Source organism: Cornus florida, unplaced genomic scaffold (genome assembly GCF_030987335.1).
Source record: "Cornus florida cultivar Cherokee Brave unplaced genomic scaffold, ASM3098733v1 CherokeeBrave_3.0.0_Hap2_Chr02, whole genome shotgun sequence".
Taxonomy (NCBI): Eukaryota; Viridiplantae; Streptophyta; class Magnoliopsida; order Cornales; family Cornaceae; genus Cornus; species Cornus florida.
In genome coordinates, this window is record NW_026775572.1 from 38,039,902 (window position 1) to 38,111,990 (window position 72,089).

The 72,089-nt window shown below is 33.5% G+C and overlaps 3 protein-coding genes across 4 annotated transcripts; 1 reads left to right on the forward strand and 2 right to left on the reverse strand.

Annotated features, from left to right (window-relative positions):
* Positions 1–29,246: 29,246 nt before the first annotated feature.
* On the reverse strand, positions 29,247–32,187 carry LOC132296078 (F-box/FBD/LRR-repeat protein At1g13570-like). The gene is made up of 4 exons (XM_059794320.1): positions 32,123–32,187; positions 29,907–30,870; positions 29,647–29,802; positions 29,247–29,555 (listed from the first exon to the last, which is right to left on the reverse strand). Exons 1-4 carry the CDS (start codon positions 32,185–32,187, stop codon positions 29,247–29,249), a joined length of 1,494 nt encoding a protein of 497 aa, XP_059650303.1.
* Positions 32,188–35,640: 3,453 nt separating this feature from the next.
* Positions 35,641–36,946, reverse strand: LOC132296079 (uncharacterized). The gene is made up of 3 exons (XM_059794321.1): positions 36,801–36,946; positions 36,083–36,566; positions 35,641–35,736 (listed from the first exon to the last, which is right to left on the reverse strand). Exons 1-3 carry the CDS (start codon positions 36,944–36,946, stop codon positions 35,641–35,643), a joined length of 726 nt encoding a protein of 241 aa, XP_059650304.1.
* Positions 36,947–37,547: 601 nt separating this feature from the next.
* On the forward strand, positions 37,548–38,649 carry LOC132286601 (uncharacterized). 2 transcript variants are annotated; one of them, XR_009472820.1, is made up of 2 exons: positions 37,548–37,650; positions 37,746–38,649. XR_009472820.1 is itself a non-coding variant. In XM_059788964.1 (2 exons), exons 1-2 carry the CDS (start codon positions 37,605–37,607, stop codon positions 38,159–38,161), a joined length of 372 nt encoding a protein of 123 aa, XP_059644947.1. In that variant the 5' UTR covers positions 37,548–37,604; the 3' UTR covers positions 38,162–38,324. The 2 variants fall into 2 exon arrangements, 1 of the variants encoding a protein (XP_059644947.1); XM_059788964.1 differs by having other exon boundaries at positions 37,836–38,324.
* The last annotated feature ends 33,440 nt before the right edge of the window (positions 38,650–72,089 follow it).

Below are 72,089 nucleotides of genomic sequence, written 5' to 3' on the forward strand. Positions count from 1 at the left end.
CTTGTAAAAACATAGTAAATCTTTTGCTAGATCTTGACACGTAGGCTTTACACCCAAACATTTCTTCTTGGTTTGGGGTGTTTGTCTTAACAAGTACCATTAAGCCAAGGCCCTTTACACCCACTTTGCTCCTGGTGAAATGTATTATAACAATAATAATATGTCAATAACAATTTAGAGTTCGACTGAAATACGAAACAATTCAAATGGAATTTGAGAGAAACAATAGCGCCTTGACACAGTTACATTGCGACAAATGGTTCAATTCTGTATAAGAGGAAATACAAGATGGCAGTTGATATGGGCAAGACAAATGGAATACAAGAAGTGAAAATCTCACTTTCTTATATTTTGTATATATGACTAATTAAAAATGTTCCATCATTAAATTTTGTTCAACATTTCGGCTTTTGAAACATATTTTTTTAGAATGAATACTGTACCAGAGTATTCATTCTCGAAGAATGATAATAAGAATCTACATGTTAGTAATTAACTAAACAGATTAATACAAATTGATTTATTCAATTACTATAAATCAACAAGAACGATCTTTACCTTCCATGAAAGAAACAAAAAAATGAGCCATCTTATAAAATCGACAAACTGATGAAAGAGTGAAAGTAAAACATACTCGATCAGATGAACAGATGCCTTGAGCATCGGAGAGAGAGATGCTTAAAATTTACAGGCTCTTCGAGAAAGCGCGGAAAAGTTTATTTGAAAGAGAAAGATCGGAAAACTCAGTGTAGATCTGCCCTGAAATTTAACCAGATATAGTGATTGAACATCTATATATTGCTCCAACTTTCACTCTCGATTCATCACAAACAGATCCTATGTCTCTCTAAAACATAGGCACTTTCTCGCCTTTCTTCTCTCTGTATTGAAAGGAGAATTTCGCCTCTCTGATACGCTCCATTTGAGAAACTCTCTTGGAATGGGTTTTTCGGAAAACCATCATTGGAAGACGCGGAAAAGAAATTTCAGAAAAAATTGGAAGCGTGAAAAGAATGACTAGAAGGGATTCAGGCTAAATAAGAACTGAACTGATTTCAACCATTTTTTAATAATTGGAACCATAATTGGAGTAGTTGGACTTCAGAACCAAATAATAATAGACTGATTTTGTTCTCAACCATGACTCTCTCGATGTAATACCCAGAATTATATATATATATATATATAGGAGGTGATATTCACATTCTACTTCTCAATTGCAATTCATTTACCTTTTCTTTTAAAAGAAATGACAAGAATGTCTTTGAATTCATTAATGTACTATTACTTAATTTATAATGTCATAACTACCTTTTATATAATTTTAATTTTTTTTTTTTTTTTTTTTTTTTAACGTTCTTTACTTTCTTACCCCAGAATTTTTTATGGGAGGTGATATTCACATTCCACTTTTCAATTGCAATTCATTTACCTTTTCTTTTAAAAGAAATGATACATTTTCTTTTAACAGAAATGATAAGAAGGTTCTTGAATTCATTAATATACCATCACTTAATTTATAATATCATAACGACCTTTTATATAATTTTATTTTATTTTATTTTATTTTATTTTATTTATTTATTTTTTTTTAACGTTCCTTACTTTCTTTACTATTTTTTTTTTTTTCTTTCTATTAGTTTTTTCCGGAGGTTTTCTCAAATAAAATAATTTATTTCATACTAATAATTTTATTTTTGACAGTCAAAAGAGATAATTTATTCCATAATGACAATTTTTTTTTTTTTTTTTGTAAAGGGATATTTATTCAGCAAAGTTAAATTTTGTTCAGTTCTATCAAAAGTGGAAATAATTTTTTTTTGCGTAATTTTTTATGGGTTCTGTCAAAAGAAATAATTTATTCGATAAAAATAACTTTTTTTTTTTTTTGTCTCATTTATTCAATAGAGATAATTTTTTTTTTAATCCTCTTCTTTTCGTACTTTTTTTCTGGGATTTTGACAAAAAAAAATAATAATAATTTCTTCAATAAATATATTTTTTGGGTTTTTTTTTTCATGTTAAAAAAGAAAAAAGAAAAACAGATAATTTTTTAAATGGTTACTTTTTTAATTTATTCAAATTTTTTTTTTTTTTTTCAAAAGATTAATAGAGATAAGGAGAGTAAATCTAAAATACAGTTGTGTCATTTAAAAAGTAATAATTATTTACTTATAAAGTTAAAGTTAGAATTGTCATTTCATTTAAGATTGTAGTGCAAATGTTGAAAAGTGGAGTGCGAAAATATCGCTTCCCTGTATGAAAGATAAATTATAGAAATGGTCTAGATAAGCATGGTAGTCATCAAGGTGATTACGTTCATTTAAATAATAGATAAAAGGTTACCATATCTGTAAGTGATTTAATCCACCTTTATCTATTTATTTTAAATTTTGAAAAAATTCTTTTAGAACTCAGTTACTGGATATATATATATCTACATTAAGGTAGATTTATTTGTATTGGCATTACCTACTCTAAAGTGCAATAATTGGGATTCTACAGTCACTGTGAAGAAGCAAAGAAGCTTATAGCAAATCCCATATGCAGGCAAGTTAATTCTTGCTTGTACCTCTATATATATTTATGTATTAATAGTTAAATTTATTATTTATGATTTAATTGTGAACTCATTATAATTGATTTTAATTAGAGATGTGGAGATTACATATGAAGTTATTGATTTATTGGGTGATAATTAATCTATTATATGATGTGGTGAGCTCTGTTTGTATTTAGTTGATATATATATATGAATTAGAATGATCTATTTTTATATGAGATTTGGTATTTTCCTGGTTTGGATTTATGGAGTAGGGAAAAGGGTTGAATATTGAATCTCTCCATCTTCATTTTCATCTTCATATATATTATATGATTTTGATGGAATTGATTAGACGATCTCATATAGTTATATAATATTAATAGTGATATTTAAATTAGAATTTGAGTTTTGAAGGGAGTATATGATATTATCACGTAACAAATTATGTAAGTTAGTTTCTATAAAATCGGTTGTTTACATTTTCGGATTATCTTGTTTAAGGAGAATATTTCCTAGTTGTTCTTGTTTGAGCTAAGTATTTGACCATCGTTCTTGTTTGAGCAGAGTGCACAATTGCGAGTGAAATTAACCCAATTATTAATTACATAGTATTGATGGAAGTGAGTACAGTTAATGCCGAAAATAGGTTGGATGATATTGATTGAGATTATTAGTGTATAGCTGGTAAGAAACAAGGATTTGGATTATAAGTGTGAACTGGTATGTTAGTATTAATTAATTATGATGCTTCATGAACTCGTGAATTTATGAGTTAGGATTATTTAAATGTTATAGGACATTTGTTAAAGCAATGCTTTTGGTATTTAGATGAGGTATGTGAACTAGACGGAGCCGTAGTTTGAGACTAACCTCTTAATGAGTGGTCGAGATTATCGGATTAGTTAGGCATGGTCCGGGATCTGTCTTATGTGAGTGCACTACTTTGTGTTATGGCCATTAGGCTAAATGTGCCCTTATTATGTGGACGTGGTTAGGGGCCATTTGGGTGAGTAGACGTACCATCCGATCACATGTGTGTTTTCAGTAATCCAAGACTATGCGATTCAAACCACTTGTTAGAGAGGAGTCTGGGGGTCATGTGAGGTAAGTGAAATTGAGTAAATTAATTATGGGAGACGATATGCATTCCACTTTTCAACGTTTGCATTACAATCTAAAATGAAAAGGCAATTTTAACCCTAATTTTACAAGTAAATAATTATTACTTTTTAAATGACAAAACTATCTTTTTAGATTTATTTTCCTTATCTCTAATATTTATTATTTTATGTCTCTTTTGACAAGACAAAAAATAAATTGAATAAATTGAATAATTTTTTTTTTTTTTAATTTTTTTTTTTTACGGGACCAAGAAATAAAAAATTATGTTGAATAAATTGACTATTTTGACCGTATCAAAAAAATTAAAAATAACCATTAAAAAAATTATCTCTTTTGATATAAAAAAAAACATTGAAAAAAAATATTTATTGAAGAAATTATATTTTTGGTCAACATCCCCAAAAGAAAAGAAGAAAAAGTATTAAAATAAGAGGATTATATATATTTAATCTAAATTGAATAAATTATTTCTTTTGATAAGACAAAAAAAGAAGTTATTTTTATCTAATAAATGATTCCATTTGACAGGAAAAATTATCAAAAAAAAAAAGAGTTATTTCTTTTGACTGAAGGAAAAAAAAAAAAAAAAAAAAAAAAAAAGTCATTATGGAATAAATTATTTCTTTTGACCGTCAAAAATTAAATTATCAGGATGGAATAAATTATTTTGTTTGAGAGGAACTCTAGAAAAAACAAATAGAAAGGAAAAACAAATAGTAAATAAAGTAAAGAAAGTAAAAAAATGTTAAAGTTGTATAAATGGTAGTTATGACACTATAAATTAAGGGATAGTGCATTAATGAATTGAATGACGTTTTTGTCATTTCCTTTAAAAGAAAAAGGTAAATGTAGTGCAATCGGAGAAAAGTGGAGTACGAATATCTTTTCCCTTAATTATTGAGATGATTAATAAATTTAAAGTGTGAATTCGGAATTCTGATTATCTGGTGACATAATAGTATTGAGATATAATAATTATGAGGAAATAATTATTGGATGGGAATGAGATTATAATAATAAATTACAGTTGTCCCAAAAGTGAAAGTAGCTATAGTGACTATTAGATATTAATATTTATGTGCTTCGACAATGTTAGTACCTAGTAAGTGATTAGATGAACGTGATTAATGTATCTTTTATGGGTTGAATTTATTTATGGGAATACAAGGTATGGGTTAGCTTGCTGAACAATTATTGTATTTAACATTTCTTGTTGAGCTTGTGAGCTCACCTCTTTATCACTTTCAGGTGCTCGTTGATTAATTATCATGCAAAGGAGGCTCGGTGGAGAGTTGAAGACTTCTTTGCCAGAGACTTTCCTACTTAACCTGAAGTGGTACCAAGAAAGATGGGTGACCCTTGGAAGTCTCTTATCCGAATGAACCAAAAGCGGATAATATTGTATCTGGTTAAGTTGAGGGTCATTACCTCGTGCATAATACACTCCAAAAGTGTTGATTATCATGCTTGGTTTAAAGATGGCAGAAAATTGGCTCGTCATCCGGAGAGTGGTTCCTTAAAACATATATCTGTGCTCATTCTACCTAAAATATGATTATTACAATTTAACAATCTCAGGACTTTATTATCAAGCCTCATTTCCATTTCATTCACTTTCTATCCCTCTTTACCAAATGAACCATTAGACTCCAAAAGGTTTTGATAATATTATCATGGCTCATTCAAACAAATAAAAACAAATCTTCATAGATTCAACAGATACAATAGTTAGGATAAAACGTCATTTGGTCTTGAATTACATAGTTGGCGGCAAAAGAAACAAAAGTACATATAGCTTAATTGGCGACAAAAGAAACAAATTTCTTTCCCTTGCTTGGATCCAAGTATATCAATTCTTCTTTTGTCGATGCTCAAGGAAAGGACATCAATTGTTCTGAAATCCTAACTCCGTCATTGGCATCAAATTTGTTCCGCTCCATGATCAACCGTTCAAGCGAAGGCGAACAGGCAAGTAGATGCTTTAAGAAAAGCAGTCCAGACGTCAAACCCTTACCATACCATATCCTTACATACTGCAGTTTATTCAGGGTCTGCTCCATGGAGTCTGCTGCTTCCAGATAGCGCACAGCTGGTCCATCGTAAGTTGTTGCAGCTTTCTATAAAAGACCAGGAAATCAAAGACCAGTTTACATTTAAAATTTAAAGTTTAAAACCATATATGTCAGCCTATAAAAACCATGCAATCAAACACTCACATTGAAAATTTAAATATTTAAAACAATATATGTCTTGATTTACCCGTCTTACACATATAATTAGTCTTATCAAATCAGGATAGCTCCTAAGCAATCAAAGAGTGCATGATATCTGTTCCACATCATTAAATTCTAAACTATGCAAATGAAGACGCATCAAATGTCTAGCTGTGGTTGGAAGCGTCTTTGGAACCTTACCTGCAGCCAACAACTAGGAAGAAAATAAGGCATTGTCTTTTTGAATAAGAATGAAAAATATATATTCATGTTAATTTTCAAATGACTCAACCAAATAACACCAGAAAATATCTCACCTTAAGGGCAAAGCCGTCAAATTTAATATTCAGAACTCTAGACAGATCAACCAAAAAGTTAATCAAACTGACCTGCCCCGTACTTTTTGTTAGGAAACGTGCTAGTTTTAAAAACTTTTCGAGAGATTTAAATTCATAGATCTTGATTCATCACATAGAGACAAGTTTTTATGCAAAAATAAAACATGATGTATCATTCAATTAAAAGATTAAATACTTACATCAAGATTTGAGTAAACCTTAGATCTCTCCTCTAAAGTGAATGTTGTCACTTATTGTAGATTCCTTTTGCTAGACACCTTTTCCATGGATCTCCTTCTTCTTGGTAATTGTTTTGCCTTTAGGAATCACTCATAAGCCTCCATGAATGACCTTGGAAAACTAGACTTGTGGGAGCCTCCATTAGATGAGAACAAAAACCCTAATTTTCTAGAGAGAGAAAATATATATTCCTTTTTCCTTCTACCAAAAATCACCCCTCAAATATACATAGACCATGTATATTTATAGGCAACATAAAGGTAAAGAAAAGGAAACAACTAATCCTTCTCAATCTCTAATTCACATGTCTCAAATCTAATATGATTCCAATATCAAGTTGGGCTACGAGTGAGAATCCATTGGGCCTATTATTTTATTGGCTACAATGAATTAATAATTGGCCCGGTCCATGGACCCAATTCAATTAATTCATAAATTAATTTCTACTCCACTAAAAGAAATTAATTGAACTCAAATTAAATAATAAATAACCTCTAAGTCAATATTGCACTTTGACCCCTCTATGCATAATTAATTATCGGATAAATAAAGCCATCAATCTGACTACTTAATTAATATATTTATTTTGGTACCTTTGATTATTTTCGGCTCGATCACAATAAAACATTTGTTTGACAAAAATAATAATTTAATAAATAAATATATAATAAATCATTTTGTCTAAAAACATACGAAGGCCTTCGAATTTACTTTGTGATCAACCATAATCAATACAAAATAAATACAAGTAGTAATGATGCAAATATTGAAAATATAACCCTCTAACTATTAATTACATAACTACCAAAAGTGTCGGTCTAAGGATTCCGAAGAATCCGCCGAACAAATCAAAGTAATTATTAATTAATAAAAGAGTCTATAATTTTCTCATGCTTAAGAGTCAAATGCTATGACGGTGCTAGGGAGCAACTGCATACGACGGCTCTCGCAATATATCTCAACCAAACGCGGATTCAGTTTAAGTCTTAATTAATTATGAGTCCATCCATAATTACCGACTATGAACAATTTATAATTACTATGTATATATCATGCATTGATTGCCATCACATACATATATATAAATATTTCTTGTAATCACAGGGACACTATCAATTTCATAGTGAATCGAAACATAATATATTGAATTCACCAATTATATAAATCATAAATATTTCAGATATGTCAGGAACATATGTCACTATAATCCAGATAGGAATTTGCTATATCAGGGCATATAAATCCCAACAGCTCCCACTTGCCCTCATAGTCAATTCAAATTGCATCTAACTCCAATGTTATCCAGGTGTTGATCAAAACTATTGATCGATGACACCTTTGTTAATGGATCAACAAAGTTGTGTTCCAATGTAATGTTCTAGCCACAAGTACATTTTCCTGCCGGACAATATCATGTAGAACATGATACTTCCTATCAGTGTATTTTGTTCATTTATGGAACCTTGGGTTTTTGGTTTGGACTACTTCTGCACTATTGTCACAATATAGCTCAATAGGCAGGCTAGTATACTCCACAACCTCTAAATCAGTGAGATCAAACTAATAGGCTTCCTTTGCCGCCTTTAAGACTGTAATATATTCCACCTACAGGTTTGAGTCAGCAGTTGAAATCTGCTTAACAATCTACCAACTGATCTCCCTGCCATTAAGTGAACATACACTAAGTCATGAACCTCATAGTATCTACTTCTGATTGAAAATCAGAACTAGCATACCTGACTAGGACCATATCATCACATCCATAAATGAATATTATATCATTGGTTCTCCTTAGGTACTTAATGATATTTTTCACAATAGACCAGTTGTCAAGTCCAGTATTGGATTGATCTCTACTGACTATCCCTACTATGTAGCGGATGTCCTGTTTGGTATAGACCATGGCATATATGAGACTCTCATATGCCGAAACATATTGTTCCAGTCTCATTTGCTCAATCTCCTTTGATAGTCTTGAAAAACTACTTACTAGAGAGAGCCATCCATATCAATAAAGCAAGAACTCATTTTTTGAGTTATGCATACCAAACCTGGTCAAAACTTTATCAATGTAGGATTATTAAGATAAGCCTATTTTCCTTTTAACCTGATCTTGCAAAAGCTTGATCCTAGGAATCTAGCTTACATCCTGAAAATCCTTCATTTAAAAGTAATTGAACAACTACCTCTTTATTGATGACAAAACTTCCACGTCATTATAAATGAGTAGGATGTCATCAATATATAGAATTAAGAAAAATAATGACATTCCCTTGTACACTCATGATTTATTCACTAAGAAATCTTCTGGTATCTTTTTATAGATTAACTTGCCTTCCATAGGTATCACCCTACTAGAAAGTTCTACAAGATCCCAGAATTTATTAGAATACATAGATTCCAACTCTGATTTCATAGTAACTCGCCAAAACGATCTGTATCCATATCGGTTCACGCTTCCGTGTAGCTTACTGGGTCCAACTCATGTTTAACAGGGATGTCCATAATGGTCTCACCTAAAAATATGATTCTATCGGTTGGATGATAATCCTCCCACTACATTAATGTACTGATGCAGGAATCTGTGTACTAGATGATACTGACCCATCAATAGGGAATTCATCTATAATTCTAAATCTCTATAATAAGTGTGTTCACATGTGGTACATCTGGTACTCATACCAAATTCTCCAACATTATGCTACTAGGTATGTGATTCATAATATGATTCTCCTATAGATAAACAGTGAGTGAAAACAATCAACTTTTATCTTTGAGATCATAAAATAATCCATCCTAGTGACATTTAGAGTAGCTATCAAATCTAGCATGCCTATGATCTGCTTCCAACTTACTTGTCCATATCAAGCGCACATGTGCAAGACTACCCCATATGTGCATATGATTCAAACTAATATTTAGTAAAAAACACAGCTCAACGGTATCCTTGAGACAGACTAAGATGGAATGCAGTTCATAATGCGCATCGATGTCATTAACGCTAAACTCTTAAATGAAAGAGATAATGTAGCATAGCTGATCATAGATCTAACCATGTTAAGTGGAATTCTGTTATTCCTATTTGACACCTAAATACATTTAGCATCAATTGCGAAAAACTGGTACATAATACCCTCATTGACTATATAGTCTTTGCACTATCCCAAGAAATACTCATATCCTCGATCAGATCGAAGTGTCTTGATAAGTTTACCTAATATGTGTTCCATATCAGTCTTAACCTTCTCAGAAAATACCAAGAGTTTAAGACTTGTGTTGCATCAGATAAACTTATCCAAAACGTGAGTAATCTTGCTTGGATGTTCATAAGACCACACGTGTCAGTGTGTACCGACTCCAATTGTCCTTTATGTCTATTTCATCTGGCTGATTAAGCCCTAAGAGTTATCTATCCTTCAAAACAGGGTTCACAAGTTTGGTTTAGGCTCCCCTGCCTCACTAGGTAATTAACCTTCTTTGACCAATCTTTGAATCTTATTTTGATTGATAACAACCCAAAAATAGACATTAAAAATACAATGAGTCAGGAATAACAATTTTTCTCTTAACATTCAATCTAGAAGATGCAACATTAGTTTTTACATCCTGCAAATCTTAAGAGTTTGTGATTATAGTATATTAACCATCTTTCAATGCACCAGAAGCAATCGCATATCTATTCAATTTTATAAAACTAGTTTTACAAAATAACAACACAGTTTTTATAAACCAAAAGTGAAATAAGAATGAGATTGCGTTTCACTTCTGTGCATAAAGATAGTTCTCTAATACTAATATCCTCATACTCTCTAATTTCAGATGTAATACTCCCACTGACTTAACTACAACCTTAGCATCAGGTCAAAAGATAAATATATATCCATATCATCAAGGCTTCTGGATTCCTGAAATCCTTACAATAAATTGCAAACATGTTTAGTGGCTCCAGAATCTATCCATCAGGAATTAATAGACGCAACCACATAACATGGCTCAATGATTAAATATATATTTTCCTATGCCACGTCATTGCTTAAACAGTTCGTCCTTTAGTGTTTTAGTTAGCGACAAAAGAAACAGTTTTCTTCGCCCTCAACATACACTGCCTTATTCCCTTTAACCTTTTTGAATACCCATGTTTTGTGCTAGCCTAGTCCTATTATCATCCTTCTTCTTTGCTTTGCCCGTCCACTTGGGCCTAGAAGAAGATGGTATAGACTAGGTTAGATTGATAGGAACACCCATACTCTTGATTATCCCTTCATCTGTTACTAATTCTATAAGAATATCAGCGAGTGTAAACTCAAACTGATTCCTTATTTAGTTCACTCTAACAGAGTCGAACGAGTTTGGTAACAAGGCAATAATCATGTCAACTTGAAACTTACCACCCAAGTCAACCTTATTGATCTCCAGCTAATTTTTAAATAATAAACAATCATTTTTCAAAATTCGATTTCATACTGGAGTTCCTTAGGCTATCTTGATCCTATTCAAGTCTGATATAGTACTTTGGCATACTCTCTATCGAATCTCACCAAAATATCTTATTGACATCTAACATGATGCTTGAAGAAAATAAAATAATGTAAATGTTAGCTTTGGAGCGTATTCGAGGTAAACTCTAGAATATTGCACCAATTCATCTCATTTGCCTTATTTCACTTATTCAAAACATTAATGTTCTCTTGGGTATCTTAAAGTAAAAGGATTAGGTTTTAGGAGTAGTAAATACATTTGTACCACCACGTTGTGAATAAAATATCTAAATTCCTTTTCTAGTCATTATAAATGACTTCCAATATCATAGAACATGTAAGCAAGCAGATAAATTGATTAGACATAATTCATCTGAATATAAATGCATTCATACGATATGCAAGGTGAATTATTAATACTATCATGCATATTTAAAATTAAAATGAGTTTGTTAACCACATTATATAATAAATCTCAATCGAACAAGAGATCATTATCATTATTGGTGAACAATCCCTTTTAATTAATGCGGGTCCCTCAACTCTGTAGCATAATAAATCAACCAATCAATATGTCAATAACTTATCCTGTTGGAGGAGTTCATTATTACTATTGTTGAGATTCATTTACTATTAGGCAAGCACTTCCATTAAAATAGTATGTGGGTCCCTTAACCACTGCATGAAAAATCGGATAACCAATACACCAATAACTTATTCGGTTGGTGAAGTTCATTATTGCTATTAGCGGGCAAATCCCATCATTTCCATATCTCTTAAGACAATGCCTTGTCTATCTATATGAAATGATTCCCGATTATGTTTAGCCTTTCTAAAATCACCTAGTGTAGACCACTCCGTTGGGGAGCTAACACTATTGATTTTAGATTGAGTGTATAACGTTATTAATACTCTAATGAAAAATAAAATATTAGATATCTTGTCATTATAATCTAGACTCTTTAAATCATGCGTAGGGCCTTATTTTTAAAGATCTAATTACAATGAACATTTAATATTATTATTTTCATGAGACAACTATTCTTGTAATATTAAGACTCTTCAAATCATGCGTGGGGCCTTATTTTTGAAGATCTAATTATAATGGTTTTAATAACGAAGGCCATGGGGTAATGTATAAAAATCCCCGCTCCCACTCAATTTTTAATCATTCATAATTAGGGTTTTGAATTTATTTATTTACATGATATAATGTATGCAAAACGTCTTGATTTTAATCCAATTAAATTTAGAAAATATTTGGACTTAAATGATTCACTAATATTTAATTTGAGGCACACTTCAAAAATAATTTACAAAAATAATTTTTCGTTTCCCAATAAGTGGCCTCTAATTAATTAGTAATCAAATCCAATTAATTTTCATAATTTAATTAATATAAATCAAGTCATTTAATTAAATATCATGGATCCAATGCATGAATACAATAAACAATTAATTATTCCAAGCATCAGTTAAATAAATAAATAACAGACAGAAGCAATTTAAATGGCCAATGGATTCAGCTTTTAACATTTAGTTACTCTAAGTATTGTACGGGCGTCCTTCAACAGTCCGTCAACACCTATAGGAAGCTGGTACGCGTTAGGATAAGCAAAACGCCGCTTGGAACGCGCCCGGAGGACCCTACACGCACTGGCATGCGCTTAGGGAAGCTGGTATGCATCCCCACGCGCTTGGAATAGCCATAGGCGCGTGGCACGCGCCTTCACGCGCTGCCACGCGCCGGTGACATCATTGGGCGCGTGGCACGCGCCATCACGCGCTGCCACGCGCGTTGAGCTTCTGAATGTACTGGCGCGTGTTCCTCACGCGCCAGCTTTGTTCCTAAGGTGCTGATTGCACCATCCCACGCGCCGCATGTGATAAAAGCTCCTATGTTGATTTAATCCAGCGGTAACTCATCAGGTTGCATAGTATGATTGTGTACCGCGTCACACCTGATTGATCAAGACTTCCAGCAGTACCTCTCGCCGCCGGCTAGCCTCCGGTCACCGGAAAATCGCCGAAAAATACCAGAAATTAAATAATAAAAAATTCCAGAAATTAAATTAGGTCTTAAAAAATTCCAGAAAAATTCTGAAAAATTTCTAAAAAATCCTAGAAAATTCCTGAAGCCTAATTTAACCCTCTCGGACCTTCTTGAAGCTTCATAACATCCTTTGATGAAGATTACATGGCTTTAAATAAATTTACAATTTGAAATATAATGGAAAAAATTAAATTACATCATTGAACTTTCAAACGGCTAAATCAAAGCCTTAATTACATTCATCCAAAGATAAAATTACATTCCAATAACCTATAAGCTTCATCCATGGCCCAAACATTCATCAACATTCATCCAATCACAAATATACATACATCATGATCATATAAAAATATATACATATGCTTATATAAATTTGGATCCATGAATGATGATTTTCATAAAATCATGATCTCTAGTAATGAATCAAACCATGCTCTGATACCACTGTTGGGAAACGTGCTAGTTTTAAAAACTTTTCGAGAGATTTAAATTCATAGATCTTGATTCATCACATAGAGACAAGTTTTATGCAAAAATAAAACATGATGTATCATTCAATTAAAAGATTGAATACTTACATCAAGGTTTGAGTAAACCTTAGATCTCTCATCTAAAGTGAATGTTCTCACTTATTGTAGATCCCTTTTGCTAGACACCTTTTCCATGGATCTCCTTCTTCTTGGTAATTGTTTTGCCTTTAGGAATCACTCATAAGCCTCCATGAATGACCTTGGAAAACTAGGCTTGTGGGAGCCTCCATTAGATGAGAACATAAACCCTAATTTTCTAGAGAGAGAAAATATATATTCCTTTTTCCTTCTACCAAAAATCACCCCTCAAATATACATAGACCATGTATATTTATAGGCAACATAAAGATAAAGAAAAGGAAATAACTAATCCTTCTCAATCTCTAATTCACATGTCTCAAATCTAATATGATTCCAATATCAAGTTGGGCTATGAGTGAGAATCCTTTGGGCCTATTATTTTATTGGCTACAATGAATTAATAATTGGCCCGGTCCATGGACCCAATTCAATTAATTCATAAAATAATTTCTACTCCACTAAAAGAAATTAATTGAACTCCAATTAAATAATAAATAACCTCTAAGTCAATATTGCACTTTGACCCCTCTATGCATAATTAATTATCGGATAAATAAAGCCATCAATCCGACTACTTAATTAATATATTTATTTTGGTACCTTTGATTATTTTTGGCTCGATCACAATAAAATATTTGTTTGACAAAAATAATAATTTAATAAATAAATATATAATAAATCATTTTGTCTAAAAACATACGAAGGCCTTCGAATTTACTTTGTGATCAACCATAATCAATACAAAATAAATACAAGTAGCAATGATGCAAATATTGAAAATATAACCCTCTAACTATTAATTACATAACTACCCAAAGTGTCGGTCTAAGGATTCCGAAGAATGCGCCGAACAAATCAAAGTAATTATTAATTAATAAAAGAGTCTATAATTTTCTCATGCTTAAGAGTCAAATGCTATGACGGTGCTAGGAAGCAACTGCATACGACGGCTCTCGCAATATATCTCAACCTAACGCGGATTCAGTTCAAGTCTTAATTAATTATGAGTCCATCCATAATTACTGACTATGAACAATTTATAATTACTATGTATATATCATGCATTGATTGCCATCACATACATATATATAAATATTTCTTGTAATCACAGGGACACTATCAATTTCATAGTGAATCGAAACATAATACATTGAATTCACCAATTATATAAATCATAAATATTTCAGATATGCCAGGAACATATGTCACTATAATCCAGATAGGAATTTGCTATGCCAGGGCATATAAATCCCAACACTTTTAACTTCTTTGCCCATTATAATTCTCACATCTTCAATATTTGATATGTTTCTAACGCATATAAATTCAACTCCATGGCTACCTGAGACATGCAAAGCTTTGAGATTTGGAACATCGACTTTAAAATGGTGAATACCATTGCAATTCGAAAACATCAAATGCTCAAGCAACGGGGCACTAAAAACTAGAGTTCCAAACAAATTCTCTGTAAATGAGATATTCTTCAAATAGAGACTAATGAGATTAGGAAAGCCTCCAGAAAGATGCAGCGGCTTGAAGATACAGTTACGGAATGTCAAATGTCTCAGTTCTGGACAAGAGGAAATATAAGAAGGAAGTTGATATGTAATAGGATCTTCATTATCAATTGTGAGTTTCTTTATACCATTCTTTGACAAGAATAGCATCCATTGATCAATTAATCCAGCACGAACAAAATGTGACTTTGGAACATAAAGACTGAATATCAGAATGGGGCCGATGTGATTACTGAGTAGTTTATTGATTACTTTCTCAAAGAAGATTAAACTGCTCGTCTTTCCTTCACAAGTCTTTGTAAAGAACTCCTTATCAAGCTCAAGTTTTGGATGGGAAGCCCAAATGTACCTCCACTTTCTTGACAAGATACTAGTTCTTGCTGCATCTTGCATTGGCATGAACTCTAGGATAGAGTCTATTACGTTTATTGGCAGGCCACTGATTATATAATCTGTCCCATTATATACTTTCTTCCTTCTATTACTACAAGGCATTGCTGTTCTGATAATTCAAAGAACAAAGAACAAATGCTTGATTAACGCAATGACATTGACAAATCAATAATCAATAAGAGAAATAAACAATCAAAATAGTGTAACTGACCTTAGTCTATTTAGTTCCCCTATGTATTACTCTTTAGTGTCCCAAACTTAAGGCCGATACCAACTTTATATAGTAACTATCTCCTTGATTGTTACCAATTTACATAGACATGAAATTCCATGAACAAATACATACATGCTATTTTTTTTTTGGGTAAGTTTATGTACATGCATTAAAATTAAATAAGGAATAAATTATGCAACTCATAAACATTAAATGGAGCCAAACATGCAATTCATTACTATATACATACTTTCAACTTGTTTTGCACCCGTGCAACTCATAAGTAATTTTTTTATCTTCCTTTTTTCCCCCTCAAAATGGGACTGTTCATATTTGGTGTTGGAACAAATTAAGTAGTATATCAAAAACAACATGTGCAGCAATTAATTTACCTAAGAAAAAAGCACATACAGTAGTACATATGGGTGAATCTAATTATATAACAGAATATGTAAATACAACATAAAAATATATATATATTTGAGGCATCAGTGTTCTCCTCAATCCTTCTTCTTCCATACGAGAAACAACCTATCGGAAAAGAAAAAGTCATTCAAGTCTTAAATTTTTGTCTTTTTGAAGATGAAGAGTTTGCCGAAGAGATTGAATAGCAATAAGTACAACATCAAAAGAGTCATCTTTTTTCCGTGAGGCATTAGTATTCTTTGGGCAATGCTATTTGAACCGAATTCAATAGCCGGATCCCTTAGCCAAACAGACGTGGCATTGATGGCAAGTAAAGAAGATATCTTTGCTGACATCATTCACAAGCAATTAAAATAGCTCTCCAATTACCTTGTATGTTCATCTCCTTTCATTTACCAAGAACATAAACAGATACAAGATTAAAGACTTATAATTTTCATAGGAGGAATTCATTATAATTCTTTCCAATTACCTTGTCGTTTCCAAAATTGTAAAACTTTAATTTCTTTCTCCGCCTCCTCTTCCTAACCCACATCAAAACCCTAATTTCTCAACCCAAGAAGGTCAAGAATGATTCTCAACTTCCTTTCTCACCGAGATCAGAGTACTCAGCCCAAAAACCCTTGTCCCCTCTCACGATTTCGTTAATCTGTGGCATTATGGCGTGTTTGGTGGTGACATCGACATCAAAAATCACCCTAGTCAGAATGTACTCCATTAGTGCTTGTGTTCATCTAAGTATTGGAAGGGTTCTTGGAATTGAACCAAGAGTCGGTAACAAGGAGCACCATAGAGGAAGTGGTGGCATGATGGCATTGTTGGAGTTGATGGTAGAGAGAGTGAGTGTGTGGTGGTGGTATGGAGAAAAGAGAGGTGAGGGGGGTGGTAGAAACCTGACCGTGAGAGGGAGTAGAGGGCATCAATGCGGTGCTCTAGGTGGCAGATGATGGTAGGGTGATTGGAACACCCATTTGTTGCTATATATATTACTGAAATTTTAACTTGAAAGTTGCAAATTCTAAATTTTTAAAAATTAAATGTATATTATATATATATATATATAATGAGTAAGTGTAGAGGTGTGTCTTCAAGTACCATCTTGTGAAATGGGAGAAAGTCTGCACCCTTATTAAAAGAGGAGGTTTAGGAATTCGCAAGTTCGAAATGTTTAATAAAGCTTTGTTAGGGAAATGGTTGTGGAGATTTGGGTGTGAAAGGTCCATGCTTTGGAGGCGTGTTATTGCTTGTCGGTTTGGGGAAGAGGAGGAAGATTGGATGTCTATAGGTGTGTCTTCATCAACAGGCATGGGCTCATGGAAAGGTATTAGGAGGGGTTGGGATGAGTTCTCTAAGCGGATACGGTTTAGGGTTAGGAATGGTTGTCATGTGAGGTTTTGGAAGGATTTATGGTGTGGGGATGCGGTGTTGGCTTGTAGGTTCCCTAGTCTCTTCAGGATGGTTGAGGATAAGTATGTTGTGATTGCAGATTATTTTCGGCTTGAAAATGGGAGAGCTAGATGGGATGTGAGATTCCGTAGAAATTTCAATGATTGGGAGCTGCTGGAATTTACAGATTTAATGGGATTGATTTATAGTCTAGCGGTAGAGGGGAAAGGAAGGGATGAGATGGCATGGATGGGGGGGGGGGGGGGGGTTCTAGAGGGGTGTTTGAGGTGAGGTTGTTTTACCAGAGCCTTATTCGATAAGCAATGTTTTCCATTGGAAGGCTGTGTGGAGGACTTCAGCTCCACTGAAGGTGGCTTTTTTCACGTGCACAGCGGTGCTTAGCAGCATTCTTACTCTCGATAATCTTAGAAGAAGACGCCAAATAACAGTTAATTGGTGTTGCATGTGTAAGAAGACGGGCGAATCGGTTAACCATCTCTTGCTGCACTGCAAAGTGGCGGTAGATGTTTGGAGTATGGTCTTTAATGTTTTTGGGGTAGATTGGGTTGTGTCAAGGACCACGATGGATATGTTAGAAGCTAGGAGAGTGGACAGTCGGGTTAGAAAAGCTTGAAGGGTAGCCCTTCTTTGTGTATAGTGGGGGTTGTGGCGCTAGCGGGGGAATAAGAGATTGAATATTCATTCTCTTTATTTTTGGGTTATTGGGAAAAATTGTTCATCTTTGGACAGTTTTTTGGATTTTGTTGATAACTTATCATTGCAATGGCGCCTTTTGCGTGTTTTGTTTGCTTTGTTAAGGATTCGCTCCCCTTTGAGCTCCTTTGTTAATATATATTTACATATCAAATATATATATATATATATATATATATATATATATATATAATGAGTAATTAACTTTAATTTTTTAAGGGTAAGTGCATTAAACTCCCATGGACTTTCTTCTCTCTCTCAAAAAACCCCCCTGAACTATAAAAAAGACATTTAACCCCCTAAACTATTCTATTAGTTACAAACCATTAGTTGACCATCCGAAATTTAACATCCAGGAAGCACGTGACACACACGTGATTAAGCAAAAATTTAGAAAATCTTATGACTATTAAATAAATATTATATAGAAATAATGTATATATTCGTTACTCTCTTCCATTTATACATATATATATATATATATACACGCACACACGTCTGCCTTCCTGTCTCTCTCCAATTACCTTTACCATTTTTGGATTTTGTTGATAACTTATCATTGCAATGGCGCCTTTTGCGTGTTTTGTTTGCTTTGTTAAGGATTCGCTCCCCTTTGAGCTCCTTTGTTAATATATATTTACATATCAAATATATATATATATATATATATATATATAATGAGTAATTAACTTTAATTTTTTAAGGGTAAGTGCATTAAACTCCCATGGACTTTCTTCTCTCTCTCAAAAAACCCCCCTGAACTATAAAAAAGACATTTAACCCCCTTAAACTATTCTATTAGTTACAAACCATTAGTTGACCATCCAAAATTTAACATCCAGGAAGCACGTGACACACACGTGATTAAGCAAAAATTTAGAAAATCTTATGACTATTAAATAAATATTATATAGAAATAATGTATATATTCATTACTCTCTTCCATTTATACATATATATATATATATATATATATATATATATATATATATATATATATACACGCACACACGTCTGCCTTCCTGTCTCTCTCCAATTACCTTTACCATTTGTCCATGGTCAACACCACCATCGCTCTCCCTTTCCCCACAAAGATGCTTCTTCCCTCAGAACCACCTCCAGCTCCACCATCCATGGCTGCCGCCACTCCCTCCCTCCCTCTCCAAGCTACCTCCCTCTCTTTTTTATTTCACTCTTTGACCTCCAACTCCGACGATGACAAGAACAATGAAGAGGTGAAAAATCAATCAACGATCTGAAAGTCATCCTCAAGCCGAAACATCGCTAGGCGATGACAAGAATGATGAAGAGGTGAAAAATCAATCTACGATCTGAAAGTCATCCTCAAGCCGAAACATCGCTAGTTGGAGCAGATCATCGGCGCGGACGAAACAGCTGGCGACAGGCTTCTCAACGGCCATGGGAGTCGTGTCACGAATGACGACGACCAATTTGTCAACGGTGTCAAGGAAGGTGGAGGCGTCGGTGAATTTGCAATATCGTCTCTAATTTGAATTTGCATGATTGTACACAAAGAGAGCTACTACAATATACATATATAGTCCTATCTTAAACCTCCACTCTTCTTGTAAATCTCCGTTCTTTGTTCCTCGTCATTGCTTGTTTGAATCGCTTTCCCCCTCTACTCTCTCTCTCTGGGATCTCTCTCCATTTTGGTTGATCTTGGCTGGTATTCAATACGCTCTTCCCTTAATTGATTTTCTAATCATATTATAATAATCCAAAGCTTGAATTTTTGAGTTGATTGAAGTTGTTAATGATCTGGGCCGGGTATTCTTCAATTGGGTTGAATCTGTTGATAAATGTGTTTAATTTTCATCTGCGGTGATGGCGTCCATGGATGGGAAGAAGAAAATTTCTTATATGTATATATATATACACTCATATTAGCTGAAATATAAACAATTTCATTTTTAATATTTTTAAATTAGTAATTGAGTTGTTAAAATTATTGATTAAGATTGGATGAGTTGTCAAATTTTGATTTGATATAGAGATTACAAGTTCCACGTCAATATCTAAAGTAGGATATCACATGAAATGACATAGTTTAATTAATGGAGAATGGTAATTTTATTTCTTAGTTAACGATTGTTTGACGGTGTCGGGTAAATTGCAACACTCTTATAGTTTAGGGGGTATTTTTTAGTTGAGGGTGGTTTTCTTCAATCTAGGCATAGTTGAGGGGGGTTTAATGCACTTAACCCATTTTTTAATTATATATTTAATGAAAAATTATAACTATATTAAATTTTAATTGGGAATAATTTTGTCCTTTTTAATTATATAAGGAACTGAGGTTTTCGTCCCATATGATATAGTGTACATTAATTTGACAACCACGCCAAAAAAAGTAAATAATAAAAGCTATAAATATTTTATCTCTATACACATATACTAGAACTTTCTTACTTGACATTAAGTCCTAGGAAATGTAACACATAAAATCAGCTTTTATTATAACCCGTTGGCATGTTCTTTATGCATATGTTTTTATATACATTCAGCTAAAAGAGAGAGATAATACACCAGTGGAGTAAATATTGAGAGAGAAAAAGAACACTAAAGCTGTAGAGAAAATATATATATAGAGAGAGAAAATATCTAAAAGTGGGTTAAATATAACTTATGTGCACATAACATCCCTCAACTATGATAATATAAATAATACACTCCCCTTGGGCTTTTTTGATAGGCTAAAAGGGCTAAATAGGGCATTAAATTAATTTATGTCAAAGACTTTCAAAATTAATCTGAGGGGTGTTCCCGCACATTTTTAAAATATTAAGGGAGATGAAAGAACACCTTTTAAAATAGGAGTGAAAGTGCTATACGGAGTATACTTGATAAGTATTTTCCACGCGTAACTGAAGAAAAATTGCTCAGATCCATAATAACCCCTCTCGTTCATTTCAATCTCCAACAAATTTTCTTCTTCTTTCTTGCTAGCGACTACAATTGGGTTTGACAGTTAGAGCAGTATTTCAAATGAAATCTAATACTATATGTCTAAAAATGGAACACCAAACTCTTGTTTTTTATCTTGAGAAAGTTTGAGTAGGATTTTTTTTGTATCTATATATAAAGGCTGAGTTTGAGTAGGATGTTGTCATCATTTAGGGTTAATGCTCAGCCATCTCAGCCACATCAGATTACAAATCATTAAAGTTAAAGTTAATGTTGAGTTTGCCAGCGACTATATATTTGGCTTCATCTGAATTAAAATGTTAAAAGAGTATGTAAATAGTGCGTTGAACTTGAAGGCTTGGCAACTAAGGCATCAATCACAAAAAGGATGTTTGGCTGAGTTAGTTCTACCTTGCACAACCGCCAAGTAGTTAGGCAGTATATTTGGATGGCAAAAATCTCCAGTGATTTCAAGGGTGCTTCTAAGAAATCCATTTTTTGTGCGTTGGGCAAGTAATTTAGTCCTATACTCCTATTCCTTGTTATCGTATGATTTGTTGGTGCCACCATAATTACCATTGTAATATGTTTTATTACAGTTAATTTGAGGTGCTTTTGGAAACATAATGATTTTTTTTTTTCTTTTTCTTTTCTTCATATTGCTTGTATAGATTTAAGGAGATTTTAAATGTTGAGAGAGAAGGAAATCATCTTTGTGACTCTTTTCTTTTCAAGCAGATTATCATCTTTGACATGAAATTGGAAGAAAATCTGTTTTTTTAGAAACAATAAATTAATCTAAACTACATATTCAGAAATAGTTAAAGATGTAGTTGACGTAAAAACAATAGACAATAATATATTAAGCCAACACCATTCCAAACACACCCTAAATGTTTTCGGGCATTGAAAAATATGTATTGGCCTACTATAACCATCTTTCCAACTTGTATGCCACCCAAGCAGTAGCTCAATGGGACAACTTCAGTTCAGTTTAAATCAGTATGATCAATAAGAGCCCTATTCATTAGTCAAGAGACATCAAAATGCCAAGCCTAATGCTATGTTCGGTAGGAAGGAAATAAGAGGGGTGGAAGGAAAATAGGAATGAAGGAACAAATTTCCTTAGTTCGATAGAGATGATATAAGGAAAGAAATGATAATAGAAAAATGAGTCATCCTTTCTCCTTTACAAATTTTCATCCACCTAAAAATGGGTGGAAGATAGGAGAGAAGACAAGTGAACCTATTATAAGAGTTTTAAATTACTACATCACCCTTCATAAATATTTAATAAATCCCATAAATAAAGTAGTGATAGGTTTAATGGTAAAAACAACTTAAAAATTTATCTTTCCTTTTATCCTACAGATCAAATTAAATTGTCAAATTTTTTCATTTTCTTCCATCCAACAGAACAAAAATAGGGAAACACTTAATCTCTTCCCTAGGATGCCTCAATCATCCCTTCTTCTCTCCCTTCCATTTAAATTTTTTCCTTCCTAGTTCCCACCGAAGGAGCATAAGTGTTATCTAACACTAAAGAAAAATTAGTGGACAATAAGAACTCAAAAAAGCATACTGTTCAACCATTGGGCAAAAATTGCTTGCTGCAATCTCATAAACAAAATGCATAAATGACCAAGTCATCAACAGAATAATCACATGCCACTAAACAAATTTATCATTATACATACACATTACATTAATTAAAAAGCCCTAAATTAATTTATTAAAGATCAAACCATATGATTAGGGAAAAATGGAGGAAATCATGAAGTCTAGTTTCAGATATCACATGGAAATTCAACAAATTTAAGGCTATTCAACCAAACAAATTTCACAATGCCATAAAAAAAACTAAAGAAAAAAATCACAAAGTGCCAAAAAAAAAAAAAAAAATCAATTTTAAACAGGGAAATCTGAAACAACTCCCCTAAATTGAAACTGTTACTTTTAAAAATCATATGTAACTATTGAAAAAGAGAGCAGAAGGAAGATGCCATCTTGAACAAACAAAGAAACCTTCAGCGAAACAACTAAGAAAAAAAAAAAAAATGAGAACTAAACTTACCAGATCAAACACTGTTGCCGCCTTCTGAACACCACCGGCAGATGGCTCCCCTCCCTCTGAAATATACGCTAGGGCTAGGTTGGTGGTGGTGGTGGAAGAGAGGGAGAGAGTTAGAGAGAGAGAGAGAGAGAGAGATTAGACAGTAAGGTAGAAGGTTTAGTAGTCATTAAATTGTGACCAGGGGAATAACGAGGTAACAATTGTTTGTTTTTTACTGTTTACTTTTCTTTTTTCCTTCGTCTTTTTTTTTGTTTTTTTTTTTTTTTTTCAAACCTTCTCACTCTTCTTCAAACTCTCTTGTGCAGTTTGGATCATTCACAATTCGACAAATAAATTATATGGCTGATATATTAATGTAAACGTACGAGACAAATATTTTCGGAATGCATATTTGCCTTAGAATCTTCACAGCCATGGTGTTTCTTGTCTAGATATTACAAAGAAAAAAAATTAGTCCTACATTTTAACTCTAAAGATAATTAAATCATATGAAATCTTTACAATAACAAAGAAGTCTTACTTTTAAAAAATATTTCTAAATAAGTACAAATTCTGTCAATAATGAATATTTTTTCAATAGTACCCTTTATTACTAAGTTACCATTATTGTTCTCTTTTTATACTCAAATACAAATTTTCTCACTACTTTTAATATTTTGTAACTAATTACTTTTATAAAAAAAATTGTTCCTTACCAAAATAAATAATTCTATAAAATTTAATAAAGTATTTCAAATACAGTTTTTGTAAATATTCACAAGTTAAACTATTCATTTGTTATTCATAAATGTATTTAATGAAAAGTTTTTCATTGTATTTTAACATGTGAGTATTTACGAAAAGTGTATTTGAAATATTTTATTAAATTTTTTTAGATTATTTATTTTGGTAATAAATAATTTTTTTTTATAAAAGTAATTAGTTACAAAATATTAAAAGTATAGAGAAATTTTATATTTTAATATAAAAAGAAAACAGTAATGATAACTTATCAATAAAAGGACAATATTGGGAAAATGTTCATTATTTACATAATCTAAACTTATTTGGAAATATTTTTAAAAAGTAGACATCTTTGTCTTTGTGAAAATTTTTTAAGATTTATTTGTCTTTAGAACTTACAAGTAGGACGAATTAGAAATTTTTTTAAAAAAAATCATTTTTTTTTTTTGTTTTTTTTTTTGAAGTTTCAAAATTCTTAAAATTAGTAATTGGTGTTTGACATTCTATCTATCAGTGAAAAATGAGACGGAATGACATGTTGTTTCTTCTACACGTATAATCAATTAAAGTAGAAGTTTCCTAGTTTGAGTATATTATAGCTACAAAAACCTCTCTTTATTGGCCGGGTTGCATACTTGCATAATTTTTCATTATTTTTTCATGTTGTCACTTCTTTTAACCAATTACATGTACAAATTATTAATGCTAATTGGAGCGAGCTACTTTGACTCTTCAACTCACTCACATGCGGTTAACCCCCTTGCATGGTTGTATATGCGGAGACCGGATATAGATGGCAACGGGATGGATTTGTCTAAATTCATACCGGTCTAGGATGGCAACGGGACGAAATAGAAGCGAAGTTGGCAAAACCTTACTTCGTTCCGTTAGAAAATTTGTCATAATAACTGCGCTCTTACTTCGGGACGGGTTTGTAATTGGTATATTATACCTGTCCTTACTCGGTAGATAAAGTACTGACTCCGCTCTGCGTACTCTATTTAATTGTGGGGCGGGTTATGTCACTTTTATTATTTAGTAAAAAAAAAAAAATAGTCTAATGAGTTCAAATTGAGCTGATAAATAAGCTGCTTCAGCTATTAAATTACTCGGTGAATATTAATATATTAACTGACACTTTCAGCAAAATAACAAGAGTCTTAAAAATAATAAATATATATTTAAAATTTTTTAAAGGTACATATATAATTGGGGTGGGGTCAGGTGGGTTCATCACTAAATCTGCCTCCGCCCTAAACCCGTTCCGAGTTTTCAACTATTTTACTATACCTGCGCCAAACCCATTTAGGGGGCAACCAAATTCGTTCCATGCGGGGTAGAAACCCACCGGGTCGGGGGAAATTGTCATCCCTATACCCGTTTAATTATAGACAAATTCATACCGCCTCATACATGCGACGGGTTTATAGTTCACAATCCATACACGTCATGTTAAGAATGAGTATACATGTACCTGTCCTATCCCACCCCGTTTAGGTTTATTTATTTTTTTTCTTTTTTTCTTTTGACCAATGGGCTAGTGGCCAGTGGTACCCGACTCCGACATCCCAAAGGGAGGTCAGGTATTCGAGCCTCACGATAGGGTGGGTGAGTGAATTGTTTTAACTTCCACACACAAAAAAAAAAAAAGAAAAAAAAAGAAAAAGGATTTTTTTGGAGATATTATGATAATTTTTGCACTTGTTATGTTGCCTATAAGGGTATTTATTTATTTCGAAGTTTCAATCTGGAGCTTTTTTAATTTTATTTTATCATAATAGTGAAATCACATAAAAAAAAAATTGTGTTTGTTCTTATTGTATGTGTTTGATCTGGTTTTTATGTATTTTTTTCCTTACTTGACTCTTCAACTCTCTCATATGCGGTGGACACCATTGCATATGAAGAAGTAGATAATGTGGATACAAATGGCAAGTTTGTCTAAATTCGTACTCATCCTTCCGCGTTTAATTATGGACAAATCCATACCATCTCATAATTGTTAAACAAGAGTTACGCGGGGTGCGGAAACAATTGATTTTAATTGTGATTAACTCCTTTAATGACCTAGATCTGATTATTAGGTCAACTTGCTTAATTTATGATTAATTAAATTATATGATCAATTAAACATCCACAATCATAAATTTAAATACTGAAAAGTAAAGCAAGTAAAGATAAGAGAGATTGCACCAGGATTTTAGCGAGGAAACTCCAGTTGATAAAATACGTCAATTGTTATGGGAAAATCCTCGTGAACTATGCAGTCAAAAGTAAACCAACCCACTATGTTTGAAACAAAGTATACCGAACTTTGACTCTGGCTCATACCCTATCGTTCTACACCACACCAACCGCTGACGATCCTCTGGCTTTGCGACTCCCCGTCCAACAGCAACTTGATCTCAGGCTTACACTTGATATTTGTAGAAGAGTAACAGGTAGATCAGACAGCACTCCACGAATGCTCCAACCCTTTCAAAGTGTGATAGCGCTTACTTCTGTTCTTCAAGATCTGAACTCGATTGTAAAAGAATTAAATCCTGCTTCTCATCTAGAATCTCTGAATCTTCAGTATAGCTCCGATTCCGATGAGATAGAGAACAACACCACTAAATCACTCTTGAATATATGTGGATGCTCTCACAAATAAATTCAGAATAATCAGATTTGATTTTCTGAATTTTCTCTCTTTAGAAGGCTCTCTTAAAATATAGAATTAATTTTCCCTCAAGCCCTCATCAACCAATGTATATGACAAGGTTTATATAGAGTTTTGAAAGTCCTAATCCCTCAGAAAATATGATAAATTTCGTGCAGCGGGCTTAGAAGGAAACTGGGATAAAAAAGGAAACATCAGAAGAAGGAAACTGGAAACCTGATGCATCTAGGACTTCTTGAACCGATTCAAGATGGACAGTAAGGAATCCCACGGATTCTTGAACCAATTCTGCCCTCTTGAACTGGTTCAAGATGGTTAATCTTGAAATTTTAGCATTCTGATGATATTGAAACTGTTCGATAGATCTTGAACCAGTTCAAGATGGACAGAATGTAAAAACTTGTTTCAAACCTTTCAAAACCCTTCCTAAATGTTCTCACTACCTCTCAAAACTTCTTATAGCATTATTCTCATCATCTCGGAGTGTAGTATATTTTGAACACTTGACCTTCTTCAAATCCGCATCCGATCTTCAATCTTCAATATTCTTACATTAAAAATTATAACTCGTTCGGACTCGTTTTGACATCGAAATTAGCTAATTACAAAAGAAATATATATCTCACAATAATTACGACTAGTTTAAAGTTTACAATCCATACATGTCCCATTAAGATATAAGCATCTATGAACCCATCTTGTCCCACCCCATTTAGTTTAGTGTTTTTTTTTTTTTTTTTTTTTTTTTTTTTTTTTTTTTTAAACGGGCCATTGGCACTATACCACACCCTTATTTCCCAAAAGGAGGTTAGGGCTTCGAGCCTCACAAGTAGGTGGGTGAGAGAATTGCTTTAACTTCCAACAACAACAAAAAAAGGTCGAATTTTTTTTGGAGGTATATTAATAATTTTCGCACTTGTTGTGTTGCCTTAATGCGAGAGTATTTATTCATTCTGAACTTTCTATTTTGATCCATTTGCTCTTTTTTTTTTTTACCATAAAAAAACAGAAAAGAAATGTGTCTGTTCTTGTTGTATGCAGTGGCGGAGGGAGCATGTGCTGGGGGGGGGGGGGGGAGGGGTTGTACTATTATATGCATAAATCTTTGAAAGTTCATATATGCTCCCCCTAAAAAAAAAAAATTCACACAAATTAGTGATAGGATGGGGTGATTTTGTCATTCACCAACCAAAGCCTATGGAATTACTATTTTCTGGAAGAGTTATATAATATAAAATATATTGTTTTCTGTTTTCACAAAGTCCAAAAGGTGGATTGCCAAAAGTAAGTCTTTGAGGTCTCGCTTTCGAGCCGCACTCCTGACTTGAGTGATGCATGTGTTGTGGGGCTAATACACTTATTGTAAGGAAAAAAAAAAAAAAAAAAAAAAGCAAGGGAATCATAGCATAGAACAAGGAAATCATTTAAATTAACCTATTATCTAAAAATTAGTCATAGCGTATAACAAATTTGCCTTGCTAAAAAACGAAATGAATCATCTCCTCCGGTGGTGCCTTCATTCAAGCGAGGTAGAGCTTGGGAGAAACTCAGGCCTCTGCATCTAAAAGCGTCTGAAACTCCTCACTCCTCGTCCTCTTCGGTACACTCTGCAATCAAAGAATCATTTAAGTGTTTGATATTTTTGTTTAGCGAAAAGATTGATCTGTGTTTGGGTCGATTTTTTTTTTCCTCCTATCAATTACACTATGCCCGCCCTGAAAGACAATTCTGACTCTGCCCCTGGTTGTATGTGTTTAATTTGTTTTTATATATTTTCTGTCTAATTTGTAACTAGTTTTTACCAATTGACTACCCCTACATAAAAGAATATCAAGAAAAACCATCCTATCCTGAGAATGACTAGAGTAAATATTTGAAGCGAACAACCAAAAAATTGTATGAGGTCATCCTGATTTTCAAAGGCCACCAAAGTTCTCCGCTATATCCTTGGGGTGAAGTGCTCCAATTTTTTTTTTCCTAGTTGGGACTCACACACACTGCCTCTACCGAGGTTCGAACCCCTAACCTCCCTATATATAGAAAAAGGCCAAACTATGACCTTTGAGTGTGCTATGAAAAGTCTCTCCCTTCTTTCATTTTCAAAACCAAGTTTTGCTTTTCTAAGAACAGTTTATGTAAATCATATTTAACAACATGTTACAATTTTAGTCTCACCATTTGCACTACAAGTCACACAATCATTTTCAATAGATATCGCTCTTGTGCTCTAAGCATGTTCCCGTTCTTACCCTCCGAGTGCGCTATCGCTAAAATTTTCAAAGCTCATGACTTAATTATGTTGCTCTTACGCTCCCGTTCTCGGAGTCGCTCTCGCTCTTGCTCCCGCTCCCGCTTTATGTGACATAGTTTACACTTCTTGTAAGACCTCCCAAAAAAGGCAAAATTCTACAGAAAGATGGAAAAATAAGTAATGAGGAGAAAACACCAAGTCAGCCTAGTCTTGAATCAAAAACAAAATAAGATTTCCAATTAACAAAACAAAGACAAAGAAGACCGGGGTCTGCTAAGTTGTTGAAATAAAGCTGTGTATCAGCTTGTTTGCTTGTTGAAAATAAAGATTATAGCTGGACTGACTCACATGGGGCTACTCAAATATTACTTCTGCTTTCTCGGTACTCAAATATTACTTCTGCTTTCTCGGAGGCTCGCGAAAACCGCACCACCTTTTTTAAGACTCTAAACCCTTCATTTGAACTGACCCCTGAAAGCTGAATGAAAATTCTCTCAAGAATTAGGCAACGGGCAAGTAAAAACTCGATGAAGAAAAGTTCAGTCCTCGAGCACCCGTAAAGAACAAGTTCCGCAGTTTGAAGTGTGTTCAATTTCAGGTACATCCACTTGGATTCTTTCAAAAAATTGAAAACCGGTTGCATGACTGTACCTTTGCTTTCAAAGGCCTATAGAAGACAAAATCAAATGTAAAATCAGTTTTTATAAAAATGTGTTTTTGGTATTGAACAGATTGGCTATCTTAGTCTACGTTCTCACCTGAAGATAAAGGTCCTGCAAGTTAGTGGAGCTTTTAAGCAAGCAAAGAATGCATGAAATCTGATCCAAATCATTGAAATTTATCTTAAACAATTGAATAAATCTCAAATTTTTAATTGCCGGAAGCCTCTTTGAGACAGTACCTGCAGCTAAAACCTTTGCAGCAAAAAAGCCAGAAAATAAGAACCACGAAATATGTTCCAATACAATTGAACCAAAAAAAAATAAATAAATAAAGTACTAAATTTACAACATCATACCTTGAGAACAAAGTTGTCCAGCAAAAGCCTCTCAATTCTAGGCAAACTAGCAACAAGCTCAATCAAATTGGTGGTTTTAGCCCATTGCGAATTATCAATTTCAAATAATGGTGCAATAACGACAATAGCAAGATTTGGGCTGTTTTTGAAAGATATCGATTTAAATCCACAAATGCTCCCAAGTTGCAGTACTTTTAGTGATGGAGCTTGGATATTAAAATGTTCGATACCAATGCAGCTTAAAATAAACAGATTCTCGAGTAAAGGGGCACTTGAGAACAGAGTCTCGAGCATGTTAGCTGTAAATATGATATTCTCAAAACTGAGGCTAATAAGATTACCAAAGCATTTAAATGCATGTGGTGGCTTGATTATGCAATTGCAGAGTTTCAGACGAGTCAATTGCGGACAAGAGAATATACATGATGGCAATTTATAGGGATAAGGACTTGCACTTTCAAAGGTGAGTTCCTTGATACCATTACTCGACAGAATTAGCATCCAATGATCAATATCGTGGTTGTGATCAATTTGTATGGGTGGTGGAATATAGAGAGAAAATTTCAGAATGGGACCAGTGTGAAGTAAGAAAATCTTGTTGATCACATTCACAAAGTTCTGTAGAATTTTGAATGGTTTGTTTTCTGTGGTCTCTATGTTGAAAATCTTCTTAATCACATTCACAAAGTTCTGTAGAATGAATGGTTTGTCTTCTGTGGTCTCTATGTTGAAGTTGAACTGATGATCAAACATGAGTTGTGGATGTGTAGCCCAAATTTGCCTCCATTTTCTTGATAGCACACTTGTTCTTGCTACATCTCGAATGGGCATGCGCGCTAGGATACGATCTATTATGTCTCTCGGTAGATCACTGATAACATCTTTTTTTTCCGACGGTAAATCAATGATAAAATCCTCTGCAACATTCATAGCCAACCTTTCATAACTGCATTGCATGGTTGTTCTGATTCAAACGAAAGAGAACTTAGCTCGAAGCAAATGAAACTTCAATGAACAAAAATAAATTAGTCTACTTAATCTAGCCATTGATTTCCTTTATACACATTTTTTTCAACTTTCTTCTTCCATTTTTTCCTACTCTCACAAAATTTCATAATTTAGAAGATCAGCTCACTCTTCTTGGACACCATGGCCCTCGTAGCAAGTGTGCTTTTCCATCGGTAGTGGTGGAGCTTGAGGGGCTAAGGACCAAAATATTTCAAAATTTACTTTATACTTCCCAAAAAATGTTATCTTGAAGATTAATCTACACATGTGACCCCCAAAATTTATAGAAAAAGATTATGAGTTTCGAAATAAAAATTTGTCCTTTCTAAACTCATATGAAATTTTAATTTTGACAATTTTAGCCTATTTTTGAAAGCTCAAATTTTGTTGGATAAAAATATAAGTTACTATTATCAAAATTGTTAGTGCAAATATTTTATGCTTTGTATGGTGTGCATGAATGGAATTCCCATTCCAATCATTTGTTTGTTTGGGTGTAATTAAAGTGGGAATAGTCATTTCATTGAAAAGAAAATACATTCTTGTGAATGAAAATTCATTTCACAACTAAACTTATTAAATGACCATTAAGTAAATATTTTTACAAAATCAAGTTCCCAAAAAACTCTTATGGTCCAAGCATCGCCGCTGCCGCCTTTTACCACCACCACCTTCCACAAAAACTGCCGCCTTCACCGCCTTTCACCACCGCCACCTCCATTGCTTTCCACTACTGTTATTGTCACTGTCACCATTGTTGTCGCCTTCAACCATCACACTATCGCTGCCTCCACTACCTTCCACCATCACCATCACCACCACCGTCGCCACCACCACCATTAACTTCCGCCACTGCTACTGCATTCCACCACTACCACCTTCAACTACTGCTACCTCCATTGCCTTCCACCATCGTCATTGCCACAATTATCGTCACCATTGTCACTGCCGTCACTGCAACTGCCACGTTCCACCACCACCACCACCTACACCACTGTCGCGACCTTCCACCACCATCACACCACCACCGCCTTCACTGCCACTGACACCTCCACAACCATTGCCACCTTTACCGTCACCAACGTCACCACCACTACCTTCAACCACCATCACCTTCCACCACCGCCACTTCACTACCTTCCACCACCACCACCACCACTGTCACATCCATTGCCTTCCACCACCACCACCACTTATACCACTATTGCCTTCTACCACCACCACCACTATCGTTACCCCTATCATTACCGCCATCCACCGTCGCCGCCGCCATTTGTTTATAAAAAGATGTTATTTTGTTAGTTTAATTTATTTGTCACTAAAAAGGGTATTTTGGAGAATTCAATTTAAAATTCATTCCATAGCTAAATTTTAAATTAGTCCAACCAAACACTAGAATGGTTATTATCATTCAATTCCTATACGTTTCATATTTGCAACCTAACAATAGAATAAGAATGACAATTTCATTTCATTTCATTCCATTCCCATTCTCTTTTCATTCATACTTACATTCTATTCTTGCATACCACACTCAACATTAGTTACTCGTAATTTTTTATTATTATTAAGATTTTACCTTCTAACACCATTATCGCTTTCCACCTCTACCACCATCGTTAACGCCATCCACCGCCGCCGCCGCCATTTGTTTATAAAAAGATGTTATTTTGTTAGTTTAATTTATTTGTCACTAAAAAGGGTATTTTGGAGAATTCAATTTGAAATTCATTCCATATCTAAATTTTAAATTAGTCCAACCAAACACTAGAATGATTATTATCATTCAATTCCTATACGTTTCATATTTGCAACCTAACAATAGAATAAGAATGACAATTTCATTTCATTCCATTCCCATTCTCTTTTCATTCATACTTACATTCTATTCTTGCATACCACACTCAACATTAGTTACTCGTAATTTTTTATTATTATTATGATTTTTTTTGAAGGCAAGAAACACACCGACACTCACTTTTTGCAACCATACCATCGACCTTCAACTTTAGAAGGAAATGGGGAGGAGGAGGTACCATTGCCTTGACCTTCAGCTTTGCAATATATCTTAGTTATAATGTTACATTTTTTCTCTTCTTCTTAGTAATAATGACATATCTTTCTTAAAGTAGAATCAAAGTAATCAAATTATATAATTTTTCAAAGTTTGAATTTTTGAAAAATTAAAATATTTGTTGAATAAAATTTAATTCTTAAACAATATTTTCTTTTACTTATTATTATTATTGTTGTTTTTTACTTTAACTTATTGCTTCCTCTTCTTTATCTTTTTTTGTTTTTCCCCCTTTTCAAATCAGTTTTCATCCTTACTTATTTAGGTTGCTTTTTCTCATTTTTTAGAATTTATTTTCCTCCATATATAATTTGGCCCTCAAATTAAAATTCCTGGCTCCTTGGTCCATAGAGGCCATTTTCGATACTTCCAAAAAAAAATAATTAACACAGACGGGAATTGTCCAACTTTTCTTTTTCTATCTTAAATAAAAATAGAGAAAAAAAAAAAAAATGACACTAATATATATATATATATATATATATGACATGCAACTAATAATTTTACATAGGAAAATAATATCAGTTGCATATATAAACTATTACATCTATGATCGTCGATCGATCAGCTTCATCATATTAATACTGTGCCTTTGTCACTTGTCAGTATAGAAATATTTGTTATGAAGTATATATAAGTATAAACTAACATGCTTAAGGCAACGAAAAGAATAATTCAGAGACAACAAAATTTGACATAAATAACAAATATTTTGTTTAAAGTTCAACTGGAAAGTACCTTCAACTTTTCCTTCAGCACTTGAAACTTTTAATTCTGAAAGAGCTTGCCTTTATATCCAGAGATAAATGGATTATTTTTCTCAAAAAACTAGAGAAGGGGAAAAAAATAATAATAAACAAATAAATGTTCAATTGTCTCTCAAGTTTCTATTTGAATTGTGTTTGTATTTTAGTAAAACTCTAATATGTTTTGTTATTGTTCTGGAAAACTTTAATCGTATAAGGAAGCTTTAATTTGGCAGTAACTAATCCTCCGGCTACAACTCGGGTGGATTGGGCGAGTTTGAGGAATAATTTGATTCCAACCTACCATATGAAATGTTAAATCTAAGCCTAAACCTAACCCTAACACTAACCCTATCCTCAATCTTAACTACTCAACCCAAGCCCAACCCATCATTCTACTTTTAAATTCAGGCTTGCAACTCGAACTTAGATTCCACGTAAAAATTTCGGGTTAATTCGAGTTACTCATATGACTAATCCTTACACCGAAAATTTAATATGATCTTAAATTAATTTTAGATTAAATAACTCTTAAATAAGAAAAAGTTTAAAGACTTATTTTTAACAAATTATAAACAATTTTTTAGAAAATTAATTCTCCTCAATGTTAAAATACAATAACTTAAGAAAAAAAGTAATCCTAGTTTAAATATTATACATAATGTATTTAAAAGTAAAAATATATATGAAAATAATATTAAAATTCGGGTTCGGATTGGTTCGGGTTGCTAGCACTTCAATCCAATCTCAACCCTAATTAAATTCGGATTGATATTTTTTAATTCAAACCCAACCTTAATTGTAAAAATTAATTGCCCAAACATGTGAAAAATCGGATTGAGTTCGAGTTAGGTTCAGATTACTCAACCCAAGTTGCACCCCTAACTAATCCTGGACTGAATTTCATACTAAATAATGTCATGATTTACAAGAAGTTAAAAGTACTAGATTGACCTTACTTTAAAAATTTTGAGAGAGATATATATTTTTTTAAGAACTGATAAAAGTTAAATTAGTACCTAAATGTAAAGAGTTAAAATCTAACACTTCAAGATTCACAAAGACACCTTTCCCTTGTTAGAAGACACCTTTCCCTTGTTAGAAATCAGTTCTAATCTATTGGATTGGCTAAAAATGTTCTCGAGTTTGAAAATGTTTCCACACGCTCGTCAATAAATTTTTTTTATTTTTTATTTTTTTACAAATTGATCAAGAAAAATAGTTGTAAGTAAAAAAATTAAAAAATTCCTTAGCAAAATGAAAAAGTCCTGTAGTTATAATGAAACACGGATAGAAAAATGTCAGATTCCCTCCTGGATTCCAATCCATAGTGAAGGAAAAGGCCTAATCATGAATTAAAATAAAAAAAATAAAAATAAAAAACAAGATTCTCAATTTAACATGAACCATTAGACCTGTCTGAGACTTTATTAATCAAACTTCCTTTCCATTTCATCACACCTTTCTATCCCTCTTTTACCAAAATGGACCATTAATTAGACTCATAACAGTCACCTAGCCATACTAACATGCACCACACAAAGTCAACCTTCAAAAGTGCAGACACTAGAGAAACGAAACCTTTCCCCAAAAAAAGGACCAAAGAGCGGCGCCGTTTCTAGCATTACTGGTCTGCAGGAGTCCCGGGCTTACTAGCCCCCAGTAACATTGCAAGCAAATTATTTTCATTATTTTCACTGGAATTGCTTGCTTGGATCCAAGTATATCAATTCTGCTCTTGTCGATCCTCAAGGGAAGGACAACAATTGTTCTGAAACCTGAAATCCTTCATTGGGATCATCTTCTTTATTCCGCTTAATGATCAACTTTTCCAGCGAGGGCGAACATGCAAGTATGAGCTTTATGAACAGCTGTTCAGTCCTTGATCCCTTGCTATGACATATCCTTAATACTGAAGTTCATTCAGGGTCAGGTCCGTGGAGTCTGATGCTTCCAGATAGTTCAAAGCTGGTTGGAGTGCATCGTCAGTGGTTGCAACATCCTATACAAAGACCATGAATCAAAGACCAGTTTACATTTGAAAATTTAAATATTTAAAACAATATATGTATGTATGTCTTGATTTACCTTTCTTACAGATACAATAAGTGTCTTCAAATTAGGAGAGCTTCTAAGCAAGCAAAGAGCGCATGATATCTGATCCGCGTCATTAAATTCTAAATATGCAAATGAAGATGCTTCAAATTAATGGTTAGCTGTAGTTGGAAGCCTCTTCGGAACTGTACCTGCAGCCAAAAACTTAGAAGAAAACAACCAAATATATTCATGAAAAATATATAATCATGTTTTCAAATGACTCAACCAAATAACAGAAGACAATGTATCACCTTAAGGGCAATGCCGTCAAATTTAACATTCAGAACTCTAGACAGATCAACCAAAAAGTTAATCAAACTGATGCTTTTATCCTGCCCCATACTTTTAACTTCTTTGCCCATTATAATTCTCACATCTTCAAGGTTTGATATGTTTCTAAAACATATCAATTCAACTCCATAGCTGCCTGAGACATGCAGAGCTTTGAGTTTCGGAACATCGACCTTAAAATGGTGAATACCATTGCATTTTGCAAACATCAAACACTCGAGCAACAGGGCAATAAAAACAAGAGTTTCAAGCAAATTCTCTGTAAATGAGATTTTCTTCAGATAGAGACTAAAGAGATTACGAAAGCCTCCAGAAAGATGTTGCGGCTTGAAGACACAGTTACAGAGCGTCAAACGTCTCAGTTCTTCACAATAGGAAATATAAGAAGGAAGTTGATATGTAATACCATCTTCAATATCAATTGTGAGTTCCTTTATACCATTCCTTCACAAGAATAGCAACCATTGATCAATTGCTCCGGTACGAACAAAATGCGACATTGGAACATAGAGACTGAATATCAGAATGGGGCCGATGTGATTAGTGAGTAGTTTATTGATTAATCTCTCGAATCTATAGGTACGGAAGAAGATTAAACGGTTCGTCCTCTTTATTTCACAGGTCTTCCTAAAGAACTCCTTATCAAGCACAAGTTTTGGATGAGAAGCCCAAATGTACCTCCACTTTCTGGACAATATGCTAGTTCTTGCTGCAGCTCGCATTGGCATGGACCCTAGGATAGAGTCTACTACGTTTATTCGCAGGCCACTGATTATATCATTTGTTCCATTATGTACTTCTTTCCTTCTACTACTGTAAGTCATTGACGTTCTGGTTATTCAACAAACAAAGAACAAATAGTACTTGATTAAAGAGTTGGCATTGACAAATCAACTAGAGAAATAAACAATCAAATTAAATAGTGTAACTGATCTTAGTCTTCTAAGTCTTTTTTTTTTTTGGTGGAAGATAAGGATAATTTTATAAACAAAATATGAAAAATTACATACAGAAGTTATAAGAGAGGCTGGTCCACAAACCGTGGACAGCCCACTCGCAAGAACCTTTTACAACCCAAAATAGTAAGCCCAGTATTTAGATCTAGTATGGCATTGACAAATCAACAAGAGAAATAAACAATCAAATTAAATAGTGTAACTGATCTTAGTTTTTTTTTTTTTTTTTTTTTTTTTTTTTTTTTTTTTTTTTTGTGGAAGATAAGGATAATTTTATAAAGAAAATATGAAAAATTACATACAGAAGTTATAAGAGAGGCTGGTCCACAAACCGTGGACAGCCCACTCGCAAGAACCTTTTACAACCCAAAATAGTAAGCCCAGTATTTAGATCCAGTATAACACAAAGACAATGATAGTCTAAGACGATGAAGACTATGTTTGTCTAAGGAATACCCACAAACGGTGTAAAGCAAAAGGGTGCGAACCCTAATCCGAGCGATCAGGAGGCTTCGGAGGAGGTTTGATGAACGCCGGCAAATTCCACTCAAGCTTAAGCCTTCTTGCACATGGTGAGTCTTTTACCAAAGTAGTTAACAGCTTTTGCCTAACAAGATCAGTAATTTGTTTGAAGATTGTGAGCTGATTGTGCTTCTGATTTTTGAAGATTCGGTCATTGCGCTCTTGCCAGATCTTGTTAATTGTAGTGGATAACACAAGCTTGTTGACTGAATTCTTCAAATTTTTACTTGACCAGCAAATCGACAGTTGATCAACCAAATCACTCCACCGAGAAGGGGAAAAGTAGAAATTGCACTTGTTTTGGAGAGCGATCCATATTGGGCTAGTAAAAGAGCAGGCAAAGAACAAGTGATCATGGGTTTCATCAACAAGATTGCAAAGATGACAGACTCTGGATCCCATGAAGTGTCTCATACTTGCTCTATCAAGGGTGGAAAGTCTTCTTTGTACTGCAAGCCACAAGGTAAATTTGCATCTTGGGATGGAGAGGTTGTTCCAAACCAGGTGTTGACAATGTTTTGGATGGCTGTGCGCCCCGAGCCATGCAATTGTGTGACCTAGTGAGTAATCCCCTGTTGGTGATGGGATCCAGGTGAAAGAATCGACATTAGAGCTTGGAAGGGGAAGGTTACTAATCTCTAGAAAGCGCTGGGTGAGGAAGTTTGGGAAGATCCATTCCCCATTGTGAATCATAGAAGCCAGTGTCTGATTTGGGTGAATTGGTGAGTTACTAATTTCTTCCTTAGTATAGAACATCGAGAATGGTCCCCTTAGAGACCAATTATCTTCCCAGAAAAAAATATTCGAACCATTTCCAACCTTAGCTAGGATCATAGATCTAGCAACACCCCTTAATTGCAGAATTTTCTTCCAATTGCTAAAGCATGATTAAGGAGTATTGATTGTCCAGAAACATCTGTCCCTAATGAGCTGCGCTTTAACCCACTGAGCCCATAGTTTATCCCTGCAATTAGAAATAAGAGTCCAAATGTGTCTAAGAGCTACTGCTGTGTTAGCAGTTTCAAGATTTCTGAAACCCAAACCTCCAAATTCTTTAGGCTGACAGCATGCAATCCAGTTCACCTTAGCTCCAGACTGCTTGAATTTAGTACCAGACCACAGGAAATTCCTCATAAGATTGGTTACCTCAGCTATAACTGATTTAGGCAAAATAAATAGGATGGACCAGTAGTTAATCATACTGTAAAGGACTAATTGGATCAGTTGGATTTTGCCTGCATAGGAAAGAAACTTGGATGACCAGTGATTAATCCTTTTAGTGATCCTCTCCACTAGCCCTCGACAGTCATCTGCTTTGAGTCTAGTGCAGAGAAGAGGAACACCCAAGTATTTAATAGGTAGTGAGCCACAATTAAATCCCAGTAGATTTTTGATGCTGTTAGTTAGAGCCAAGTGCACTCCAGAGACAAAGAAAGAACTTTTTGAATTGTTGATTTTCATTCCCGAGAGAGTAGAGAAATGGTCTAGGGCATGCTTAAGTGTGGATATAGAGGCAAGGTCTCCATGACTGAAGAGAAGTAGGTCATCAGTAAAAATAAGGTGGGAAATAGCCAAATTTTTACATCTTGAGTGGAATTTGAAGTATGTGGAATCAGAAATAAACTTCTTTGTAATGGCAGAGAAGACTTCCATTGCTATTACAAACAGGAGGGGTGATAGGGGATCACCTTGCCTTAAACCTTTTACCCCTCTAAAGTGACCATGGAATTCACCATTGATGGAGACAGTGAATAATTGGTGAAGTAATACAAGCCTTGATCCAGCCAATAAATGGAAGAGGGAGCCCAAAAAGATCAAGAGTATCCAGCAGAAAATTCCAACCCACTGAGTCGAAAGCTTTCATGAGGTCCACCTTCATAGCACACCTATGTGGTGAAAGACGTCTATGATAACCCTAAAGAAGCTCCTGAGCCAGTAGAACACTATCACCAATGTGCCTACCCTTAATAAATGCATTTTGGCTTGGATCAATGATGGATGATAGGATTAGCTTGAGTTTATTGGCCAAGAGCTTGGTGATACATTTATATATAGTTTATTGGCCAAGAGCTTGGACGAAAATCATTAAGGGAAGAAGGATTTTGAGACTTTGGTACTAGAGCAATGTAAGAATTTTTAACCTCCTTTAGCAGTTTGCCAGAGACAAAGAAGTCCTTAATGGCTTTGGTCACATCAAAGCCTATCACAAACTTAAGGACCTATACCAACTTTATATATTACTCCATAGTAATTATCTCCTTGATTGGTCACCAATTTGCATAGACATGAAATTTGTTGAATAAATACATGCATGCATTGTAATGGTGTTTTGCGATTTATTGATCTATGTATTGCACTGTTGTAAGCTTTAGAGAGAGTGAATTTGGGTAAAAATGTTAACTAGAGTCTAGATTGAGGGTATTTTATATTTATAATGTTTTGTGAGACTCTGATTGCCAGAACGTATAGGTAACATGCAACATGTATGGTTGAGGAGTTAATATGCTCCACACAAAAAATAAAAAAAATAAAAAAATAGTTCAGGGTCATCTTGTAATCTTTCCATAGTTTAAGGATATATATTTTTTTTTCATATGGATATTGTGAAGCATAAAAAAATACTGAACGAGGAATTTGCAAATTTCTTTCTCATAAATAAAAATTAAAAAAAAAAAACTGCAGTAACAAAATTTGCTACAACTTGAAACTTCTCTAACAAAGCAAAGCCCTTTAATCTGCTATCAGTCAATCTCGTGCAATAAATATTGAACAATCTCAAAGCATACTGTTCAGTTGATTTTAGTATAATTTTAGAACAAAAACAAAACCCCAAAATAGCAAAGAAAACATTCAGAGATGAGAGAGAAAGAGAGAAATTATATAGAGATTTAGAATATTTAGATTGAGGGTATTACTGTTGGATTTAAATAAATAATCTACAGGTGGAAATCAAGAATATTACAATTAATTAAATAGAGAATTTAGGTTCGTACCTGATTAATGGTTAAATCGCAATACCTTTAGAATATCCATATAATCCTTTGTGAATTCCTGCAAAACAATAGAGCGTTTTACCACCTTCTGAGAGTTGTTGATACGATAGGTCTGAATAAGGGTTTTAAAACTCTTATATATATAACAACAACATGGGGGGACCGCTTCTCTACAAATAAGCATACCTAAGTCTCCCTTCCTATCATGGAAACTTAGATATCAATGGTTAGAAATAAATCACACCAAATAAGTTAGAAAACCACAATCCAACGATATAAAACCATACTCCCAATTAGACCACCAAATTGGAAAGTACAACTCAATCCATCAAGTATCAATAATCATGTTGCAATCCTATTTTAGAAAACGTAGTACATAGGACTATAAAATAATTTTTATTATTTAAATATATATGTAAAAATTCCAATAATTTTCCACTTGGTCCATGCACTCTAAGTTTTATAAAATGACACTATGGATTGTAACACACTTTATAAAAGTCGAGTGGCCACTCATTTTTATTTAGAAAACACAATTATCGAAATTGATGGATTGAAACTTTAGAACACTCTCCTCCATAAATTTTCTCAATAGTGGATCATAAATGCGTAGACAAGTAATATATTAGTCTAAACAGTTCCATGGTCTCAAAACTGATTCCATCTAGGATTCAAGTAAATATAGTGGTTATACTGTATTTCATGAGATGTGCAAACTGCATGGGGTCTAAACGCACACCTCACTATCAGTCCTGCTTCATACCATCGCGGTATGTCACCTGAACATATTACAGCAAACCACCAACCTTCTGTTCAGTGTGAGGGTTTACCGATATGGAGCCAATCCCATATCTAGCCCAAGCTATCCATTCTACTTCATACCATCGCGGTATGTCACTTGAACATATTAAAGCAAACCGCCAACCTTCTGTTCAGTGTGAGGGTTTACCGATATGGAGCCAATCCCAAATCTAGCCCAAGTTATCCTCATGGAGTGTGAAAAAACTCCCACATGCAAAATTTAATATTTATGTTTGGATTTACTAATGTGGTGTCAATCTCACATCTAATCCAAACAAGCTCATGAGTGAAATACCACTCCTAGACAAATCTTATATTTGGATTTACCGATATGACGTCAATCTCATATCTAGCCCAAACAATCGTATGAGTGAATTAGCACTCTCAGACAACCTTTAATAATTATTTTGGATTTATCGATGTGGTGCTAATCTCACATCTAACCCAAACAACCTCATGAGTGAAATATCACTCCAGGCAAACATAATAGCACGTGCATAAACCATATATATCAAGATAATAATAATTATGCATCATAACTTTATTTTGGATGCAAATAACTGTCAGCATAAGGCGTAAACTGGAGGAAAAATAACTGTTACTACAAGGCGTAAAGAAACTAACTATAATATAGCTTATACAAAAGAAATACAAGACATCATACCATAATGACTCTCGAACACCTATCCGAATCACGTGCTCTTTAAATACTTTATTATCTTCGGCTGAAGACTTTAGTAAAAGGACTTGCAACAATCTTTCTGTAACCATATAGGAAAATCTTAATGACACTTCAACCTTAACCTTCTCATGCTTGAAAATGTACTTTATGTCAATGGGCTTACTACGCTTGATAACCCTTAAATTGTTCCATATACTTAATTAATATAAGCCTTTAGAGAAAGTCCAAGTATTCCTGTAGTGTGTTCTCTATGAATCCTAATGCCAAGGACATACTTTGCATACTCATATCCTTCATGTCAATTCTTTACATAAAATTCTTAATATCATGTATCACATGAATGTTATTGCTACCTTGCAAAATATCAACAAATAGGACAAGGAAAACAAAATGACTCCCACTGAACTTAAGGTATATGCATTTATCCATAACATTCTCTTTGAACTTACAATTAGTAACCATTGTATTAAAATTTTGGATACTACTGTTCTAAAACTTATTTAAGCCATAAATGAGTGATAATGAAAGAATGACTCTTAAAGAGTTCTTTAATGAAACCGGAAAATAATTTCAAAGAAAACAACACTTCACTTTTGCTTAAGCACTTGACCACCAATTTTGTCTTATATCCACCAGACACCTCAAAATCACCAACTATAGTATACTTCCAAGCTCTATAAGATCTCCTAAGCTAAACTAGCTTAGGAACTAGAATGGAAACTAAAAGAAAGGCCTACAAAGAAGAAATAACTAAATGAGTGGGAATAATTGAAAGAGTGGGAATTAGAGCTTTAACTGAAACCACTATAGAAAGTGGAATAAAGCTTGAAATAAATAGAATAGATGCTGAAAATACTTTTCTGTAAAAGAATCTACAATATCTTAAACTCTCACTGGATTCGCCACTCTCATTAAATATGCATGACATATTTCAATAATCTCTATAGGTCTACAGAACAGTAAAATCTCGAATTCTTTAATCTTTCAAGATGTCTAATAAAATAATCATTGGTAATGTGAGTATTAAGCTCCTTAATATCTGCATTATATAACTCTGTCTCTATAAGACATCCCCACGCTTTCTTTTCTGTAACTTTATTTTGCCCAGGAGAACTAGGAATGGTGTACTGTGGCACAATGCCCTACTCTTTAAGTATATACTGAAAGTACTACAATTTACACCCTCCTTACCATTTTCCCAATAAAACTCATCACCTTAGTCCGATTTTAAAACCATAATCTTTATACCAACTACTTTCAACTTTAGTCTAGAAGTTTTTACACACATCAAGTGTTTCGGACTTCTGGTGGATTAAGTATACAATCATACATTGAGAACCCATCAATGAAGACAATGAAATACCTTTGTCGCTACAATAAAAATGAACCACAAATGTCGGTATAAATATAGTCCAAAAAACCAAATGATCGACTAGCCTCAAAATTGCGTTTCTTAGCATATATCCTTTGACACAACCAACGCATAAAATTTGTGGCAGCCTAATAATCGCATCCTTGACTATGCGTTCAAGTCTCTTTGGAGAGACATTCCCCAATATCCTATGTATAGCATAAATGAATCCCTTCTAAGCAAATCACAATTTTATTCGGAAGGTATCGAGTCTATAGAAAAACAAAAAACAAGTAGGATCACACCCGAATCCATCCACCATGTCTATACCTATACTTTTACCAGGTTAGGCTCAACTATTAACATAAGAATTTTCTTTTCCTACTTTGGTTTTCTTTTCCACCACAATAACCTTTTCTTTTGATGTCTTTTTATTTCTACAGAACTAACATTTATCATTCTATGATCAATGTCTTTTCATGTATTGTTCTGCCTTACTTTATTAGCCTTACACACTTTCTTGCCGCCTAGTTTCTTCTTGAAACTATTCTTACTATCACCGCAAGATAAGCTGACTTAGTTTTAACACCCTTGAGTCGTTTCCATTCAATAACACAAAATGCTAACAGCTGGTTAATGCCACATTTAACTTCTTGTGAATTATAATTCATCTTGAAAAGCTGGAAAAACCTAAGCAGAGAATAGATCACCATGTGGACTAATTAACTTATTAGAAAATATGATTCTCTACTACCTCAGATCATTAACCAGCTTGCACATCTTATAGATGTACTCCTTCACTGAATCATTACCATCATATCTCACTAACATAATCTATGTCAGATAATAGTATTGTAGTTACTTCTTAATACCCATTAATTCTTTCTTGATCAAATCAAGAAGCTCCTTGGCAGTATCAAAACTAGAATACCACCCTGAATAATATCACCAATAGAAGTATAAATTAATCTAATGGCATGGTAGTACCTGTAGTTCACTTAAAACATGCAACAACTTTTCTACCTAAGAAGACAATGCACTGGGCATATGGGTTTTTTTCCAAAACAACAGACACGTAGTCCAAGAAATCCAATATAATATCAAAACCTGTCTTCTAGGCAATATAATTTTAACCATTCAATGGTTCAATCCCTATGAGATATCTTTAAATTACAGAAGCGTCTGTAACCTGAATAAATGTTATATTGAATAACATCACATAAACAACATATAGTAATATATCTCAGCTTTAGGGATTATAACTTTAATTCGTGCTTAGGTTTTAAGTCGAATTTATCAGGGTGTTTTACTATGTGCAAAACCATCCACCCCGCGGGAACAAATAAAATGCCATCTAAAAATCACCTTTTGGCAGAATTTTAGATTTTATTTTACCCCCAAACCTGCGATCAAATTGCACATAGACCTATTTGATTATACTTGAATTATTGCTAAACACTTCCACTACCTTTTGGCAAGAGGGTTATTTACTTATAATCCAAGTACTTTCAAATATTCTACTCACTTATCCCACACCATTCATCACCTTTTAGCAGAACTAATGCCTTCATGTAGGTAAATGCACTATGAGACCTCAATAAGACCAATGTCATAAAATGTTAAAATAATAACCTCCGTGAGCGTGTCACCTTTTGGCAGACATCACCCACTTTGGCTACCACATTTGAAACGGTCACTTTACCGGTCTTTCTAAGCCCCAAGGAAGAACCTAAACTGCAGAAGTTCCATTTATTTAAGTTCAACAATTTCTTTATAATGCACATAAACTAAACCCAAATATTATGGAACATTTGATTTCACCGTAATATAAATGGCTTTAACACAAATAAAATAAAGCCCCCTCATACTTCTTAAGAAATTACAGTGAACAATATAATAATAACATGCACATCAATTGAGATTTAAAATCTCAATTCTTTATATACTTTAATTAAAATAAAATAATAATAAAAACTTTGATGCATGTATATTATATATCCAATGAACAATTTAAAGTACTTAAATCTTTAAATCAATTGGATAAAAAATACTTGCGTATGGCACATAAATCCCTATAAGTTTTTCAACTTAAAATTGTGCAAATATCATGAATTACTTAATAAAACACTGGGTAGGGTGTGACCAAATAGCCACACAACCTCATGTCCCACTCAAAGGTCACTGATACATGTAATATAACATGAATAAAAATTCTCAACCTGACATCAACTAGGCAAAAAACCAAATCACATTTTAATACCTTGCTGACCATTAATGCATTTGATGCGTGTATGTATAAACACATTCAAATAAACAAGTCCACTTTAAATTCATGAAAGTAGAAACTTTATTTTTTTTATTTTTTATTTTTATTGTTAATCACACTGTACTGTACATTCAATCTTACATATATATATATATATATATATATATATATATATATATATATATTCACTATATATATATCAAAACATATATATTCACTATACAAAGGCTTTCTTACAAAACTAATTAGTCAAGCACCTTGGCAAAAGACATGAAAATATTTACATCACTTTATATTTCTGACCCATGAATATACCTTATCTTTAGAAGTTCCATTTAAAATTATATATATAGCACACCCATGAGGTCATGCAATTTCGTCACCATTATATGGAATTTCTATCAATAAGTCAGTGAGCAATTTAATAAATAATATATGAAATTACTACCTCATATATATAGAATAATTTAAAGAAATAATTAAATATTATCACTCTATACTGTACATTATTACAATCAAATTTATTGATTTTGTTTATGATTCGGTGTGCACACAATATAGCAATATATAAAGAAAACAATCTATATATATATATAAAGCATTTGTTCCTTTTATAACATGGAATTATTATTGACTTTTCAAATCAAATTGTAAATCTCGCACTCAAATCAAAGAATAAAAGGAATCATTAGAATTGTACACACACACATATATATATATATATATATATATGTATCTCGTTCTGCGTGCTTTGAATAACAACAGGAAACAATTGATTCGTGTATACTGATACCAATTGTTGGTTTCTCAAACAACAATTATAATATACAATAAAATCATACACGAATATCTGGAAAGCAAACAAAACTAATCCAAACAGTACAAAAACTCATGTACACAGTGTACAATCAATTTATTTATTTATCCTATCATTAATTTAAATAATATATAATGTGAATTCAATTCAATGATCTTGATATCTACAAACCCTAACCTTGCTCTGATACCAATTGTTGGGTTTTAAATAAATAATCCACAGGTAGAAATCAAGAATATTACAATTAATTAAATAGAGAATTTAGGTTCATACCTGATTAATGATTAAATCCCAAATACCTTTAGAATATCCATATAATCCTTTGTGAATTCCTGCAAAACATTAGAGCGCTTTACCCTCTTCTGAGAGTTGTCGATATGATAGGTCTAAATAAGGGTTTTAAAACCCTTATATATATAACAACAACAAGGGGGGACGGCTTCTCTACAAATAAGCATACCTAAGTCTCCCTTCCTATCATGGAAACTTAGATATCAATGGTTAGAAATAAATCACACAAAATAAGTTGAAAAACCATAATCCAACGATATAAAACCATACTCCCAATTAGACCACCAAATTGGAAAGTACAACCTAATCCATCAAGTATCAATAATCACGTTGCAATCCTATTTTAGAACACGTAGTACATAGGACTATAAAATAATTTTTATTATTTAAATATATATGTAAAAATTCCAACAATTACTGGTATTTTATATTTATAATATTTTGTGAGACTCTGATTGCCAGAATGTATGGGTAATATGCAACATGTAACATGTATAGTTGAGGAGTTAATATGCTCCACGAAAAAAAAAAAAAAAAAGTCCAGGGTCATCTTGTAATCTTTCCATAGTTCAAGGAATTTTATTTTTATTTTTTATTTTTATTTTTTATATGGATATTGTGAAGCATAAAAAAAGTACTGAACGAGGAATTTTTCATTACAAATTTTAACAATTATGTATTAATTACAAATTTCTTTCTGATAAAAAAAAATAATAATAAAATAAAATAAAATAAACCTGTAGTAACAAAATTTGCTACAACTTGAAACTTTTTTAACAGAGCAAAGCCCTTTGATCTTCTATCAGTCAATCTCGTGCAATAAATTCAGTTGATTTTAGTATAATTTTAGAACAAAAACAAAACCCCAAAATAGTAAAGAAAACATTGGAAGATGAGAGAGAAAGAGAGAAATTATAAAGAGATTTAGAGAGAGCTGTTGATGCCAAAAATCTACACGTTCCGAAGTTGGTGGCGATTCTTGCAAAAAAGAGAAGTGATGACCGGCGTGGTGCCGGTCAGGTGCACTCCGACGGTCAAATTAGTACTTGACGATCTAATATCCGATAAGGGTTACATATAAAATTTATGGCGTACCTTTTTAGGTTGACTGATCATTTCTTTTATAGAAGCATTAATGGTAGTAGTTGTTGAAGCGAGATTCTCCCTAATCCAAGATGATATTGTTTCCTTCTTACAGGAATGGTAACTGTCGTTACACATGGTAACCAAAGATTTTTTATAATTCCATAGAGATTTTAGGGAGGATAAATCCCTTACCCTTATCTTATTTTGACTTTGAGTCACTTATTATTTTTATCCTCATCAGTTGCCCCCCATTCTCGTGCTTGCTTGTCAAGCATCGAGAATGTGAAAATGTTTTTTGACCGATATCTCTTTGGCAAAAATCATTCTCTTTTTAGGTTAACCCTTGTTGGGTGACCTCTTTTTGGTTGACCTCTCTTACTCCTTTAATAAGGAAGCAGATTTGTCCGAACTTCATGAGCTAAGGGAGTAGGCTTTCTTAAGTTGAATAAGCTTACCTTTTAAAAAGGGAAGTATATTTACGAGCTTTACTCAGCTCGCCCGTTAAAAAGGAAAATATATTTTACGAGCTTTACTCAGCTCACCCTTTAAAAAGGGAAGTATATTTTACGAGCTTCACTTAGTTCACTCTTTAAAAAGGGAAGTATATCTTACAAGTTGATTTTGACCCCTTTTAATATGGAGGACAACAATTACGAGCTTCATTCAGCTCGGGACCTTATAGTATAGGGCACTTTTATATCAATCCCTTATAATACGTTCAACTCGCCCTTTAAAAAGGGAGTAGGTTCTCCAAGCTTCATGAACTTATCCTTTTAATATGGAAGGTTCATCCTCGTGATTTTCATCACCTCATCTTTTTAATAAAAAAGACTAATTTTCTGTAATTGCGTGAACTCATCTATTTGATAAGGAAGACTGATTTTCCAGAGCTTCGTAAGCTCGTATCTTTAATAAGAGAGGTTAATTTCTGCCCCCATTCTTAAGCTTGCCTCTCACGCGCAAGGAACACTAATGTTCTCTTTTTATTTGCAAAGTTAGCAAAGCAAAAATAGAGGAACAGATATACAGTTTGAACGGATAATATATATATATATATATATATATATATATATATATATATATATATATATCAGAATTGATACAACTAAGGCAAAGGCAAAAACTTATCATTGAGCATCATAGGACCAAAATCATCTATGGAGCTAGCGATTGTTCTCTAAAATAAGAGAGTGTAATCATGCTCTTTTTTTATTTATTTATTTTATGACTACTCACTCAAACAAAGTATGAGTTAGAGAATTTAAAATAAAGTCGCAATAACAAAGTCATTATGATGTGGTTTGTACCCACTCATATGACACCAAACAAAGAATTTGCATTTAAGAAAATTTAGATATAAAATGATTATGACCATTCAACATTGTCCTGGACACATTTTTTTTTTTTTTTTGTGAATAGAACCCACGGATACTATTCCCGCGGGTACTATTTATGTGAACAGTAGTCACATTTTTTTTTTTTGTTTTGTTTTTTTTTTTTTTTGTGATGGATTAATTAAGAAATTAATAAAAATCCAATCTATGATTTTTTGGATACCAACGTTAAATCTATGATTTTTTGGATGATAGTGCAGACCAAAAAATCTAATCTTACTCTATGTGTTTGGTCTTGATAGATTATACCAAACAGAATCATAAAGATTTATGTAGCATAATTGCATCATGTGTGAAAATATATATACATATATAATATTGATATATATATATATATATATATATATATAATTTTTAATAAAGATTTAACTGTAAAAGTTAAGTTGGAAAACTTATCTGATTAGAGACCCATCCCCACGTTGTGTCTGGAAAGGAAAACATCAAATGGAAAAACTTCTACGATTGATGTCGACTGGGAGAGATAGGGTACTCTCTTTGATTGGATTGCTTGTCTGCAACTATCGATACCATCAATTGGAAAGAGATTTAGTCCACTGCTTCTTCAGGAATTCAGTAAGTATCATGCAACCATAATAATATGTCAAGTAGGAGCTACTAAGAAGAAATCAAGGGCGGGTCCCAGTTGTCAACAAGAAGATGAAAAGCAATGGATCATATAAGCGTCATCCTCTATTATTCACTTATATTGATATGCTCGTGTTGTTGTCTTGTGAACAAGAGCGGGCTCACTGACTTCTTTTTGTGTGATAAATAGAATGAATTCTTTCGAGGTACGGAGTAGTTGGCTTGACGTGAAAGCCTGCTGCCCATGTTAGGAGGATAGCCCAATGCGTTGTCTGAAACAGTGGTGACTGATTCAATGCTTCAAGCCCTTGAGATAGAGCTTCCTCTGCCTCCAGATAGTTGGTTTTAGATGGCGATGGTGATAGAGACTTCTTTGGGGGAAATATAAGGAATTTTTGGATCATAATTTCTTTATGGGACTAACACATGTTTCCCACAGACGGCGCCAACTGTTGATGCCAAAAATCTACACGTTCCGGAGTTGGTGGCGATTCCTGCAAAACAAGTGAAGTGATAACCGGCGTGGTGCCGGCCGGGTGCACTCCAACGATCAAATTAGTACTTGACGATCTAATATCCGATAAGGATTACATATAAAATTTATGGCGTACCTTTTTAGGTTGACTGATCATTTCTTTTATAGAAGCATTGATGGTAGTAGTTGTTGAAGCGAGATTCTCCCTAATCCAAGATGATATCGTTTCCTTCTTACAGGAATGGTAACTGTCGTTACACATGGTAACCAAAGATTTTTTATAATTCCATAGAGATTTTAGGGAGGATAAATCCCTTACCCTTATCTTATTTTAACTTTGAGTTGCCTATTATTTTTATCCTCATTAAGAGCTAAGGAGAAAAAAACTCAACTGTTGAAGATCGCCAGCCTGTTTGTTGTGGCTTGTGGATTGAAGAGACCACAAACCTTTGATAACTTGAGAGTTGAGAGGACTCAAGAGTAATGATATTTGCAGTAGGCAGTAGGCTAGACACTTGATCAAACACAGACTTAGACCTGACAGGAGAGATATGGAAGGGTTCTGGAGTTTCTTGAATCACGAGCTAAGCTTGCTTGGGAAGCTAAATAGAAAATGATTTTAAAGGAGTAGTTTGAAGATATTTTGTCATTCACTCTTTTTACAATACATTTAATGGCACATTTTTTATCTTCTAAAGTAAAAAGAGATGGTTTTGGTTCCTGTAAAAACAAAAAGTGAGGGCCCATTTCGCATGTGTTTTGGTTTAAGCGTTTTATTTTTGACTGAAACAGAAACAATATTTTTGCTGTAGGAGTGTTTTAGATAAAAATCGAAAGCATGTTTGAGAATGATATTTTACTGTGAAAATGTCAGAAACAAAACATGTTTGGTAGGTCACGCGTTTCAAGAATTTTGAAAACAAAATATGTTTGGTCACTCCAACTGTTGCCCAAAAAAAAAAAAAAAAAAAAAACAGAAACAAAAAACATGTTGGTTATCATTGTTTTTAATTTGTTTTTATAAATTTTAAGTATATTTAGAAATTTATTTCTATATAAATAATCATCATATTTTTGATAGATATAAAGAAATTTGAACACACAAATATTTGGTCTATAACGGTTCTCATTACCATAAGAGTCAACATTTGTAACTTTTTTTTTATCCAAACTTGAATTCAATGTCACGTTTTATGCAATGGTAAATTTATATAAATAGTCATTAAATTTTATAATTTATTTACAAAAATGTCTAGAAAATACATTTTAATAATTCAAATATTATCAATATTTTTTCATATATAACTATATAATAAGTGGCTCTAAAAGCCCTAAAAAAATTTGCAATAACCTATTTACAAGTTATTTGCAATAACCTACTTCAATTTTATTATTCTATTACCTGTATAGTCCAACACATTCAAAATAAAAACAAATCCAACTGCAAGCATAAGTGGAATAGAGTGTATATCATTTACAAGTGCTTAAATATTCAACCAACAAATTAAACAAGTTTAAGTTTTACATAAAATGTTTGGAACAAAGCAGTAACAATACTTAGTTGGGACTAAAAATTGATACTATGTTCATAAAGTAGATGACAATGGCAACGACACATCATTTTCATAGCAGCACAAGTCACCTTCAAGAAAGCATCAACACACTTCATTTCTACAATGGTAACATTTAAGTTGAAATATATTAATAATAATAGTAACAATAAATAGTAACAACAAAAATGATATATATTACATATATAAATATTACAAGCCCACAATAGCAACAAATATATTACATATAAAAGAAAAAACATACCATCACTTTCAAGAGGATCAAGAGTGCCCAAGAGAATTCCAGATTCGGTTAGCAATAGTATTATGCAACTGATCCATTTCTCGAAGCTGAGCTGGGGGTACATGCTCAACAATCTCATCGTCTTCACCATCACTTTGAGGAGGGAAATAAAATAGTCTCTGTGATGCCATAAGGAAAGAAAACAAAATTAAAAATTAAAAAAATGAAATACAGCTAACCAAAACATTGATTTAAAGACATCTTCCAAGGGAGTGGGTGTTCTTGGCAAGAAATCATCCTGGGTAAGATTAAGTTGGCATGGTCAGTTCATTACATCGGAGTAACTCTACCAAATTTATATACTGATGGTGAAATGTAGGTATTTTCAAGACATAAACAGCATATCAGCAAGGTCAAATAAGTTTTTTTCTATCATATGTGCATACACTCTCTCTTGCTTTCTCTTAAATAGTTACTCAATAATATTAATCAATTATTCAATAAAATATGCTTAATAATCATCACTTTCCACCAAATTATATATCTATTAGTTGCTTAACAACCATTGATGCAACAGTTAAAATCAGCTTAACAAACCAAACACAACTCATTGACCACAGGACCACAGACCATAGCTTTTCTTGAACAAGAGATCTAACGGATGGACGTTTTCCTAAAGCTAACATAGTTAGGTTAAATGCAAAAATATTGGAACTAACTTTTTCTTTTTATTTTGTATGTAAATGAATATGTTAATTTATATAAGTGCTAGACTAATTAGCGAATGTACAAAAAAAAATATATAAAAAAAAAATAAAAATAAATAAATAAATATTGGTTAAAAAAAAGCCTCAACATTCATATTATCCAAAATTATGAAGTACGCAGAACATATGAATTATCCTGAACATTTAAAGAGTTGAAATACATAAACCCCTTCAACATAGAGAATAAAACTCAGACAAGAATCTTAATGAGACACATTATTGATAATCTATTTTCAAACCGAGATGGTTCGTGCTACTGCACATGTATAATTACCAAGAAATCATCCAACCACATGAACTCATTTCCTTGAACTTCTTGAGGTTCACAACTGTATTTTGAGGTTACTAAACAACCTCCTAAGAAGCCTATTAAATGAAAGAAGCTAGCAATCCCAAATTGAGATCACATACCCACTTCCAAAATCATGCATAATGAGCAAGAATACATATATATACACCCACGTATATAGGATAGGGAGAGGGGGAACAACGGATCCAATCATCGCACTCAGAAATATGGAATACATAATGACTCCTCAAAATCAACATATCCAACATTGCAATATGTTACAAATACACAATGAATTTTATCAGGAACCAGAAGCAATTGAATCAAACAACTCAAAAATATACATTTACAAGCAAATATAAACAGAATAAAACCAATTTCATAATAACTTCTCATTTGATTGATTCAAACAAACTGAAACCAGAAAAACCAAATCAAATTGGGGGCATTCAAATTCCTCACCTGAAAGATCACAGAGTCTATAACATCGGCATACTTCATAGCTAAATTGAACGATGCACAATCGCATAACACTGCACATGACTCCTCGAAACCCCACCGAGCAGGTCATCATGGTTCACCACGATCATCGTCAAGAAGGCGGCGACACCAGACCCCAAAGAATGTCCTGCAAAAATCATCTTATACGACGACCCATTTTCGAGCCACAATTGCGTCAGATTCTCTGATTCCTACCTTGTTCTTCGACAAAGACAACAAAAGAGCAAAGATCGGTGGTCGATTTGGTGGATTTCAGCAATAAGCACACACAGCAGAGTCGCCACAAAATTGCCTCCGCTCGAGCTCTCTAGAAAACCCTATAAAATGATTGAAATGTTTTAAGCGTGGTTTATATACGTGTTGCAAGTCTAGTTTAAGTGAGTGTTTTTACTTCCTCCGCTACAGTGATTATTTGGGCCAACAGTACCAAAAACACAGTAAAACACCAAAATGGTGTTTCAACTTTTGGCCCAAAAATTGAATCTGTTTTGACACTATTGACAACAAAGCAAACCGAACCAAACATGTTTTGGGCTAAAAAATTACTACTGTAGCAAGCCTGCAACAAAAACACATGAAGTAAAGCAGATACCAAACAAGGCCTGAATGCGTGAGTACTTATTATGGGGTAAAAAAAAAACCTAATACATGATAGTCTTGCTTTGTTTTCATATATTCTGAACGTTACTTAATTACTTTCTCTGTTTTAAAATAAGTATTATACTTTTTTTTTTTTTTTTTTTTTTTTTTACTATTTTCCAAAATAATTATTTACTTTTCTTTTTCAAACAATATATTTCACATCTTTTCATATATGTCCTTTGAGTTTTAAATTTCAAACTTGAATATTCAAAACTTAAAAGGACAATTTACTAACTTTTCAAGATCCCACATGTTTCCTTAAAAATTACTACTCCCCAAGACACTTAAATTGGGACGGATAGAGGGGTGTAGTAATTTTTTCTAAATAATTTTGCTAAAAAATTGATTGAATATAAATGATCTAAGAAAAAATATTTATTTTAAATGATAGGAGTATATTAAAATAATTTAATAACCTTTTTTTTTTCCTTGCATTCTGCGTCTTATATCCACATGGACCACATGTCATCTATCATTAATTCTTGGGTTAATTTCACTAACACCCCCTCAGGTTTGGCTAAATATCACCCTCAAATATCTTTTGAAAATAACTATCACTCACATCACAAACTTTTGCTCCATTTTTCACTAAGGGCTAGTTTGGTGTGGTGGAATGGAATACAAAGAAAATGGAATGGAATGGTTTTTATTCCATTCTTGTGTTTGGTGCCTAATTTTAAATTTGGAATCGTCATTCTCCACCAATCTTGGAGAATGGTTATTCCATCAAAATCATTCCACCTTCTCATAAAAGGAATAACCATTTCATTCCTACTTTAAAAAAATACAAACTAAATAAAATATTAAAAAATAAAACCTAACAAATTATAAACCCACGCCGGCATCATCATCTCCTCCATCGATGGTGAAACATATAAGAACACACAACCCAACCCAACCCAACCCATTGTCTAACAGACATAATATTGATCTTGAACTTCAAAGTGATGGACCAAGACGCAACAAAAAATCAAAAGTAGATCTGAGTGAAGTAAACAGTGAATAAGACCCAAAAGCACTGAAGCTTTTTCGTGATTCTCTTATTGATTTTGTGAAAGAATTACTGAAACCAACTTGGGAAGAAGGTCGTTTGGTCGCCGTTGTGGAGCTTCACCGCCAGCAAACACTGCAACTTCATTTGACTGGATTGTAAGCTTCACCGATGAAGTTTGTAAAGGAGCTTGGATCACTGTCGTTCGTCGCCGCCGATCAAATCGGATCCGTCATCACCCTTATTCGATCGCTTCCTTCCCCTCATTGCATTTTCTCGTCCAATCTCCAACACCTCACTTGCCCAGTTTCTTTCTTCTCTCTACTTTTTCTTTAACTTTTGCCCTAATTTCATTCTTACAGACCTCTTTCTAACCATTGGATTGGAAAAAATTTGATGTTAATTTTTTTATTAATGATAAAGGTAATTTGGAGAAAACAATATAAACGATGATAAAGGTAAAACAATATAAATTCATTTCATTTCAATTTTTAGTCCAACCAAATAAGTAAATGGAAATCATTATTTTATTTTTAACATTCCGTGTTTGCAACCAAACAAGAGAATGGGAATCATCATTCCCATTCCATTGCATTCCTAGCTTCATTCCCATTCCATTCCATTCCATTTCATTCTTACACACCAAACTAGCCTTAACACCCCAACCGTTAGTTGAACAGTTCTGACACGATGTAAAATGACTTAATCACCTTTTGAATTTGTTAAACCAATCTTTTAGCTTAAAAAATTAGATTAAAAGACTAAAATACCCCTAGAAAGTTGTAAATTTATAAATTTTATATATATATATATATACACAGAGACATATGCTATATATATACACAGAAATATATATATATATATATATATATATATATATATATATACCCATTACATACACAGAGACATGCCTATGCTTTCCATTAGCTTTTCCCTTTTCCACCATCGCGTCTCGTCACCTCGTAAGCCCATTCTTACTTAAATGGGTACTATACCAGACTTGTGCTGGTAAGCACCCGAGCATACCTTAAGCGGTTTGGAGAGAATATCCTTTGCACTGATTCCACATCTGCGATTTCAGAGCATAGCATCAATATATGATAAATGAGTTGAAGATCTATCAATGTGATCTCTTTTATTCACTATCACCCAGAATTGGAACAGACTAATGATGGACATTAACGAAGATACTTATCTTATAAAGGGATGGGCACACTATGGCTAATGCGCGAATACCTAGATGATGGAATTACAGCTTTACATGATATGGTCGGTTCCTTTGTTGTCACTGTAGCTTCTTTGCTTGGTAAGAAAGAAAGTTACATCCCATTAATTAGTATGGAGTAAGGGGTCACGACGGGGAGCCCGAAAGTCATGGTATATATATGAAACTCAGAACGCGATTGATATATACTATATTCTCCTTAACACGGCTCGAGACCAGAAGAGAGGATATACGAATAGGGGGATTGACGACCGTAGATGGTGAATGGTGAGATGAAGAGAGGATGGGACTGGCCAGAGCATTGTAGAAGAAGCTGGAGAGATGAGGGTCGGGGCTGAACGGAGAGCTGATATAAGGTGGGTGTAGGGGTATAATTGTCATTTAAACAACTTGATATTTTGAAATAAATGGAATTAAAAAATTAGGGACAAAGTTATCTTTTCCAATACTTTTAACGGAGGTTTTAACGGAAAATTAAAAATGGACTTAAATGATAGTTATTTTCGAAAGATGTTTGAGGGTGAAAAATGGCCAAATCTGAGGGGTGGTGAGTGAAATTATCTCTTAATTCTTAACCCATTTCATTAACACAAACATATACAATACCATATATCTTGTTATAATATTGCAGTATATTAGCTTGTTCCTGGGCCATTTCGCATAGTTTTTATTTCTGTTTTTTATACCAAAAGAAGAAGAAGTAGAAGTCATCACTTTTATTCGACTTATGTGTTAGTGTTTGGGAACTACATTGTAGAAGAGTTTTTAATGCTATAGCAAAAAACTTACTAAAGCTGTTCTAGTACTAACATAACTATTTTGACCTTCATTCAATTTATCAAATTTATCTGTAACAAGCCATATCTAATAATAATAATAATAATAATAGTAATAAATAATAATAATAAAAGATTGCAAAAATTATTTTGCGTTTTAAGAAATTTAGTAACAGTGTTTCAATATGTAATTAAAAAATCAGTCAAATGAGCATTTGAACCATGTAAACCAATGAAACAAGTCCAAAACAATGGTCTACATAACAAAATTAAGTTATTTTTTTACCATATAAACCATTTTTAGTAAGTTATTTTTTTCACATGTTAATGCCCATAAAATGATCTAAATAACAAAATTAATTATACTCTAAAGAAATTATTCCTAGAGTCAATTATTTAATTATTTATCTTTCCTTATTTTTTTTCAACATAATATATATTTAACAACGGGTCAGTGGCCTAGCGGTATCAACCTCTTACCTCTTAAAGGGAGGTCAATGGTTCAAGTTTCAGAAGAGACAAGTGTGTGTGAGTACCAAATAGGAGGAAAAAAAAACATAATATATATTTAACTTATTTTGTAATTGTTTTCTTCTATAGTGTTTTGATAAATTAAAAAATGGAAGGAAACTAAAAATAACGCTTTACTTACCAGAAAAAAATAAAAATAAAAAACACTTTCCAAAGAAGTTCACTTTTTCCCAATTCAATTTTGAGGTGGAAAAAAAAAATAAAGAGGAATTTTATTTCTTTATTTTGTTGGCAGTGATTGTCATTTATTATGCATTAGCCCTGGAGTTTTTTTTTTCATAACCATCATCAAGTAAATCATATAATATATATACACATATATTACCCGTATATACACCCACAACTTTACAAGCAAAACCGAGACAAAATAAAATTGAAGTAAAAAACATATGATGGATAGTAATGAATCTGAGAATATGCAAAAAGTTAAAAAAGAAAAAAAAAATTGAATTATAGATTGCAACAGGCATATATATATATATTGTACTCATCCTTTAGTGGCTTACTTAGGATTCTGCAATTTAATGATTTATTAGAGCTTGAACAACAAAGAAGATAAGCTAAACAAGAATCTTCTTCTGGGTTTCCCTCCAGCTGAATGCTCTATCAGATCAATCTTTTGATGTAATACCCCTAGTTTTCAAAAGGATAAAAAGGAAATTTAATTATTTAATTTATTATATTTTATTTGATTATGTGATTATATGCTTACGTGGTTATGTGTTTATATGGCCACATGATTATATGCTTATTGTCTTAATTGATTATGTGATTTATTTAATTTAATTAGGTGCTTGTGTAGTTAATTAATTGGGTGTTTTACTTGCTTAATTGATGTGTGGTTTAATTGTAATTATTTGTTAGGATTAAATGATTTAATTGTTTTATGTTGTATTTTATTTTAAAGGAGTTAGATATGGATAGTAGTAATAGACCAACCTAATGGGCCGCATGGACTACTTGGATAAGAGTTGGATGGGTACGAATATTTACCCATGAATGGATGTACATATATATATGGGTATATATATATATAAGGATTTTATATTTATTACTATTATAAATAGTTAATATTAATTTAACTATAGTCAGATATATATATTATATATATAGTTAGAAGGTTATATGGTATATATATATATATGTTTATTCACATGAGTTTTATAACAGACTTATATATATATATATAATTATTTTTATTTTCCTTTTTCTTTTTATTCTTTTCCTTAGGCTAGCAGACTTAGTATGGCAATAGGATTAGGTTAATTGTTTAGCCTATATATATGCTGTGATAGGGTCTGTAGAAGGAGGCTATGTAATTCATACGTGATATTATATACATAAGGCAGAAAGTTACATAGAGAAAGAGAAGTAACAGAGAGGGAAAAGAAGGGAAAAACATGAGGGAGAGAAGAGAGGTCTCGGCCAAGGAGAGGGCGGCCGAACTAAGGAAGAAGGAGGCAAGGGTTGCTCGTGTGGGTATAGACCAACCTGCAAAGGTGGACGACGGCATCCAGAGGCTGCCGGCGTCAAGGGATTTATTGGAGAAGAACGGAGTTGGGTTTTATTCAAAACCTTTAAGAGACAAGTTCTTCTTTTACTCTTTCCTTTTGATCTGTGTTTCTATACATGCCTAGGAGATTTCAGGAAACTTAAACAATTAAAATTGAATAATTATACATGCTTAATCGGACTAAAACAGAGGGTGTATGATTTTAGTTTCATATTCTTGTTTTGAATGATTCTGGAATTTTTGATGCATAATTGATGTTTAAGTTTAATCTTTGCATGGTAAAACATCTAAAATAATTTAGTATGGACGTATGGGACTTAGGTTGAAGCTTAGAGGCCTTAACAATGAAGTTTTAGGGTTTACAGAGGCAGAACAGATGAAAAAGACGACTTCAGCATCAACAGAGTCGACTCAGTTGGAACTGAGCCGGCTCGATTAGACTTGGTGGGCAACCGAGCCGACTCAGTTGGCAATTGGGCCTGCTCAGTTGTAACCGAGCCTGTTCAGTTGGACCGCAACCTGGATTTTTTGTTTTAATTGCCTAGAATTATTTTCAAACCTATTTTAATTAATCTAAATGGGTTAAATGGACTTTGGAAAGTTCTAGAATGCATAATATACTTTATATGCTTAAGAAATTGGATAATATGGATTTATAAATAATTTTTATAAATGATTTAATGGATGGTTAGTTATTTAATTGTTTTAACAATTGAAATAAATGCTTATAAAGTTTCTAATCATAATTATGAACCTTTATATAATTTATCTGAGATGTAGGTTAATTATTTGGAATGTAAAGTTAACTACATACTATTTGAATTGTTATATTTGCTTAAATAGATGCAAATGAAGTTGTTCAATGGATGAATTGATTAATTCAATTGTTTTAACAATTAAATTAAATGTTTAAATGATGTTATACATGATTATGAGTTTATATAATTTATCTGAGATGTAGGTTAATTACGTAAACGTAAGTTAACTACATGCTATTTAAATTGTTGTATTTGTTTAAATAAATGCAAATAGTTATTTGTATGATTTATATCATGCTATGTATGGATTAATTGATGTACTATTTTATTTGTGCATCATTTATTATGGATTGTATGGTTTAATGCACCAGTATGGGACGGTATTGAATATTCTAGGGACCATAAGTGGGACTTAACTTTAATGCACCAGTATGGGACGGTATGGGACAGTGACATTCTAGGGACGTATTAACCAAAGAAGTTAAGTCCTACCTATTTTGTATAAGGGAATGGATTAACTAAAAATGTTAAGTCCTACTTATATTTAAGTCAGGTCAACTAAACAAGTTGAATGACTTATAGAGGATTACTTATACGGATTATATATATATGATTATAGTGCCATGATATGAGCTTGAGTCTTAGGATCATGGTCAGGGTGCGTATATTGCCAGAGATGTGTAGCTAGATATAGTGTAGTTGTTTCTTTGGTAAGTTTAGGTACTCATGTCCACTTTATGTGCGATTTGCATGTTGCCTACTATTCAGGTTGAGACAACCCTATAGTCTAGTGAGGTTCCTATAGTGTGTATATGTATATATACACACTACTAGTTATTATTGGATTGATTATGATGTATACATATATCGGATCTCTACTTGGACTGTAGTAGAGTAAAACTTATTTATGGGCCTAACCCACCCTTATTTTTCAGGTGTTCGTCAAGAGTAGAGGTTGTTCGTACTGAGTAGGGATCAATTTACTTCATTCTTCCGCTTCTATTTAGGAGATTTGTTTATGATTCAGTTTTCAAATGTAGACATTATTCAGTTTGGATTTTCTAGGGGTCTACATAATATGGATTCCCGAGTTGTATTATTTTGGAGGATTAATTGTATCAGAAGGATTTATTAATCAATGAAAATTTATTATGAGGATTAATTATTAGATTATTATTTTAGTTTCTTTTTAGCATTTTATTTATTCTTTTTTATCATATTTGTATTCTATATTCGTTTATTACCGATTTGTTTTTGATATCATCGGGTATTCAGGCGTGAGCCTGGCCAACCCGCATTTAGAAATCCGGGGGTATCACTATTGGTATCAAAGCACTCTAGGTTCAAGTGTCCTTAGGAGTGTCTTTCATTATGTGACTTCCGCGTTGCGTCTCTTAAAACTTAGAGCCCATAATAGGATTCGTTGTACTCTATTTACAGTTCACTAGGAGAAGCTGACATTAATTATATTCTGTAGTTACAGAATGGTAGGCACTAGGAGGAGCATTGGGTCCAAGGCGAAAGCGATAAAGACCCAAAGAAGTAAAGGAGTACGTTATCGATTTCTTTACCAAAAGGCAGAATTAGGGATCGAAGGTTTAGTCTCAGATGGTGCTACTTTAAAGTATAAGCCAAGGAAGGATTGAAGTGTTTGTGATAGGTCACTGCATCTTGGGGCCTACACAACTTCAGTTATTCTCAAAAAAGAGAAAAGCGAGGAGGAAGAGCCCGAAGAGGATCCTAATGGAGGAGATTTCAGGGTATCTAAGAAATAGGGTACTGAATCTTGAAGATGAATGATCGCGCGAGGGTGATCTTATTTGCTAGAAGGATAGCGAATGATACTAGTAGATTTGATGTTGATCAATCTACATGTAGTTAAACTTTCTAATCATCTTTAAAAGAGATATATAAGAAGTACTTTTCAGGAGTTTGGGAATCGGATGGAGTTCTTATCAGAACGAAATACATGGTTTTATATCACATACAGGAGAGCATTGGTATTGTGTTGTAACATTCTAATTCACTTTATAAAGCCAAGTTAGACAGTTTACGTTCCACGTATAAGGAGGATGAGGGTTAAGTCCTTAGTATTTGCTTAGGCAAACATATGTTACTTTTAAGCTATGTTTAAAGGATAGGTTTCAAGGTTGGAGGATTACCTATGAAACTATGAAAGGAAATTGTGTGAAACAATTTTTGCAAGTTTATTTTTAGAGGAGATTTTCCCTAGAAAGAATGATGTCCTAAGAAGAAGTATATTTTGTGATATTGTGTTTGTCATACGTGTTTTATTTTCATTTATTATTCGAGATTTGGTATGTGGTTTAGTTAGGGACACAAGTATGTTTTTAATAACATGGAGTAATAACGCTATTTTTTTATGCTAGGATGTGAGCATGTGGTCAAAGGATTTGGTAGACATACATAATTCTAGCCAATCTACTGGACCTCGACATGCATCATTATAGTATGTTATTTGGGATGGGATAGTTAAACCATCATTACGAATCAAATAATCTAGTACGAATAGTTTGATATGTTACACTAGGTCTGAATACATATAAGATTATAGTACCATGATAATGGTGGTTGTTAATGTTTCAGTATTCATGAGGTTGTGGAAAATAAAGATCATTGTAACACCACGATGGTTTATCAGAGGTGTCGGAGTTACAGAACATCTTCTTGGAAATTCCAGAAGTTGTCACCAAGACGGAAGGAGGATTTTGTACTGGTTTAGGTACTTATTGGAATAACACCGATTAAGGATAGTAGACTGAATAAATCTTCATCAGTCTATTCTTAATCAAAAAATTTATTCACGAGGGCGTGTTATTAGGAGGAGTTGTCGTTGTTGCACATGAAGGAGGAAACAAAGTCTCTTCACTTGCATAAATAATATGGAATTTTTTTTAAGGTCATAATTTGCAACAATTAGTTGTTGCTAAGAAATTGATAACTTATTTGGAGGATGGAAAGGTTTCATATTCATTTGATGTTAAATAAGAAGTCTGATTGACACTTACTTTTTCATTAAAGAAACAGGGTGTGTCAAAGAAATGAGGATGAGACCGATCGCCTATATATAAAGAAGAGGTGCACGGTGTGTATGGAAAGGTCGTAATTTGTTGACTTTTGTTGAGTTAAAATGATAGTTAACTTTTAATGAATGGAATTAATTGTTGACTTTCAATATCGGTAAGTTTATCACAGATTAGTGGTGCATGGATTTAGTTGCAGAGTTAGCTTTTGAAGATGCTTTAATTTAAACACTGGGTGCAGACGAAGCTAGTGGTGCTGGACTAACGGTACTTTCTGTAGACAAATTGGAAGGAGGATGATGAGCACTGAATATATACATATTTGAGCCCCTAAATATGTATATGTTAAGGCCTAAAGTGATACTTCTATCCATAGTTAGACTAATTTATGTTTAATGTGTGTTTGTAGGTACTTTCCTAGAGAAATGGTTAAAACTGGGATTTTGTGATGATACCAAAGCATACAGAGTCATTGCCAGTCATTTAGAGCAAGACGAGAGCTTAAATAGTGAAGTTTGAAGCAATTCAAGCCCTAGAGCTCAAGCCCACGTGTTAAGGCTCGACCATCACAACAAAGAAGAGAAGAAAAGTCAATAAGGCCCAAAAGCTCGAGCCTTATACCTTGGTGCTTGAGCCCTAACTTAGGGTGCTTGAGCTTTACCTAAGGGTGCTCGAGCCTTGACCCTCAAGCTCGAGCATGAGGCGTCAAAAATTAAAGAGTTGATTTTAATTGAGAGGCAATGCTCCCAGGTGTCATGCCTTACCTCCAGGATCGAGCACCATTCACTGATGCTCGAGCCTTGAGCCTCAAATGCTCAAGCCTAGTACCTAGTGCTCGAACCCATGAAGTTTGGATCTAGCAATGTTAAAAGAGTTGAACCCCAAAAATATTCTAATTGTTGAAGAAAAAGACGCTTGGGAAAATAGTTGAAGAAATTTGGCTAAGTGTCAAAGTGAAGATTAAACACCAATTCTTGAAGCTCAAGCATCAATCTAGAGAAGCTCGAGCCTTATTCCTAAAGCTCGAGCCTGAACCCGAAAGCTCAAGCCTCTGTTCCTAAAACTCGAGCCTTCCATGACATGTCAGATTTAAAGTACGGGATTGCTCTCTTTATCAGCCGTATCTCATCCCAGATGGGCTACCTAAAAGCCCACCAGATCCTTATTTTCTTCTATAAAAGAAGGCGTGTGCCTTGATAGAAGGGGGTGGAAAATTCAATTCCTTTTGATGGTGTTATTCAGAAGGCTGGTAGCGTGGTGGCTTTTAGGGTTTATACAACCTTAAAAGTGAAGATCCTGAAAAGAGAAGTGTCGTCCGTGATGATGGAGACAACTTCGACACAGATGATATTCGACCTCGTCATGAGTAGCTAATTTATCTCTTAGGGCACTGATCTAACCCAATCTGATATTATGGTTTGATTGTTTTAACTCTGGGATTTTATTTTAATATATAATATTTTATTGATTATATGACTATGAGCACTTGAGACAACTCAAGTGGTTTTCATGCTTTAGTAGAATATAAACTGTTATCCCTTGTCTTAGATGTAATAGTTTATGTTCTATTCCCAACCTATCTTATTGTGTGGTATCTGACGGAACCCTACCAGACATAAGAATAGAGGTCATATAATGGTACTCTAATATTTTTTGGAAAAGAAGGTTTTCATAGTCTATGCTTAGGAAAGGTGGATTGTTTACAAAGTAGTTAGAGTAGGTAAGTGGATAGTCCTTGCTAACCGCAGATAGGTTATAGTTAACTAATTTTGTAAAACATTTTCTTTAAACTCCGAATTGAACGAATGTTATTGAGTTCAATTCATTTGAAAACATAATTAGTTAAATTCTCAGAGTTGATTCAATTGACCATAGTATGATGATTGTGGTGAAGTCAAAGCCCTAAGATCTCTCTTTCTGATCATTTAACTTAGTTTATTTCACTCTAGTTAAATATTTTATTTTAATTTTAGTTTGTTAAATCGTGACAACCAACAAACTTTCTAACAATGTTACCTGTAAACCATTAGGACTAAAATAAAGACTAATACAAATCTCATCTCCCTGTGTGTTCGACATCCTATTTGCATAGAGTTATCCTACATGGAATCGTTCTATTACGAGTGGTAAAATTAGAGACACAATCAATTTTTGGCGTCGTTGCTGGGGAGATTAGTTTTTGTTTAGTTTTTAATTAGTTTATTTTGGTTTACTAGTCTTCGGACTTTTTGAAATCTCACCTTAATTCTTTTTCTTTTCAAGTACAAATTAGCAATGGGGATAAAGACGCTTAAGGGATAAAAAGTTTCAGTTTATTAAACCCTTTTGTGAGTTTTACTATTTTTCTAGTTACTTGGAATACTTTCTTTTTGTTACTATTAGGATTAATGGAACCAGTGTATGTTAACTCGCCAAAATAGGTTAAAACCTTTAGTGCATGATCCTGAAATAGAGAGAACTTTGAGTCAGTTAAGAAAACTTAAAAATCATTCGAATAATATAGATAGTTCCTCTGATAACATGGCTGAACAATGTAATGCACTAGGTAATAATGGTAATGGTAATGGTGAACGGGATCCACCTATTCCTCCACCATAACCACAATTAAGGGACCATTTCATTCCTATCACATATATTTCCCTTTCGTGCTTTATTTTTCTGGATGCTGATGCAACCCATTTTGAGATCAAGCCTGCTATAATCCAAATGCCTCCTACCTTCCATGGGTATGCAATAGAGGATCCCTATAAGCACTTGGATGTGTTCTTGGAATTGTGTTCAACTATCAAGTTGACCACTCTTACCAATGATTCATTCAGAATGCGTCTTTTCCAATTCTCTCTTAATGACAAAGCAAGAACTTGGTTGCAGTCATTTCCAACAAATTCCATATATACATAGGACATGTTGCAACAGGAGTTCTTAAAGAAATACTATACTATGCGTAAAATCACACAAATGAGATGATAAATCATGGCATTTTTCCAAATCCCGGGAGAACAGCTCCATGATGCATGGAAGAGTTATAATGATCTTCTAAGAAAGTGTCCACACCATGATATTGCTCAATGGCACTTAATACAGATCTTTTATGATAGTCTTACAGACTCATATAGAAATATGGTTGATGCTTCCAGTAATGGAGTTTTTCTACATAAGAGTTCGGTAAATGCTTGGGAACTACTTGAGGCCCTAAGTGAAAACTCAGTGCAACATGCTTCTTCCTTTAGGTTTAGGTCTTCACCTGGAATGCATAAGGTTGAAAAACTTTATGTGGTAGATAAATCTAGTGAGTTAGCCGCTTAAATAGAAGCGTTGAACTGTAGGTTCGATCAAATTTTATCATCTGGCTTTGCTCCTGTTGCTAATCCATAAACTGCATTGGCAAAGGAGGTTTATTCAATTTGTGTTAATCCCAACCATTTTGCTGACACTTGCCCTATGCTGGGATAATCATCTGAGATCCCATAGGAGCAAGTGAATGCTGTATTCTTTAAACTAGCTTATAATCCATATTCTTCTACATATAATCCTGGCTGGATAGATCATCCCAATCTGTCTTGGCATAATCAGAATCAAGGAAATACTGCTCCCTAATCTCAGGGGTAGTACCAAAATTAATCCAATTCTATGCCATAAAATAATTCTTGATGAGCGCTGAATATATACATATTCGAGCCCCTAAATATGTATATGTTAGGGCCTAAAGTGATACTTTTATCCACTATTAGACTAATTTCTGCTTAATGTGTGTTTTCAGGTACTTTCCCAGATAAATGGTCAAAATTGGGATTTTATGCTAATAAACAAGCTTACAGAGTTGTTGCCGGTCATTCAGAGCAAGCCGAGAGTTACATTGGTGAAGTTTGAAGCAATTGAAGCCTTAGAACTCAAGCCCAAGTGTTGACGATTGAGTATTACAACAAAGAAAAGAAGAAAAGTCAAATAAGACCAAATGCTTGAGCATCAGTACCTTGATGCTCGAGCCTTAACTAAAGGTGCTCGAGCCTCAACCTTCAAGCTCAAGCACTTGATGCATTGGAATTGATCCAAGCTCCCAGACCTCGTGCCTCAACTCCATGATCGAGCACTATCACCAAAGGATCGAGCATCAGTTCCTTGATGCTCGAGCAGTGAGCTCCAGATGCTCGAGCATGGCAATACAGTGATTGTAATACCCCTAAATTTACAAAGGATAGTTCTGGAATTTCATTAATTATTTTTACTTGCATTATTTGATTGTTTAATTGCATTAATTAGTGTTATGTGATTTATTTGTAATTTAATTGCATTTTTTGATTTATTTGTTGGATTAATGTGATTACTTGTTTAATGGTATAAATAAATTGAATTAATTATTTTATGGCATTTAATGTTTTCATTACCTGAATTTTATTTGAAGAATTTAATTAAATATAATTGGTTGCTAATTTAACGTGACTGTAGGGTTGGTTGCACATATATAGTTTTCATAGGCAGCCGACATTGTTTTACCTTGGTTTGCCTATGGGCTGAATTATACATGGATTAGGGTTTAATGTCTAAGTTTATAAATAGGCGTATTACAGTGGTTTTGGGTTTTAAGAAACAACAAAACAAAAATGTAAGTTTCTGTGTGGAGGCATAGAGGTAACAGAGAGCTGTGAGAGAACTGAACGATAGAAAACAGAACAAGGCTTAGGAGGAGAATAGAGAGGACCAAGGGTGAGTAGTGGTGGATTAAACCAAAACCATAGGAGGTTTGAAAGTGGTCAGGGGTTGCTGGAAATTAGGAAGACGGCGATACAGTTTTGAAACCAAAACTACAGGCAAGTTCTTCTCTTTCTCTTTCTTTTTGGCTCGTGTTCTGTGCACCTAGATAATCTCTAGGGTTTAATCAATCAGTAACTAGAATTTACATGTTTAATATATGTTATATTAATGATCTGGTTGTGTTAAAATCAAAACTGTTACAATTTCTACATGTCTCGTTCCAGTTATTTTTCTGTAAGCATGTTAACTCTGTTGTAACTTTAGACTTTGTAATTGATTTCAACTACTGCAAACGAACCATGGGGATGTTACTGGAATGAGATAAGATCCTTAGGTTCAATGGTGAAGAGGAACAGAGTGGTTGGAATAGAACTGAAATTTCTTAAATTAGTTTCAGTGTTGTTTTTCAAGCATGCTAGTTTAATGGCTTTATTTAATCTCTGTAATTGATTTCAAATTATTGTAAACAAATCTTGGGGATGATTCTAGGCTTAAATAAAACTCCTAAGATCAGTTTTAAAAACCAATAGAGTGATAGGAATAAGCCGGAGAAGGAGCAGAGAAGCTGAAACGAAGCACCAGGGACTGAAGGCTCTCAAAAGAGGTTAGAGCCGGCTCCATAGAAGTGGGAGCCGGCTCCCACACAAGTAAAGCCAGCTCTAAGACTTCTAGAGCTGGCTCTAGGCTCAAAAGAGCCTGCTCTTCAAAAATTAGAGTAGGATTCCTTCAGTTTATGCATTATGTTATTTGTTTTTACGAACTGTTTGTACTGTTAAGCATGGAAATTGTTCCTAATGGGTCTGGGTCTTCACAAAGGGACTAAGAAGTTGTTTTTAGGTGTTATTAAGACCCTAAATTAATTAAAGTTTAATTCTAAATTGTCGGGATTAACAGTATACAATTAATTAATGTTCTATGCTAGTAACGGATGGAAGACAAGATAATTGCTTAATTAAATTACAACAATTAAATGGGATTTAATGTGTTTATAAAACTTATTTTAAATGCATGGTGAAGTATTTTAATTAACAAATTGGACTTGCAGCATAGTGCATGGCTCTGTGTTAAAAGATAAAACAGAATACTAGTGAACAACTTAGTACGCTGTTACCGGATAGAAAGAACTAAGTTGCTTAAATTAATTTAGCAATTTATTGGACTATAATATGATTATAGAATTCATTTTAAATGCATGATAAAGTCATTGATATATTAGATTTGATCTATGCCTGTTCTGGATGCTAGTTGTGAATTATTAAACCGTTTCCAGCAATTACGTGGTTTAATTCTTGGATTTAAATTGCTGAAACTTTAAACACTTTTCTGCAATGATTTGGATATTGATTTTAGACTGTAAATTACTAGCTTATTATTTATGTTTTGTAATATACATGGATATGGAAGATTGTATGCACGGGTATGGGACGGTGACATACTGGGGACGGTTTAGCTCAAAACGCTTAAACCTACCCTAATGGATTAAAAGATGGATTGAAAAATATTGAATCCTAATTGTGACTAAGTCAGATCAACTGCGATTAAGTTGAATGGCTTCCTGGATTAATGGATGGTAGTTAAGTCATATCAACTGAATAAGTTGAGAGACTAACTAGTTTGTTTATTGTATGTCAATTCAATAAATATTTGAACTACATACCCTGGTTTTGGATGAACTTTATATATATGTTTATGGTATCACGAGATGAGCTTGAGTCACAGACTTGTTGGTTAGGGTGCGTATATGCAGTGGATGCGTAGCTGGTTATAATAGGTTGAGGTGTACCCTGTTAGGTCTAGGTACTCATGCCCACCTTTGGGTGCGTTTTCGCATGTTGCCTTCTATTTAGGTTGAGACCCCTATTATAGACTAGTGAATGTCCCTTAGTGTGGATATATTTATATGTATGGACTAGATAGGTATTGTGAGGTGTCTACGGTGTATTTACGTATCGGGTCACTGTATAGATTGCAGTTATACTCGAGCATTTGTTCCTGAATCTCAAGCAAAAGTACTAAAGCTCGAGCATCCGTCCCTAAAGCTTGAGCAATGCATGCCATGTCAGATTAAAAGATGCGGATTTCTTTCCTGAACCGCCGTAGCTCATTCCAGCTGGGCCAGAAGACCTAAAAGCCAACCTAATACATATTTTCTTCCATAAAAGAAGGCATAAGCCTTGATAGAAAAGATTCGTAATTTTTATCTCTTTGACACTATTATTCAGAAGGCTGAAGGTGTGGTGGCTTTTAGGGTTTCTACAACCTTAGAAATGCAGATCCCGAGAAGAGAGGTGCCGTCCGTGACGAAAGAGATGAACTCAACACAGATGCTATCCAACCTTGTCATGAGTAGCTAATCCCTTTCTAAGGGCACTGATGTAACCTAACGTTATATTATGGTTTGATTGTTTTGACTCTGGGTTTATCTTAATATACATGTTTTCTTGATTATATGACTATGAGCACTTTAGACAACTCAAATGGTTTTTCATGTTTTAGTAGATTATAAATTGTTATTACCTTATCTTAGATATAATAATTCATACTCTATTCTCAACCTACCCTGTCGTACGGTATATGGTGGAGCCCTGTCGGACACAAGGATAGAGGTCATATAATGGTGTTCCAATGTATTTTGCAAACGAATGTTTTCATAATCTATGCTTAGGAAAGGTGGTTCATTCACACAGTAGTTAAAGTAGGTAAAGTAGGTAGGTGAATAGTCCACACTAACTACAGATAGGTTATAGTTAGCTAAATTTGTAGAACATATTTTTTTAAACTCTGAACTGAACGAATGTTATTTAGTTCAGTTCATTTGAAAACAAAATAAGTTAAAATCCCAGAGTTGATTCAATTAACCATAATATAACGATTGTGGTGAAGTCAAAGCCCTAAGATTTCCCCTCTCTAATTATTTAATTTAGTTTAAGTTGCTTTAGTTAAATATTTCGTTTAATTCAAGTTTATTAAATCGTGACAACCAACAAACTCAATAATCAAGTTTTCTATAAACCATGCAACTAATTTAAAAGCTAATACCAAATCACATCTCTCTGTGGGTTCGATATCCTCTTTGCATAGAGATATATCGTACAATTGCGAGAGACAACATCAATTTTTTGGCGTCGTTGCCGGGGAGATTGTTTTGCGTTTAGTTTTTTTAATTAGTTATTTTGGTTTACTAGTCTTCGGACTCTCTGATATCTCACCTTATTTCTTTTTCTTTTTAGGTATAAATTAGCAGTGAGGACAAAGATGCTTAAGGGAGAAAAAGCTTCGGTTTAATAAACCCTTCTGTGAGTTTTTATTGTTTTTCTATTGCTTGGAATAATTTATTTTTGCTACTGTTAGGATTAGTGGAACCAGTGCATGTTAACTCGCTAAACTAGGTCAAAACCTTTAGTGCATGATCCTGAAATAGAGAGAACTTTAAGTCAATTAAGAAAGCTTAAAAAACACTTGAATAATTTTGATAGTTCCTCTAAAAATATGGCTGAGCAACGTGATGCACTAGGTGGTAATGGTAATGGAGAATAGGTACCACCTGTTCCTCCACAACAACCACAGTTAAGGGATCATTTTATTCCTACCACATATACTTCCCCTTTATGCTTTTGTTTTTCCGAATGCTGATGCAACCCATTTTGAGATCAAGCCTGCTATGATCCAAATGCTTCCTACTTTTCATGGGTATGCAATAGAGGATCCTTATAAGCATTTGGATGTGTTCTTGGAATTGTGTTCAACTACCAAGTTGACCACTCTATCCAATGATTCATTCAGAATGTGTCTTTTTCAGTTTTCTCTCAAAGATAAAGTAAGAACTTGGTTGCAGTCCCTTCCAACAAATTCCATATCTTCTTGGGACATGTTGCAATAAGAGTTCTTGAAGAAATATTATACTGTGGGTAAAACCACCCAAACGAGGAGAGAAAGCATGGCATTTTTCCAAATCCAGGGAGAACAGCTCCATGATACATGGGAAAGATATAATGATCTTCTTAGAAAGTGTCCACACCATGATATTGCTCAATGGCACTTAATACAGATCTTCTATGATAGTCTTGTAGATTCTTATAGAAATATGGTTGATGCTTCTAGTAATGAAGCTTTTTTGCGTAAGAGTCGGGCTGATGCTTGGGAACTGTTTGAGGCCCTAAGTGAA

Coding starts and splice junctions, on each gene's coding strand:
- LOC132296078 (XM_059794320.1), bottom strand. CDS start 32,187: ATGGCGGCGGCGACGGTGGATGGCGGTAATGATAGGGGTAACGATAGT. Junction 30,871..32,122: donor AGTGGTGGTGGTGGTAGAAG/GCAATAGTGGTA, acceptor CGTTTGAATCAG/AACAACCATGCAATGCAGTT. Junction 29,803..29,906: donor TGGACAACTTTGTTCTCAAG/GTATGATGTTGT, acceptor TTTGCTGCAAAG/GTTTTAGCTGCAGGTACTGT.
- LOC132296079 (XM_059794321.1), bottom strand. CDS start 36,946: ATGACTTACAGTAGTAGAAGGAAAGAAGTACATAATGGAACAAATGAT. Junction 36,567..36,800: donor ATATTGTCCAGAAAGTGGAG/GTACATTTGGGC, acceptor ATTCTTGTGAAG/GAATGGTATAAAGGAACTCA. Junction 35,737..36,082: donor TTGACGGCATTGCCCTTAAG/GTGATACATTGT, acceptor GTCTTTGTATAG/GATGTTGCAACCACTGACGA.
- LOC132286601 (XM_059788964.1), top strand. CDS start 37,605: ATGAACGCCGGCAAATTCCACTCAAGCTTAAGCCTTCTTGCACATG. Junction 37,651..37,835: donor CTTAAGCCTTCTTGCACATG/GTGAGTCTTTTA, acceptor TTACTTGACCAG/CAAATCGACAGTTGATCAAC.